Source organism: Somniosus microcephalus, chromosome 4 (assembly GCF_052327205.1).
Source record: "Somniosus microcephalus isolate GS21.2 chromosome 4, FLI_Smic_1.0, whole genome shotgun sequence".
Classification (NCBI taxonomy): Eukaryota; Metazoa; Chordata; class Chondrichthyes; order Squaliformes; family Somniosidae; genus Somniosus; species Somniosus microcephalus.
This window is the reverse complement of record NC_140990.1, coordinates 40,200,753-40,261,700: the sequence shown is the minus strand read 5'-3', so window position 1 is coordinate 40,261,700 and position 60,948 is coordinate 40,200,753. Positions and strand designations below refer to the sequence as shown.

The following is a 60,948-nucleotide window of genomic DNA, read 5'->3' as shown; positions in this document are numbered from 1 at the left end:
GGCTCCTCACCTCCCAGGCTCCGTGCTCCGACTGCTCTCGGGCCTCGCTGCTCTCCGGTTTTTATACCGGGCTCCTCACCTCCCAGGCTCCGTGCTCCGACTGCTCTCGGGCCTCGCTGCTCTCCGGTTTTTATACCGGGCTCCTCACCTCCCAGGCTCCGTGCTCCGACTGCTCTCGGGCCTCGCTGCTCTCCGGTTTTTATACCGGGCTCCTCACCTCCCAGGCTCCGTGCTCCGACTGCTCTCGGGCCTCGCTGCTCTCCGGTTTTTATACCGGGCTCCTCACCTCCCAGGCTCCGTGCTCCGACTGCTCTCGGACCTCGCTGCTCTCCGGTTTTTATACCGGGCTCCTCACCTCCCAGGCTCCGTGCTCCGACTGCTCTCGGGCCTCGCTGTCATCTCTGTCCTAAATGGCTTACCCCTTATCATTAGACTCCCCCGCCATCGGGAACATCCTTTCTGCACCTAGTCTGTCTAGTCCTGTTAGAATTTTATAAGTTTCAATGAGATCCCCTCTCATTCTTCGAAACTCCAGTGAGTATAAGCCCAATCGACCCAATCTCTCCTCATATGTCATTCCTGCCATCCCAGGTATCAGTCTGGTGAATCTTCGCTGCACTCCCTCCATGGCAAGAACATCGTTCCTCAGATAAGGCGACCAAAACTGCACACAATACTCAAGGTGTGGTCTCACCAAGGCCCTGTACAACTGCAGCAAGACATCCTTGCTCCTGTACTCAAATCCTCTCGCTATGAAGGCCAGCATACCATTTGCCTTCTTAACCGCCTGCTGCACCTGCATGCTTACCGTCAGCGACTGGTGCACAAGGTCCCACGGTCTCGTTGCACTTCCCCTTCTCCCAATCTATTGCCGTTCAGATAATCTGTCTTCCTGTTTTTGCCACCAAAGTGGATAACCTCGCATTTATCCACATTATGCTGCATCTGCCATGCATCTGCCCAATCACCCAACCTGTCCAAATTATACTGGAGTTTCTCGGCAACCTCCTCACAGCACACACGCCCACCCAGCTTTGTGTCGTCTGCAAACTTGGAGATATTACATCTAGTTTCCTCGTCTAGATCATTAATACATATTGTGAATAGCTGGGGTCCTAGGACCGGTCCCTGTGGTACCCCAGTAGTCACTGCCTGCCACTCGGAAAAAGACCCGTTTATTCCAACTCTTTGCTTCCTGTCTGCCAACCAGTTCTCTATCCAAGTCAGTACCTTGCCCCCAATCCCATGTGCCTTAACTTTACATGCTAATCTCTTATGCGGGACCTTATCGAAAGCCTTCCGAAAGTCCAAATACACCACATCCACTGGTTCACCCTTATCTATTTCACCAGTTACATCCTCAAAACATTCCAGTAGATTAGTCAAGCATGATTTACCTTTTGTAAATCCATGTTGACTTTGTCCGATCCTGTCACTGTTTTCCAAGTGTTCTGCTATTACATCTTTTATAATGGACTCGAGCATTTTCCCCACTGCCGATGTCAGGCTCACCGGTCTATAATTCCCCGTTTACTCGCTACCACCTGACAGTCCCGCCATCCCAGGAATCAATCTCGTGAACCTTCGTTGCACTCCCTCTATGGCAAGTATATCCTTCCTTAGGTAAGGAGACCAAAATTGTACACAGTACTCCAGGTGTGGTCTCACCAAGGCCCTATATAATTGGAGTAAGACTTCTTTATCCTGTACTCAAATCCTCTTGTAATGTCAATCAACCAACAGCCAGAAGAGGTCGCTGGTGAGACCGGTGAAGAAAGACTTGCATTTATATAGCGCCTTTCACCACCACCGGACGTCCCAAAGCGCTTTACATTCAATGAAGTACTTTTTGAAGTGTAGTCACTGTTGTAATGTAAGAACCGCGGATGTCAATAAGCGCACAGCAAGCTCCCACAAACAGCAATGTGATAATGACCAGATAATCTATCTTTTTGTTGTATTAATTGAGGGATAAACATTGACTAGGACACCGGGGATAATTCCCCTGCTCTTTCCCACATTACAACAGTGACTACACTCCAAAAGTACCTCATTGGCTGTAAAGCACTTGAAGACATCTGCTGGTCATGAAAGGCACTATATAAATGGAAGCCTATCTTTCTCGAAATAGTGCCATGGGATCTTTTATATCCACCTGAGAGAGCAGACAGGGCCTCAGTTTAATGCCTCATCAAAAAAGCAGCACCTCCGACAGTGCAGCACTCCCTCAGCACTGCACTGGAGTGTCAGCCTAGATTTCTATGTTCAAGTTTCTGGAGTGGGACTTGAACCCACAACTTTCTGACTCAGAGGCGAGAGTGCTACCAACTGAGTCACAGCTGACACTAAAGAACAAGCAGTTCTGACGAAAGGTCATTGACCTGAAACGTTAACTCTGTTTCTCTCTCCACAGATGCTGCCTGATCTGCTGAGTATTTCCAGCAGTTTCTGTTTTTATTAAAGAAACGAGGGGGTGATTGCTGACAGGAAGAATGTTGGGTCGTCCTGCGCATGCGCACCTCCCTGGCGACTGAGGCGAAACACCGACTCGCCCCCACCTGAGCCACGCACGCGTACCAGATGTTGCGGCTCCGCCTGCACGCCCAGTGTTCCAACCGCGGGGTCTTGTGTGCTGAGCATGCGCGTTGTGGACCGATCGGGACGGGCGATTGTGGAGCAGGAGGGAGAGCGCGGGGGCCATGAGCACATGCGCGGGACTCAGCGTCAACAGAGCGCTTTCTGGAGCGCGGGGGCTTGTGGGTATTACAGCCGCCATTACTGCTGATCCTTTCAACTAACCTGTGCAGCAGCTGGGGCCTGAAAATCAGCTTCACTGCCCCTGAGTTCAGAAAGGGGAAAATTAAACAACAGTTTGCCTCTGATCGTTTTCTGAATTCAATTTACAGGGATATAGAAGTGGAGCAGTTACAGGCGGGAAACTCAGACCAAACATCACGTCAAGATCTGACAAAGTCGCTCGATTCATCAGGACCTGAATATCATCGGCCTTTGCACATGGAAGGAGAAAGCAGCGATCGCAGCGATGACAAACCGCACACGTGTTCGGTGTGTGGACGCGGATTCAGCCGATCGCCTGACCTGGTGAGACACATGCACCGTCACACCGGGGCGAAACCGGGTAAAGGTGGGGATGGCGGGAAGGGCTTCCGTTCCCCATCTGCATTGGAAGTTCAACGGCGCAGTCATACCAGGGACAGTCCGTTCACCTGCTCCGTGTGTGGAAAGGGATTTGTTTGTTCATCCCACCTGCAAACACACCAGAGAGTTCACACTGGGGAGAGACCGTTTAACTGTTCTGACTGTGGGAAAAGCTTTAAAAGCCCCGGGGAACTGAAGGGACACCAGCTTGTTCACACAGATGAGAGACCATTTCAGTGTCCTAACTGTGGGAAGAGCTTTAAAGCCCCCAGTATCTGAAGCAACACCAGCGAGCTCACACTGATGAGAGGCCGTTTAATTGTCCTGACTGTGGGAAGAGCTTTAAAAGCTCCGGGGAGCTGAAGGGACACCAGCGAGTTCACACTAACGAGAGACCCTTTAAATGTTCTGAATGTGAGAAGAGTTTTAAAATCCCCTGGGAGCTCAAGCAACACCAGCGCCTCCACACTGGGGAGAGGATATTCATCTGCTCTGAATGTGGGAAGGGATTCACTCAGTCATCCAAACTGCAGACACACCAGCTTGATCACACTGACGAGAGACCCTTTAACTGTTCTGACTGTGGGAAGAGCTTTAAAAGCTCCGGGGAGCTGAAGAGACAACAACACCTACACACTGGGGAGAGGCCGTTCACCTGCTCCGTGTGTGGGAAGGGATTCACTCAGTCATCACACCTGCTGGCACATCAGCGAGTTCACACTGGGGAGAGGACGTTCACCTGCTCCGTGTGTGGGAAGGGATTCACTCAGCCCTACAACCTGCTGGTACACCAGCGAGTTCACACTGACGAGAGACCCTTTAAATGTTCGACTGTGGGAAGAGCTTTAAAAGCTCTGGGGAGCTGAAGTGGCACCAGCGACTTCACACTGGGGAGAGACCCTTTAAATGTTCGGAGTGTGGGAAGAGTTTTAAAAGCCCCCGGGAGCTTAAGCAACACCAGCGCCTCCACACTGGGGAGAGGATATTCATCTGCTCTGAATGTGGGAAGGGATTCACTGAATCATCCCACCTGCTGGTACACCTGCGACTTCACACTGACGAGAGACCCTTTAAATGTTCTGACTGTGGGAAGAGCTTTAAAAGCTCCCAGGAGCTGAAGCGACACCAACACCTACACACTGTGGAGAGGCCGTTCACCTGCTCCGTGTGTGAGAAGGGATTCACTCATTCATCCAACCTGCTGGCACATCAGCGAGTTCACACTGGAGAGAGACCATTCACCTGCTCCATGTGTGGGAAGGGATTCACTCATTCATCCCACCTGCTGCTACATCAGCGAGTTCACACTGGAGAGAGACCATTCACCTGCTCCGTGTGTGGGAAGGGATTCACTCATTCATCCAACCTGCTGGCACATCAGCGAGTTCACACTGGAGAGAGACCATTCACCTGCTCCATGTGTGGGAAGGGATTCACTCATTCATCCCACCTGCTGCTACATCAGCGAGTTCACACTGGAGAGAGACCATTCACCTGCTCCGTGTGTGGGAAGGGATTCACTCAATCATCCCACCTGCTGGTACATCGGCGAGTTCACACTGACGAGAGACCCTTTAAATGTTCTGACTGTGGAAAGATCTTTAAAAGCTACGGGGAGCTGAAGGGACACCAACACCTACACACTGGGGAGAGGCCATTCACCTGCTCTGTGTGTGGGAAGGGATTCACTCATTCATCCAACCTCCTGTCACACCAGCTTGTTCACACTGACGAGAGACCCTTTAAATGTTCTGACTGTGGGAAGAGCTTTAAAAGCTCGAAGAGCCTTAAGGGACACCAGCGTGTTGAGGAGAGATTGTGTCGATTGGGCTTATACTCACTGGAGTTTCGAAGATTGAGAGGGGATCTCATCGAAACCTATAAAATTCTGTCACGTCTGGACAGACTAGATGTAGGAAGGATGTTTCTGATGGCCGGGGAGTCCAGAACCAGGGGTCACAGTCTAAGGATAAGGGGTAAGCCATTTAGGACTGAAATGAGGAGGAATTTCTTCACCCAGAGAGTGGTGAACATGTGGAATTCTCTGCCACAGAGGGCGGTGGAGGCCAGTTCATTAAATATATTCAGTTGGATATATTTCTTAAGGCTAAAGGGATCAAGGGGTATGGGGAGAAGGCAGGGACAGGGTACTGAATTTGGATGATCAGCCATGATCTCATTGAATGGTGGAGCAGGCTCGAGGGGCCGAATGGCCTACTCCTGCTCCTATCGTCTATGTTTCTATGTTCACACTGATCATAGAATCTAACAGCACAGAAGGAGGTGATTCGGCCCATCGTGTCTGTGCCGGCTCTTTGAAAGAGCTGTCCAATTTAGTCCCAAACCCCAGCTTTATCCCCAGAACTCTGCAAACTAGTCCTCTTCAAGTACATGTCCAATTACCGTTTGAAAGTTCCTGTGGAACCTGATTCCAGCATCCTTCCAGATCTTAACAACCCTCTGTGTGAAAACAATTCTCCTCATTTCCCTCTAGTTCTTTTAGCAACTATTTTAAATCTGTGACCTTTGGTTACCAACCCACTTGCCAGAGTGAAAAGTTTCTCCCTACTTGTTCGATCAAACCCCCTCATCATTTTGAACACCTCTATTAGGTCTCCTCTTAACCTTCTCTGCTCTAAGGGGAACACAGAAGCATCGGAGATTGGAGCAGGAGTAGGCCATTCGGCCCCTCGAGCCTGCTCCGACATTCAATGAGATCATGGCTGATCATCCAAATTCAGTACCCTGTCCCTGCCTTCTCCCCATATCCCTTGATCCCTTTAGCCTTAAGAAATATATCTAGCTCCTTGAATATATTTAATGAATTGGCCTCTACTGCCTTCTGTGGTAGAGAATTCCACAGGTTCACCACTCTCTGGGTGAAGAAATTCCTCCTCACCTCTGTCCTAAATGGCTTACCCCTTATCCTTAGACTGTGACCCCTGGTTCTGGACTCCCCGATCATCGGGAACATCCTTCCTGCATCTAGTCTGTCCAGTCCTGTTAGAATTTTATAACAATCCCAGCTTCTCCAATCTCTCCACATAACTGAAGTCCCTCATCCCTGGTACCATCCTGGTCAACCTCCTCTGCATCCTCTCCAAGGCCTTGACATCCTTCCTAAAGTGTGGTGCCCAGAACTGTACACAAGACTCCAGCTGAGGCCAAAAACCTGCAGCTGTACAGAACCCTGGTTAAACCACACCTGGAGTACTGTGAGCAGTTCTGGGCACCACACCTTAGGAAGGATATATTGGCCTTGGAGGGAGTGCAGCGTAGGTTTACCAGAATGATACCCGGACTTCAAGGGTTAAGTTACGAGGAGAGATTACACAAATTAGGGTTGTATTCCCTAGAATGTAGAAGGTTAAGGGGTGATCTGATCAAAGTTTTCAGGATATTAAGGGGAACAGATAGGGTAGATAGAAGCTATTTCTGCTAGTTGGGGATTCTAGGACTGGGGTGCATAGTCTAAAAATTAGAGCCAGACCTTTCAGGAGTGAAATTAGGAAACACTCCTACACACAAAGGGTGGTAGAAGCTTGGAACTCTCTTCTGCAAAGGCATTAAGGGATATGGGCCAAAGGCAGGTGTATGGAGTTAGGTCGCAGATCAGCCATGACCTCATTGAATGGAGGAACAGGCTCGAGGGGCTGAATGGCCTCCTCCTGTCCTATGTTCCTAGTGATTTGTAAAGGTTTAGTGTAACTTCCTTGTTTTTGTATTCAATGGCCCTATTTGCAAAGCCATGTATGCCATACGCTTTCTGAACCGCCTCACCAACTTGCCGTGGCACTTTCAAAGATTTGTGAATATGGACCCCCAGGTCCCTCTTCTCTTGCACCCCCTCAAAATAGTCCCATTTAGATTATACGGCCTCTCCCTGTTGTTTCTCCCAAAGTGCATCACTTCACACTTATCCTCATTTAATTTCATCTGCCTTGTGTCTGCTCATTTCACAGTCTGTCTCTGTCCTTCTGAAGTCTGCTACTACTGTGCTCACTATTTACTACGTTGCCAAGTTTTGTATCATCCGTAAACTTCAAACTTGTACACCTATACCCAAGTCCAGGTCAGTTATATATAACAAGAAAAGCAATGGTCCTAATCCCTACCCCTGGGGGAACCCACTGCATACTTCCCTCCAGTCAGAAAAACATCCCTCAGCACTGCTCACTGCCTCCTCTCCCTTAGCCAATTATACCCAAATTACCATCAGCCCTTTAATTCCCTGTGCTTCTATTTTCCGAATAAGTCTCTTATGTGGTACTTTATCAAATGCCTTTTGAAAGTCCATATATACAACATCTACTGCACTACCTTCATCAACCCTCTGTTACTTCATCAAAGAACTCAATCAGTTTAGTCAGACACGATTTACCTTTAACAAATCCATACTGGCTGTCCCTTATTAACCCATGCTTCTCCAAGTGAGAATTAATTTTGTCCTTGACAAAGGTCTCTAGTTGTTCACCCACCACTGACATTAGACTGATTGGCCTGTAGTTACCAGGTTTATCCCTCTCCTCTTTTTAAATAGGGTGTAACATTTGCAATCCTCCAGTCCTCTGGCACCACTCCCATATATCTGAGGGAGATTGAAAGATTGTGGTCGGAGCTTCTGCTAACTCCACCCTAGCTTCCCTCAGCAATCTAGGATGCATCACAACTGGACCGGGTGACTTGTTAACTTTGAGTGACAACCTATTTAACACCTCCTTTCTATCCTCTATCACCCCCACTGCCCTTCCCCTTCCCCTGGCACCTTCCCGTGCAAGCGCAGGAGATGTAACACCTGCCCCTATACCTCCCCCCTTCCCACTGTCCAGGGCCCCAAACACCCCTTCCAGGTGAAACAGCGATTTACTTGTACTTCTTGCAATCTAGTATACTGTATTCGCTGCTCACGATGTGGTCTCCTCTACATTGGGGAGACCAAACGCAGATTGGGTGACCGCTTTGCGGAACACCTCCGTTCAGTCCGTAAGGGTGACCCCGAGCTTCCGGTCGCCTGTCATTTTAATTCACCGCTCCATTCCCACTCGGACCTCACCGTCCTTGGCCTCTTGTATTGTTCCACGGAAGCTCAACGTAAACTCGAGGAACAGCAAATCATCTTTCAATTAGGCACTTTGCAGCCTTCCGGACTCAATATCGAGTTCAACAATTTCAGATCATAACCTCGGCTCCTATTACTTTTTTACTTATAATTTTTTCCACCCATTTGTTTTGGGTCCTTTTTTTTCTCCGCCCCCCCCCCTCCTTTCCTTTTGTTTCTCTCTCTCACCTGGCAGCTGTCCTTATCCTGCCAGTACACTTCACACCTAATCTCAGCTGCCTTTTGTCTCCACGGGCCCATTACCATCTCATCTGAAATAACAACAGAAAATGCTGGAAAAACTCAGCAGGTCAGGCAACATCCATGGAGAGAAATTTGAGTTGATGTTTCGGGTCGAACCCTTCTTCAAAACCATCTCATCTGGCTTCGCATACCTTTTATTGTCTCTTTTTCTTCTTTTGTTCGATCGCAGCTTTGCCTTCGATCTTTTTATTTTCTTTCCAGTTTTGAAGAAGGGTTTCAACCCGAAACGTCAACTCAAATTTCTCTCCACGGATGTTGCCTGACCTGCTGAGTTTTTCCAGCATTCTCTGTTGTTATTTTTTAACTTCATCCTGTTCTTTTGTGAAGACAGATGCTAAGTATTCATTCAGTACCTCAGCCACGCTCTCTGCCTCCGTATGATGAGCTCCTATTTGGTCCCTAATCGGCCCCACCATTCCGTTAACTCTCCTTTTACTTTTGATAAGTTTACAAAAGATTTTTGGGTTCCCTTTTACGTTACCCACTAATCTTTTCTCGTATTCTCTCCCTTGTGTCAGCTGTGGCTCAGTGGGTAGCACACTCGCCTCTGAGTCAGAAGGTTGTGGGTTCTAGTCCCACTCCAGGGACTTGAACACATAAAGCTAGGCTGACACTCCAGTGCAGTGCTGAGGGAATGCTGCACTGTTGGAGGTGCCGTCTTTCTGATGAGACTTTAAACTGAGGCCCCGTCTGCTCTCTCAGGTGGATGTAAAAGATCCCATGGCACTATTTTGAAGAAGAGTGGGGGAGTTATCCCCGGTGTCCTGGCCAATATTTATCTCTCAACCAACATAACAAAAACAGATTATCTGGTTATATCACATTGTTGTTTGTGGGAGCTTGCTGAGCAGAAATTGGTTGCCATGTTTCCCACATTACAACAGTGACTCCACTTCAAAAGTGCTTCATTGGCTGTAAAGAGCTTTGACATGTCTGGTGGTCGTGAAAGGCGCTATATAAATGCAAGTCTTTCTTTCATATATCCTTTTTCAATTTCCTCCGCACTCACTGTATTCTCCTGGTTTTTGACTGTATTCTGTATCTGACATTTGTCGTAAACCTCCTTTTTCTGTTTTATTCTAACCTCGATGTCCTTTGTCATCCAGGGAGCTCGAGCTTTGGACGCCCCATCTTTCCTCCTTATGGGAATATGCTTGGTTTGTACCCGGTGTCAATTTTTGTTTTATAACGTGAAGCGCGTTGGGACATTTTACTACATTAAAGATGTTATATAAATGCAAGTTGTTGTTATTGTCTGAAACGAACAAATTTCACAGAGGAAAAATAACAGTATTTTTACTCCCAAATATTAAATATTTTGTTCCACGGGGTTTATTTGCTTTTATTCATGAATTTAAAAAGTCTCTATTAAAATCTGAGCCAGTGTGTTGTGAGACTAAGAGCCTTGTGTCCAATAAGGGGAATAAAGGCCCACAGCCTCCCCTGGCCCCAGGCCCTGAACAAGGGACTGGAGAAACTCGCTGCCCTGCGGATCAGACAATCAGCCGGCGCTAGTCCCGCCCCTCGGGCTCCCCGATTGGTTGGAGGACCCGCCGCTGGCTCGCTCCTCCAGCCCCAGCCCGCTCGCTCCCTATTGGTCAGAAGCTCCCGTCAATCAGGAGCCCGGGTCACGTGTCCCTCACCGACTTTACCAAGAAAGCCTCGTGCGGTCGCCGGTCGGAGCTGCAGGTCGGTGAGAGCTGGGTCGGGCGATTAATAAACTGCGGGTAGGCCGCGCCGCAGGGTTTATAAAGTTGGAGTGATTTATAATGGTTCCGCCATTCAATGAGATCTTGGCTGATCATCCAAACTCAGTACCCTGTCCCTGCTTTCTCCCCATATCCCTTGATCCCTTTAGCCTTAAGAAATATATCTAACTCCTTCTTGAATATATTTAATGAATTGGCCTCTACTGCCTTCTTTGGCAGAGAATTCCACAGGTTCACCACTCTCTGGGTGAAGAAATTCTTCCTCATTTCTGTCCTAAATGGCATACCCCTTATCCTTAGACTGTGACCCCTGGTTCTGGACTCCCCGACCATCGGGAACATCCTTCCTGCATCTAGTCTGTCCAGTCCTGTTAGAATTTTATAAGTTTCGATGAGATCCCCTCTCATTCTTCTAAACTCCAGTGAGTACAAGCCCAATCGACCCAATCTCTCCTCATACGTCATTCCTGCCATCCCAGGTATCAGCCTGGTGAATCTTCGCTGCACTCCTTCCATGGCAAGAACATCCTTCCTCAGATAAGGCGACCAAAACTGCACACAATACTCAAGGTGCGGTCTCACCAAGGCCCTGTACAACTGCAGCAAGACATCCTTATTCCTGTACTCAAACCCTCTCGCTACGAAGGCCAACATACCATTTGCTTTCTTAACCGCCTGCTGCACCTGCATGCTTACCTTCAGCGACTGGTGCACAAGAACACCCAGGTCTCGTTGCACTTCCCCTTCTCCCAATCTATTGCCATTCAGATAATAATCTGCCTTTCTGTTTTTGACACCAAAGTGGATAACCTCACATTTATCCACATTATATTGCATCTGCCATGCTTTTGCCCAATCACCCAACCTGTCCAAATCATCCTGGAATTTCTCAGCATCCTCCTCACAGCACACACACCCACCCAGCTTTGTGTCGTCTGCCAACTTGGAGATATTACATCTCGTTCCCTCGTCCAGATCATTAATATACATTGTGAATAGCTGGGGTCCTAGGACCGATCCCTGCGGTACCCCACTAGTCACTGCCTGCCACTTGGAAAAAGAGCCGTTTATTCCAACTCTTTGCTTTCTGTCTGCCAACCAGTTCTCTATCCAGGTCAATACCTTGCCCCCAATCCCATGTGCCTTAACTTTACATGTTAATCTCTCATGCGGGACCTTATCGAAAGCCTTTTGAAAGAATTAATCGTCAAATAACTATTTATTTCAAAATATAAAGCAGTGATTTGAAATGGAAAGACTTGCATTTATAGAGAGGCTACTGTAATCTCAGGATGTCCCAAAGTGCTCTACAGCCAATGAATACTTGTGTTGTGTTACAGGGGGTCAGGGGAATTTTTATAACACAGGAGGGGCCTCAGAGCAAAAAGTTTGAGAACCCCTGATCTACACTGTCCCATCCAACACTCCTAGGGCAGGTACAGCACGGGTTAGATGCAGAGTAAAGCTCCCTCTACACTGACCCATCAAACACTCCCAGGGCAGGTACAGGGGCGTGTTACCAATACCTCCCCTGGATACCAAGGCTAGGCGAGGCAATCTGGAAGGTATGGAGAGCTGGGACTTGTCCATGAGAGTAACTGAAGGTATGAGAACTGAAATAATCTAGAGTAATGATTGGGTGATATTTGTGTCTCAGTGGGAGCACTCTCTCTCTCTCTCTGTGTCTCAGTGGGAGCACTCTCTCTCTCTCTCTCTCCCTCTCTCTCTCTTGTCTCTGAGTCAGGAGGTTGTGGGATAAAGTCCACCTCCAGAGACTTGAGAACACAATCTAGGCCGACACTCCAATGCTGTACTGAGGGAGCGCTGCACTGAAAGAGGTGCTGTCTTCGGACGAGACGTTCAAGCAAGGCTCCATCTGCCCTCTCAAGTGAATGTAAAAGATCCCATGATGTTATTTCGAAGAGCAGGGGAGTTCTCCCTGGAGTCCTGGCCAACGTTTCTCTCTGAACCAACATCACTGAAACAGACAATCTGGTCATTATCACAGGGCTGTTTGTGGGATCTTGCTGTGCGCAAATTGGCTGCTGCATTTCCTACATTACAACAGTGACTGCTCTTCAAAAGTACTTCATTGGCTGTAAAGCACTTTGGGATGTCCTGAAGTTGTGAAAGGTGCTGCATGAATACAAGTCTTTAACAAAGGAGAAAAGGCCCAAAATGGAACAGTCGGTAACAGGATATCAATTAGCCTCCTCTTACCTTAGAGATGTCAAGGACTTGATACAAAGTGTGTTTGAAACAAAGCAGATTTATTTGACTTATTTCTAGAATATTAAACTCCAGCCCAATTAGCGGGGTTATTAACATCAGCAGAAACAAATCGATTCAATCCGCCAAGGCCTGGCTTCGAGGCCGAACATCTGCCGCGCCCGAACCCAGCCTGACCCCAGCCCACGTAACGTCAGGAGGCGGGGTCATTGTCTCCGAGGCAGCAGGGGAGTCACAACCACAAACAGAGGCGGGCAAATGGAATCTGCCGTTTGCTGCATCAATGTGTCTGGCTGTGTTCCATGGAGGAGCCGCCAGATTTCCCATTTCACTCACCCCCCGCCCTCCGATCTGCAAGCTCCCTGTCAGCCCTGGTTTAGCAGTTGGAGCTGGATATTGCACAGATGAGGCCCGGCCATCAAAATGGCTGGGTCCTCTCGCTGAGAACATTGGACAGGCAGCAGCATCGCACCGCTCGCCCGATGTCCACCCAGAATGAAAATCAGCCCCAAGAAGTCTAAATCTCAGCAACGTCAAACACATCCAAGATCCCCGATCAGCTGCAAGAGAAGGATCGACATTCCATTCTTGCCCATGTGCCAGTTGCAATTGAGCCTTTCTTTGAAAATGAGCCTGACTGAATGATCTGATCTGTGGTGTTTAATGGACTTGGGAAGCCAATCATATTTGGAAATATGAAACAGAACCCTGTATTTATTGAAAATATCAAATCTACCTTATTCAGCTGACTGATGCATCTCAATGGCAAGAGCATTGCGATAATAAAGGTTTGCAAATCAGAGCTGAATCTGATATTTCCAATAAAATCAACCTCAATGTTTCACAAATCCGAGATGTTCCAAGAGTTTTCAATGTGGAGGACTAGACTGGATGATGATAAATATTTGGACATCTCCAAGCACACTGCCTGACACTAGATTGTCCTCCACATTACAAGCTGTCTTATCCTCTTCAGCAATGCACATCTTCAAATGAGAGAAAAGGTCGTCGCATGTCTGGGCTTCTTCCTGCACAATGGACCTCCAGTTTGTTCCCATTTGCTCACTGCACGTGAAGAGATCACTGCTTTGCTGTCAGATCACAGGCCAAATGTCAGAATTAAAGCAATTGTGGTGATAAGAGTAGCTGGAACATTATTAAGGATCAGAACCAAACTATTGTCAGGAGAAATTTGCTTGGGTTGTGTTTGGAAACAGCAGGGGGTGATTTTAACCTCACGCACCCGGCAGGAAACTAATGCGATTAGATCGGCCGCTTGTTTTACACCCGCCCGATTTCACTTTCGACTGAAATCATTGGAGAGCAAAATCGGGGAAGGTGTAAAACGAGCAGGAAATTCAATCCCGTCAGGTAGGGGAGATTCAAATTACCCCCAGCATATCTGATCTCGAAGGACAACTGCTAAAAATGGCCAAAAGGACAATAAAATAACTATGGAAACAGCCTGAGCAGTTCCGCAGCAACACGAATCCCCAAATGGGAAGCTTTCTGCTTTTTAACCTTGTACACTATTTATCGACAAAGTACATCTCTAATTATCATCAACAGCAAGCTGCAATATTGGAATATGGTTGTTTGACTAAGTAAGAGTTTAGCCAAAGAACTACCTGCATTTATTTTACAAATATATTGGCCCAGAAATTCGGGTCGGGGGCTTCCCGCGGGTGCAAGCCCCCGACCTGCACTTACCTTGTGCGCCGGCCGTTGAGCTGTGGGCCCCCATGGAATTGCGATCCTGGGCCTCCTCCAACTGCCGGCGTGCAGTGCTTGCATATCCCAAGGGCGCAGTTAGTTTGATGTGTCCCCTGGGATCACGTGGGCCATGGAGAGTCAATGGCAGTAGGGAATGCTTCATTCATAAGTTTGACAGGACCTGTCAAACCTATAAATACTATAAGCCCCAAAACATCACGGCGGGCAGCACGGTGGCATAGTGGTTAGCACTGTTGTCTCACAGCGCCAGGGACCCGGGTTCGAATCTGGCCTCGGGTGACTGTCTGTGTGGAGTTTGCACATTCTCCCCGTGTTTGCGTGGGTTTCCTCCGGGTGCTCCGGTTTCCTCCCACAGTCCAAAGATGTGCGGGTTAGGTTGATTGGCTATGATAAATTGACCCTTAGTGTTAGGGGGATTAAATACGTGGGGTTACGGGGATAGGGTGGGATATGTGTTGGTGCAGGGGTTACGGGGATCGGGTGGGATATGTGTCGGTGCAGGCTCGATGGGCCGAAATGGCCTCTATCTGCACTGTGGGGTTTCTGTGATTTCTGTGATCACTAAAACTTCAAATAAATGTTTTTTTAATCACATTTTTAAAATAAACTATACATTACATGAAATAACTATTTTAAACAATAATTTAAATTTTGGAAAAAAATAATTTTCAATTCAATTCAATTTTTTTATTTGTCATATATGCAGCAGACATGTGTACTGCACAATGAAATGTTGATTTTTATGAGTCCTCCCAACATTGGAATAAATATGGTATAACAATGATAAAAATACCAATAGAAATACAGTAATAATAAATAAAACAACAGTAATAAATAATAATAAATTATACGTTCATGAGTCTTATGGCCTGGGGGTAGAAGCTGTTTCGAAACCTGCTGGTACGTGACCGTATGCTTCGGTATCTCGTACCGGACGGGAGCAGGGTGAAGAGATTGTGGCTGGGGTGGCTCGCGTCTTTAATGATTCTCAGGGCCTTCCCCCGGCATCTAACGGGGCTAACAATAAACTTACCTTTCTTTAAAGTATTTAAAAATAATAAACCTGTGGAAAAAATGTTTAAATTTTTATTAATTCACCACTTACCTTGTAAAAAGCAGGCCTTGCACCTGCTTTTCATATGTGTAACTTCTGGAGACTTACCCTCCCGGGAAAACCTGCAAAATAAGCGTAAGTTCAATGTGCACGCGCAGCCTCTCCTGCGCACGCGTTCCACCTCTTAACCCCTTCTTTCAGGGGAACAGAAGTGCCGGTTTCCCACGCATGCGCAGTGCATGCACGAAACCGGCACTTCCATTGGGCTTATGGGTGAGTACCCCGTGCGTACTCACCCGTGGAGACCCGAATTTCTGGGCCAGTATTTTCTTACTTTAAGCAAATCCTTTGAAGTTTTCTTTTACCTTTTACTTTTTGTTGTGTGTGTTTTTTTCTCTTTAAGTCCCTGCACATAACCAAAGCATTCTCAGCTGAGGGAACAGGTGGGCAACTTGCTCTGACCCTGCCGTTCTACTGTGACCCGTGGGGTCTCACCCTCCAAATGGACTTCCTTGTGGGGATATGTTCACTTTCTGTTGACCCCCTCTTTCTTCCCGACAGTCCAGTGGAGATTAAGGATTTGCAGTGTGAGGGAGAATGGACATAAACCCACATCCCACCATTCTTTGGTGCCATTTGTTGAGCTGGCATGCTGTGCCTGTCTCCGTTAATGACTTCTGATGTCCTTCAGTTTTTTGAAGCAGAAACAGTGTCCACAAAGAGCTACTTGTGCTTCAACAGACTCGAGCTGCTCGGCCAAATAGCTACGTGGACTTTCAGTCTAACATATAATCCATCGATCGATCGATCACTCATTTCATTCATTTAGTAACGGCAGATTTTACTATCTTACACCACATTCTGTGTATTTAAGGTAGTACCTGAGGACTATCTGAATTGATGTTGATAAATTATTGGGAGGGTAGAAGTGGTGCGAAGCTCCACACTAAGAGTCGGACTGTTTCCGATTCACCAATTGAACACTTTGCTCTCACCAACGTGCGCAGTCCCTTTAAATGTGCTGCGCGTTTTCTCTCCCAGCAGCAGGAGCTGGTGAGCGGCCTGCGCAGGGCCTTGCCATTGCTGCGCCACCGTGCAGCCACGCACCTTAGGGGCAACATTGGTGTGCGGCCCTCAACAGCTCACCACAACTTGTTAAGTGGCCCTCCAGCCCAAATCATTGCCCACTCCTGCCCGAAACCATCTTTAACGGGATTCTGCCTCCTGACGGAATTGGGAAAGATTTTGCCATTATTACCACAATTGAGCACCATCTTCTTTTCCAAAGATCTCTGAGCTTCTCTAATGGCTGCTTTTGTCTCCCTCAACTGTGGGTGATATTTCTCTCTATTCTTCTGTAAACTGAATTCATCTTGATCTGAACTGGGTTCAATGTAAGATAGTTCAGGGAGTCAGGCATCATTGACCCCTAGACCTATGCTGGCCGGTAAAACCCCAGACATTTCCTTAGTAAGGATTCCTTTGGTTCCTCACCATATATTTGTCAGGATACCAAAACTCAGCTTTCTTACGGTCCACTCCTGGAGGCCCCACTCCCTGAGCCTACAACCTTCAGCAGGGTCAGTGGTGGAGTTCAACAGCAGGAGTGAACCCAACTGTCAGAGTGAACAGGGTTCAGTCCTGGATGTGATTAACAGCAGCAATAACAGCAGAATCCAACCCCTGCAGTCACTTGTGAACTTGCTGGTGTGTCAGCAGGTTGTATGACCGAGTGAATCCCTTCCCACACTCGGAACAGGTGAATGGCCTCTCCCCAGTGTGAGTGCACTGGTGTCTCAGCAGTGTGGAGCTCTGAGTGAATCCCTTCCCACACACTGAGCAGGTGAACGGCCTCTCCCTAGAGTGAACTCGCTGGTGTGTCAGCAGGCTGGAGTTCTGAGTGAATCCCTTCCCACACATTGAGCAGGTGAACGGTCTCTCCCCAGTGTGAACTCACTGGTGTATCAGTAGGTGGGATGAATTTGTGAAACCCTTCCCACACACGGAGCAGGTGAATGGCCTCTCCCCAGTGTGAACTCACTGGTGTGTCAGAAGGGTGGTTGAATTCGTGAATCCTTTTCCACACTCAAAGCAGGTGAATGGCCTCTCCCCAGAATGAATTTGCTGGTGTGTCAGTAGATCCCTTTTGCTTATAAAGCTTTTCTCACAGTCAGAACATTTAAAAGGTCTCATGTTTGTGTGAACAAGTTGGTGTCTCAGTAGCTGGGATGACTGAGTGAATCCCTTCCCACACACGGAGCAGGTGAACAGCCTCTCCCCAGTGTGAATTCGCTGGTGTGTCAGCAGGTCACTTGACTGAGTGAATCCCTTCCCACACACGGTGCAGGTGAACAGTCTCTCCCCGGTGTGACTGCGCTGATGGGTTTCCAGCTGATACGGGTAATCAAATCCTTTCCCACAATCCCCACATTTCCACGGTTTCTCCCTGGTGTGACTGCGCTTGTGATGCGCCAGGCCAGAGGATCGACTGAATCCTCATCCACACACAGAACACGTGTACAGTTTCTCCCCGCTGTGAACGGTGCTTTTTGCTTCCATGTTATGTCTGATGATATTCAGGTCCCGATGAATTGAGTGACTCGGTCAGATCTTGATGTGATGTTTGAGTTAAATATCCTGTCTACAAATCCTGCCCTTTTAATACCCTGTAAAATGAATATAAAACAGGATGAGAGAGAACTCACAGAAACACAAAGACAGGTTGTGAAATTGAGCTCAATGAATCTGGGAATTTGTGGGGCCGGTACTAGAAAAAAAGTAATGATGAAAGCTGCCGGATTGTCATAAAATCCCAACTGGTTCACTAATGTCCCTCAGGGATATGGGGATCAGGTGGGAAAGTCAAGCTGAGGTCGAAGATCAGCCATGATCTTATTGAATGGCGGAGCAGGCTCGAGGGGCCGTATGGCTCACACCTGCTCCTAATTCTTGTGTTCTTATGGAAGGGAACCTGCCACCCTACCTGTCCCACGACTTCTACCACCTAGAAGAAAAAGGGCAGCAGGTGCATGGGGACACCATCATCTGCAAGTCACACACCATCCTGACTTAGACATATACATATATTGTCATTCCTTCATTGTCACTGGGTCAAAATCCTGGAACTCCGTCCCTAACAGCACTGTGGGAGCACCTTCACCACACGGACTGCAGCGGTTCAAGAAGGCAGCTCACCACCACCTTCTCAACGGGCAACTGGGGATGGGCAATAAATGCTGCTCTTGCCAGCGACGCCCACATCCTCGGTCCCAGGGACCGCCTCAGAAGAAGAGAAGATGGCGGCGCCTAACCCAGGCCTTTCACCGAGAAAAAGCCTCACCGCTACCGTCCGGTGGAACACAGACCAGGCCGTGGGATCTCATTCGGGCCTGAGGCCGTTCTCCAACTTTATAAACCCAGCGGCGCGGCCTACCCGCAGTTTATTAATCTCCCGACCCCGCTCCCGCCGACCTGCAGCTCCGCCCGGTGAGGGACATGTGACCCAGGCCCACGGCCTGATTGATGGGAGCTTCCGACCAATAGGGAGCGAGCGGGGCGGGGCTGAAGGAGCGAGCTGGCGGCGGGTCCTCCAACCAATCGGGAAGCCCGAGGGGTGGGACTAGCGCCGGCTGATTGTCTGATCCGCAGGGCAGCGAGTTTCTCCAGTCCCTTGTTCAGGGCCCGGGGCCAGGGGAGGCTGTGGGCCTTTATTCCTCTTATTGGACACAAGGCTCTTTGTCTCACAACACACTGGCTCAGGTTTTAATAGAGTCTTTTTAAATTCATGAATAAAAGCAGATAAACCTCGTGCTTCTGTGGCACAAACTTTTTAATATTTGGGAGTAAAAGTACAAGTTTTTTTCCCTCTGGGGAATTTATTATCAGTTTCAGGAAACAACAACAACCACTTGTATTTATAAAGCGCCTTTAATGTAGTAAAACGTCCCAAGGCTCTTCACAGGGTCGTTATAAAACAAAATTTGACACCGAGCCACATAAGGAGATATTCGGGCAGATGACCAAAAGCTTGGTCAAAGAGGTAGGTTTTAAGGAGCATCTTAAAGAAGGAGAGAGAGGTAGAGAGATGGAGAGGTTTAGGGAAGGAATTCCAGAGCTTAGGGCCCAGGCAGCTGAAGGCACGGCCACCAATGGGGGAGCGATTAAAATCGGGGATGCTCAAGAGGCCAGAATTAGAGGAGCACAGATATCTCGGAAGGTTGTAGGAGCTGGAAGAGATTACAGAGACAGGGAGGGGCGAGGACACGGAGGGATTTGAAAACAAGGATGAGAATTTTAAGGATGAGACACTTGAGGAAAAGCAGGGAGTGGGGGAGGGTCAAGCCCTTATGGGACAGGGTCACTAATTCTGTTCTGCGACAGTTACTGGGACAGACTGTATCTCCCCCTCTCCTCCACACTGGGATTTGTGGTAGTTAAAGGGACAGTGATTCTCCTTGTTCTGTGAGATTGTAATTAAAGGGTCACGACTCTGAGATGGCTGCGAATCTTTAGTGCCACCAGCCTTTCTAAAACATCCTCCTTTCTTTGAGGATCTGTGTGAACTCGCTGGTGACTCAGCAGGTTGGATGAACTCTGAAACCTCTTTACACAGTCAGAACATTTAAAGGGTCTCTCATCGGTTCCGGGGCAGGAGGGATCTGGTTAACAGTGATCACAATATCAGTAGGTTTAAAGTAGTTATGGAAAGGGACAAAGAAAAATCAGTGGTGAATATACCCAGCTGGAAGAGAACCAATTTCAGTGATTTGAGAAGGGATCGAGCACAGGTGGACTGGAAACAAAGATTGTCCAGGAAAACAGTGAATGACCAATGGCAGGCCTTCAAGGCTGAGATAGTTCGGGTACAAACCAAGCATATTCCCATAAGGAGGAAAGATGGGGCATCCAAAGCTAGAGCTCCCCGGATTGGAAAGGATATAAAGGTTAAAATAAAACAGAAAAAGGAGGTTGATGATAAATGTCAGGTACAGAATACAGTCAAAAACCAGGCAGAATAAAGAGAGTGCGGGGAAAATGAAACAGGATATAAGAAGGACAAAGAGACAATATGAGAAAAGATTAGCAGGTAACATAGAAGAGAACCCAAAAATCTTCTATAAACATATGAAAAGTAAAAGGATAGTTAAAGGAATGGTGGGGCCGATTAGGGATCAAATAGGAGCTCATCATACGGAGGCAGAGGGTGTGGCTGAGATACTGAATGAGTACTGAGCATCTGTCTTCACAAAAGAAGAGGATGAAGTTAATGTCGCAGTAGAGGAGGGGGGAGTAGAGAAATTGGATAAAAATGGATTGAAAGGAGGTGCTCAATAGGTTGTCATCACTCAAAGTTAACAAGTCACCCGGTCCAGATGCGATGCATCCTAGATTGGTGAGGGAAGCTAGGGTGGAGATAGCAGAAGCTCTGACCACAATCTTTCAATCTCCCTCAGATATATGGGAGTGGTGCCAGAAGACTGGAGGATTGCAAATGTTACACCCTGTTTAAAAAAGGGGAGAGATAAACCTGGTAACTACAGGCCAATCAGTCTAACGTCAGTGATGGGTGAACGACTGGAGACCATTGTCAAGGACAAAATTAATTCTCACTTGGAGAAGCATGGGTTAATAAGGGGCAGCCAGTATGGATTTGTTAAAGGTAAATCGTGTCTGATTAACCTGATTGAGTTCTTTGATGAAGTAACAGAGGGTTGATGAAGGTAGTGCAGCAGATGTTGTATATGTGGACTTTCAAAAGGCATTTGATAAAGTACCACCTAAGAGACTTACTCAGAAAAGAGAAGCACAGGGAATTAAAGGGCTGATGGTAATTTGGGTATAATTGGCTAAGGGAGAGGAGGCAGTGAGCAGTGCTGAGGGATGTTTTTCTGACTGGAGGGAAGTATGCAGTGGGTTCCCCCAGGGGTCGGGATTAGGACCATTGCTTTTCTTGTTATATATAACTGACCTGGACTTGGGTATAGGTGTACAAGTTTGAAGTTTATGGATGATACAAAACTTGGCAACGTAGTAAATAATGAGCATAGTAGTAGCAGACTTCAGGAGGACAGAGACAGACTGTGAAATGAGCAGACACAAGGCAGATGAAATTAAATGAGGATAATTGTGAAGTGATGCACTTTGGGAGAAACAACAGGGAGAGGCCGTATAATCTAAATGGGACTATTTTGAGGGGGTGCAAGAGCAGAGGGACCTGGGGGTCCATATTCACAAATCTTTGAAAGTGCCACGGCAAGTTGGTGAGGCGATTCAGAAAGCGTATGGGATACTTGGCTTTGTAAATAGGGCCATTGAATACAAAAACAAGGAAGTTACACTAAACCTTTACAAATCACTAGGAACATAGGACAGGAGGAGGCCATTCAGCCCCTCGAGCCTGTTCCGCCATTCAATGAGATCATGGCTGATCTGAGACCTAACTCCATACACCCGCCTTTGGCCCATATCCCTTAATACCTTTGGGTAACAAAAACCTTTCAATCTCAGATTTAAAATTAACAATTGATCTCGCATCAATTGCCGTTTGCGAAAGTTCGAAACTTCTACCACACTTTGTGTGTAGAAGTGTTTCCTAATTTCACTCCTGAAAGGTCTGGATCTAATTTTTAGACTATTTTAGACCAGTCCTAGAATCCCCAACCAGCGAAAATAGTTTCTCTCTATCTAGCCTATCTGTTCCCCTTAATAGCCTGAAAACTTCAATCAGATAACCCTTAACCTTTTAAATTCCAGGGAATGCAACCCTAATTTGTGTAATCTCTCCCCGTAACTTAACCCTTGGAGTCCAGGTATCATTCTGGTAAACCTACGCTGCACTCCCTCCAAGGCCAATATATCCTTCCTAAGGTGTGGTGCCCAGAACTGCTCACAGTGCTCCAGGTGTGGTCTAACCAGGGTTTTGTACAGCTGCAGGGTTTTGGCCTCAGCTGGAGTCTTGTGTACAGTTCTGGGCACCACACTTTAGGAAGGATGTCAAGGCCTTGGAGAGGGTACAGGGGAGGTTGACCAGGATGGTACCAGGGATGAGGGACTTCAGTTATGTGGAGAGATTGGAGAAGCTGGGATTGTTTCCCTTATAGCAGAGAAGGTTAAGAGGAGACCTAATAGAGGTGTTCAAAATGATGAGGGGTTTTGATCGAACAAGTAGGGAGAAACTGTTCACTCTGTCAAGTGGGTCGGTAACCAAAGGTCACAGATTTAAAATAGTTGCTAAAAGAACTAGAGGGAAATGAGGAGAATTGTTTTCACACAGAGGGTTGTTAAGATCTGGAACGCACCATCTGAAAGGATGCTGGAATCAGGTTCCACAGGAACTTTCAAACGGTAATTGGACATGTCCTTGAAGAGGACTAGTTTGCAGAGTTCTGGGGATAAAGCTGCAGTTTGAGACTAAATTGGACAGCACTTTCAAAGTGCCAGCACAGACACGATGGGCCGAATCACCTCCTTCTGTGCTGTTAGATTTTTTGATCAGTGTGAAGACGCTGGTGTCTCTTAAGGTTCTTAGAGCTTTTAAAGCTCTTCCCACAGTCAGAACATTTAAAGGGTCTCTCGTCAGTGTGAACAAGCTGGTGTGTCAGGGGGTTGGATGACTGAGTGAATCCCTTCCCACACACGGAGCAGGTGAACGGCCTCTCACCACTGTGGAGAAGCCAATGTCTCTTCAGATCTGCAGAGCTTTTAAAGATCTTTCCACAGTCAGAACATTTAAAGGGTCTCTCGTCAGTGTGAACTCGTTGGTGTGACAGGAGGTTGGATGACTGAGTGAATCCCTCCCCACACACAGAGCAGGTGAATTGTCTCTCTCCAGTGTGAACTCACTGATGTGCCAGTAGGTGGGATGAATCAGTGAATCCCTTCCCACACACGGATCAGGTGAACTGCCTCTCACCAGTGTGAACTCGCTGGTGTCTCTTCAGCTCCCCGGAGGTTTTAAAGCTCTTTCCACAGTCAGAACAGTTAAACGGCTTCTCATCAGTGTGAAGAAGCTGGTGTGTCTGCAGGTTGGATGATTCAGTGAATCCCTTCCCACATTCAGAGCAGATGAATATCCTCTCCCCAGTGTGGAGGCGCTGGCGTTGCTTGAGCTCCTGGGGGATTTTAAAACTCTTCCCACACTCAGAACATTTAAAGGGTCTCTCATTAGTGTGAACTCGCTGGTGTCCCTTCAGCTCCCCAGAGCTTTTAAAGCTCTTCCCACAGTCAGAACAGTTAAACGGCCTCTCATTGGTGTGAGCTTGCTGGTGTTGCTTCAGATATTGGGGGCTTTTAAAGCTCTTCCCACAGTCAGAACACTGAAATGGTCTCTCATCAGTGTGAACAAGCTGGTGTCCCTTCAGATCCTGGGGGCTTTTAAAGCTCTTCCCACAGTCAGAACATTGTAATGCTCTCTCATCAGTGTGAACAATCTGGTGTCCCTTCAGTTCCCCGGGGTTTTTAAAGCTCTTCCCACAGTCAGAGCACTGAAATGGTTTCTCCCCAGTGTGAACCCGCTGGTGTGTCTGCAGGTGGGGTGAACAAACAAATCCCTTTCCACACACGGAGCAGGTGAACGGACTGTCCCTGGTGCGACTGCGCCGTTTAACTTCCAATGCAGACAGGGAACTGAATCACTTCCCGCCGTCCCCACCTTTACCCGATATCTCCCCGGTGTGACGGTGCACGTGTCTCGCCAGGTCAGGCGATCGGCTGATTCCGCGTCCACACACCGAACACGTGTGCGGTTTGTCATCGCTGCGATTGCTGCTTTCTCTTTCCATGTGCAAAGGCCGATGATATTCAAGTCCTGATGAATCGAGCGACTCTGTCAGATCTTGACGTGATGTTTGGTCTGAGCTTCCCGCCTGCAACTGCTCCACTTCTATAATCCTGTAAATTGAGATCAGAAAAGGATCAGAGGCAAACTGTTGTTTAATTTTCCCCTTTCCGACCCTAGGGGCAGTGAAGCTGATTTTCAGGCCCCAGCTGCTGCACAGGTTGGTTGAAAGGATCAGCAGTAATGGCGGCTGTAATACCCACAAGCCCCCGCGCTCCAGAAAGCGCTCTGTTGACTCTGAGTCCTGCGCATGTGCTCATGGCCCCCATGCTCTCCCTCCTGCTCCACAATCACCCGTCCCGATCGGTCCGCAACGCGCCTGCTCAGTGCACAAAACCCCGCTGTTGGAACATCGGGTGCACATGCGGAACTGCAACATCTGGTACGCGTGCGCGGCTCAGGTGGGGGCGAGTCGGTGTTTTGCCTCAGCCGCCAGGGAGGTGCGCATGCGCAGGATGACCCAACATTCTTCCTGTCAGCAATCACTCCCTCGTTTCTTTAATAAAAACAGAAACTGCTGGAAATACTCAGCAGGTCAGGCAGCATCTGTGGAGAGAGAAACAGAGTTAACGTTTCAGGTCAATGACCTTTCGTCAGAACTGCTTGTTCTTTAGTGTCAGCTGTGGCTCAGTGGGTAGCACTCTCGCCTCTGAGTCAGAAAGTTGTGGGTTCAAGTTCCACTCCAGAGACGCGCACAGAAATCCAAGCTGGCACTCCAGTGCAGTGCTGAGGGAGTGCTGCACTGTCAGAGGTGGCGTCTTTTGGATGAGACTTTAAACTGAGGCCCTGTCTGCTCTCTCAGGTGAATGGAAAAGATCCCATAGCACTATTTCACGAAAGATAGGCTTGCATTTATATAGTGCTTTCATGACCACCAGACGTTTGGAAGTGCTTTACAGCCAATGAAGTACTTTTGAAGAGTAGTCACTGTTGTAATGTGGGAAAGAGCAGGGGAATTATCCCAGGTTTCCATTCAATGTGTTTATCCCTCAATTAACATAACAAAATGATGGATTATCTGGTCATTATTACATTGCTGTTTCTGGGAGCTTGCTGTGCGCTAATTGACTGCTGCATTTCCTACATTACAACAGTGACTACACTTCAAAAGTACTTCATTGGTTGTCCGGTGGTGGTGAAAGGCGCTATATAAATGCAAGTCTTTCTTTCTTCACTGGTCTCACCAGCGACCTCTTCTGGCTGATTGACAGCCGAGAATCCGCGCATGCGCACACGGAGCGGCGGTTTGGGCCGAGTCTGGCACAGCGACCCCTCCCGGTCACCAAGTGTAATAACCGCGCATGCCCAGAGGACACCAACCCCCCTCCCCCACTCGGAGCTGCGCCTGCGCACTCGGATCCTGATGGACGGAGTCGGCGCGGGGCATTCCGGGGAAAGGCCCTGGTGTCGGTTACAGAGTCACGATCATTGATGCAAAGTGAGTTTTCTCCACTCCGATTGGGTGGAGAATCGCGCAGGGTGTCGGGGAGGGGTGGATCAGGAGAGAATAAAGAGAAATAGAAAAACCTGAGAGTCCTCGAGGCCCCGGACCGAGCGCAGTCAGTTGGATGGAGCACGTTATCTCCTCGGGGACACATGACCTGGGCCCGCGGCCTGATTGGCAGGAGCTTCCGACCAATAGGCAGCGAGCAGGGCAGGGCTGGAGGAGCGAGCCGGCGGCGGGTCCTCCAACCAATCGGGGAGCCCGAGGGGCGGGACTAGCGCCGGCTGATTGCCTGATCTGCAGGGCAACGAGTTTCTCAATTCAATTCAATTTTATTTGTCACTAGCTGGAGTACACGGCGTTGCCGAGGGAAATGAAGAAACCTCTGCCATGTTTATAAAACTGTTTATGAAACTGTTGGGATTGAAGAACTCTTCCTAAGCACCCAGGAGGTGGTTCTTTAACTTTGTTTTTTGTTAATGGAGAGGGAAGGAGAGAGAGAGAGGGAAGGAGAGAGAGAGAGAGAGGGGGGAAGGAGAGAGAGGGGGAAGGAGAGAGAGAGAGGGGGAAGGAGAGAGAGAGAGGGGGGAAGGAGAGAGAGAGAGGGGGAAGGAGAGAGAGATAGGGGGAAGGAGAGAGAGAGAGAGAAAGAGAGAGAGAGAGAGGAGGGAAGGAGAGAGAGAGGGGGGTAAGGAGAGAGGGGGAAGGAGAGAGAGAGAAAGGAGGAAGGAGAGAGAGAGGGGGGAAGGAGAGAGAGAGAGAGAGAGGGAAGGAGAGAGAGAGAGGGAAGGGGAGAGAGAGAGGGAAGGGGAGAGAGAGAGAGAGAGAAAGAGAGGGAAGGAGAGAGAGAGGGAAGGAGAGAGAGGGGGAAGGAGAGAGAAAGAGAGGGGGAAGGAGAGAGAGAGAGAGAGGGGGGGAAGGAGAGAGAGAGAGAAAGAGGGGGAAGGAGAGAGAGAGAGGGGGAAGGAGAGAGAGAGGGGGGGAAGGAGAGATAGATAGAGAGAGGGGGAAGGAGAGAGAGAGAGAGGGCGAAGGAGAGAGAGAGAGGGGGAAGGAGAGAGAGAGAGAGAGGGGGAAGGAGAGAGAGAGAGGGGGAAGGAGAGAGAGAGAGAGGGGGAAGGAGAGAGAGAGAGGGGGAAGGAGAGAGAGATAGGGGGAAGGAGAGAGAGAGAGAGAGAGAGAGGAGGGAAGGAGAGAGAGAGGGGGGTAAGGAGAGAGGGGGAAGGAGAGAGAGAGAAAGGAGGAAGGAGAGAGAGAGGGGGGAAGGAGAGAGAGAGAGAGAGAGGGAAGGAGAGAGAGAGAGGGAAGGGGAGAGAGAGAGGGAAGGGGAGAGAGAGAGAGAGAGAAAGAGAGGGAAGGAGAGAGAGAGGGAAGGAGAGAGAGGGGGAAGGAGAGAGAAAGAGAGGGGGAAGGAGAGAGAGAGAGAGAGGGGGGGAAGGAGAGAGAGAGAGAAAGAGGGGGAAGGAGAGAGAGAGAGGGGGAAGGAGAGAGAGAGGGGGGGAAGGAGAGATAGATAGAGAGAGGGGGAAGGAGAGAGAGAGAGAGAGAGGGGGAAGGAGAGAGAGAGAGAGGGGGAAGGAGAGAGAGAGAGGGGGGGAATGAGAGAGAGAGGGGGAAGGAGAGAGAGAGAGAGGGGGAAGGAGAGAGAGGGGGGAAGGAGAGAGAGAAAGAGAGGGAAGGAGAGAGAGAGAGAGAGGGAAGGAGAGAGACTGAGAGAGAGAGAGGGAAGGAGAGAGAGACTGAGAGAGAGAGAGGGAAGGAGAGAGTTAGGGAAGGAGATAGAGAAGAGAGGAAGACACCCCGGGGAAGGGGTTGGACTCAGAGCCCGGCCGCGGTGACCCGGAGCCCCCGTGCGCAGCCTAGCGCCTCAGGCCCGGCCCAACTGAGTCCTCCCAACATTGGAATAAATATGGCATAACAATGATAATAGAAGTACAGTAATAATAAATAAAACAACAGTAATAAATAATAATAAATTATACGTTCATGAGTCTTATGGCCTGGGGGTAGAAGCTGTTTCGAAACCTGCTGGTACGAGACCGTATGCTTTGGTATTTCTTACCAGACAGGAGCAGGGCGAAGAGGTTGCGGCTGGGGTGGCTCGCGTCTTTAATGATTCTCAGGGCCTTCCCCCGGCACCTCTCGGGGTAGATATCCTGGACAGCAGGTAGTTTAATTCCTATAGTATGTTGAGGGCCCGGGGCCAGGGGAGGCTGTGGGCCTTTATTCCCCTTATTGGACACAAGGCTCTTTGTCTCAGAACACACTGGCTCAGGTGTTAATAGAGACTTTTTAAATTCATGAATAAAGGCAGTTAAACCCCGTGCTTCTGTAGAACAAACTTTCTAATATTTTATAGAATCATAGAATGGTTACAGCACAGAAGGAGGCCATTCGGCCCATCGAGCCCGTGCCGGCTCTCTGCAAGATCACTTCAGCTAGTCCCACTCCCCGCCCTTTCCCCGTAACCCTGCAAATTTTTTTACTTCAGGTACTTATCCAATTCCCTTTTGAAAGCCATGATTCAATCTGCCTCCACCACCCTTTCAGGCAGTGCATTCCAGATCCTAACCACTCGCTGCATAAAAAAGTTTTTCCTCATGTCGCCTTTGGTTCTTCTGCCAATCCCCTTAAATCTGTGTCCTCTGGTTCTCGACCCTTCCGCCAATGGGAACAGTTTCTCTCTATCTGCTCTGTCCAGAACCCTCATGATTTTGAACACCTCCATCAAATCTCCTCTCAACCTTCTCTGCTCTAAGGAGAACAACCCCAGCTTCTCCAGTCTATCCACGTAACTGAAGTCGCTCATCCCTTATCCCTGGAACCATTCTTGTAAATCTTTTCTGCACCCTCTCTAAGGCCTTCACATCATTCATAAAGTGCGATGCCCAGAATTGGACACAATACTCCAGTTGAGGCCGTTCATCATAACTTCCTTGCTTTTGGACTCTATGCCTCTATTTATAAAGCCCAGCTTTTTTAACCACTTTCTCAACCTGCCCTGCCACCTTCAATGATTTGTGCACACATACCCCCAGGTCTCTCTGTTCATGCACCCACTTTAGAATTGTACCCTTTAGTTTATATTACCTCTCCTCATTCTTCCTATCAAAATGTATCACTTCACACTTTATATATTCAAGAAGGAGTTAGATATATTTCTTAAGGCTAAAGGGATCAAGGGATATGGGGAGAAGGCAGGGACAGGGTACTGAATTTGGATGATCAGCCATGATCACATTGAATGGCGGGGCAGGCTCGAAGGGCCGAATGGCCTAGTCCTGCTCCTATCTTCTATGTTTCTATGTCGCTCTGTTCATGCACCCACTTTAGAATTGTACCCTTTAGTTTATATTACCTCTCCTCATTCTTCCTGCCAAAATGTATACTTTGCATTTTCTGCATTAAATTTCATCTGCCACATGTCCACCCATTCCAACAGCCTGCCTATGTCCTCTTGAAGTTGATCACTATCCTCCTCACTGTTCACTATATTTCCAAGTTTTGTGTCATCTGCAAATTCTGAAATTGTGTCATTGATATATATCAAGAAAAGCAGTGGTCCTAGTACCGACCCCTGGGGAACACCACTGCACACCTTCCTCCAGTCCAAAACACAACTGTTCACCATTACTCTCTGTTTCCTATCACTGAGCCAATTTCATATCCATGCTGCCACTGTCCTTTTTATTCCATGGGCTTCAACTTTGCTGGCAAACCGATTATGTGGCACTTGTCGAACACCTTTTGGAAATCCATATACACCATGTCAACCGCATTGCCCTCATCAATCCTCTCTGTTACCTCTTCAAAAAATGTAATCAGAAGCAGAGCGGCCGGGACGGCGTATGTGCGGTTAGGGCCCCGGCACCAGGAAATCTGAGCGGGGAGACAGAGGAAAGGGAAAAAAGGATAAAAGCAAAAGACAGGAAGGAGAAAAAAAAAATTGGCAGACAGAGAAATCAAGGGTTTAAATCAAACATGGCCACAGTAAATAATAATTCTAACAGATCTAAGAGCACTAAAAAAACAAGCCTGAAGACTTTGTGTCTTATATTTCTTAAGGCTAAAGGGATCAAGGGATATGGGGAGAAAGCAGGGACAGGGTACTGAATTTGGATGATCAGCCATGATCTCATTGAATGGCGGAGCAGGCTCAAAGGGCCGAATGGCCTACTCCTGCTCCTATCTTCTATGTTTCTATGTTTCTATGTTAATGCAAGGAGCATTCGTAATAAGGTGGATGAATTAGCTGCGCAAATAGAGGTAAACGAAGATGATAAGATTGGGATTACGGAAACATGGCTCCAGGGTGGCCAAGGCTGGGAACTGAACATCCAGGGGTATTCAATATTCAGGAAAGATAGGCAAAAAGGAAAAGGAGGTGGGGGTAGAATTATTGCGAGTTAAAGAGGGGATTAACACAATTGTAAGGAAGGATATTAGCTCTGCTGATGTGGAATCTGTATGGGTAGAACTGAGAAATACTAAGGGGCAGAAAACGTTAGTGGGAGTGGTATAGAGACCTCCAAACAGTAATGCGGAGGTCGGGGATGGCATTAAAAGGGAAATTAGAGAAGCGTGCAATAAGGGCACAGCAGTTATCATGGGTGGCTTTAATCTACATATAGATTGGGCTAACCAAATTAGTAACAATACTGTAGAGGAGGAATTCCTGGAGTGTATACAGGATGGTTTCCTGGACCAATATGTTGAGGAACCAACTAGAGATCAGGCCATTTTAGACTGGGTATTATGTAATGAGAAAGGATTAATTAGCAATCTTGTTGTGAGAGGCCCCTTGGGTCGGAGCGATCATAATATGATAGAATTCTTCATTAAGATGGAGAGTGAAGTAGTTGATTCAGAGACTAGGGTCCTGAATTTAAATAAAGGGAACTACGATCGTATGAGGTGCGAGTTGGGTAGGATTGATTGGGGAATGTCACTCAAAGGGTTGATGGTGGATAGGCAATGGCAAACATTCAAAGATCGCATGGATGAACTACAGAATTTGTTCATCCCAGTTTGGCATAAAAATAAAACAAAAAAGGTGACTCAACTGCGGCTAACAAGGGAAATTAGGGATAGCATAAGATCCAAGGAGAGGACATATAAATTGGCCAGAAAAAGCAGTAAACCTGACGATTGGGAGCAGTTTAGGATTCAACAAAGGAGGACAAAGGGATTAATTAAGAGGGGGAAAATAGAGTATGAGAGTAAGCTTGCAGGGAACATAAAAACTGACTGTAAAACCTTTTATAGATATGTGAAGAGAAAAAGATTGGTGAAGTCAAGCATAGGTCCCTTGCAGTCAGAATCAGGGGAATTTATAATGGGGAACAAAGAAATGGCAGTCCAATTAAATACATACCTTGTGATACGCTTATCAATTACTCCATAAAAAACGATGAATCAGGAAGGTGATGAAAAGGCTTTTATTAACTAGAGAACAGAGCATGCCTCTCGTGGGTGGCTGGTTCCAAGAAGGAAGTGAGTTGGCGAAACCCCCACCTTTATACCTGGTCATGTGGGCGGAGTCAGCTGAGGCATGCCTTGGTACACAGCGCCACCCAGAGGTAACAATATACAATAACAGTGGTTTACCACATTCACCCCTTGTTTAAAATTAAGTCCGGCGGGGTGAAGGGTACTACAAGTTCGTGTAGTTAAGTCTATCAGGAGGCCTTGTCTGACGTCCTGATCGTCGTGGTGGCGGCGGCGGTGTTGCAGCATCCAACGTCGGATCTGGTGTCTGGGTGGTCAACGAAGGGTCCTGGGGCTCCGGCATGTCGTCTACAGGGGTTGGATTGGGAGGGGTGGTGGGGGATAACGGTGGTAGTTCAGGGGTACCCGAGGGTGCGAGATCTCGTATGGAGACCGTGTCCTCCGGCCCGTCTGCGTATGTCACCCAGGCATACTGGGGGTTGGCGTGTAGGAGGTGCACCCTCTCGACCAGGGGGTCCGTTTTATGGGTCCTTACATGCCTCCGCAGTAGGACGGGCCCAGGAGAAGTCAGCCATGCCGGTAGCGAGGTTCCCGATGTGGACTTCCTGGGGAAAACGAACATTTGCTCGTGAGGGGTGGCATTAGTGGCAGTACAAAGCAGTGACCGGATGGAGTGGAGCGCCGCAGGGAGGACCTCCTGCCAGCGAGAGGTCGGAAGGCCCTTAGATTTTAAGGCTAAGAGGACGGCCTTCCAAACCGTCGCGTTCTCTCTTTCCACCTGGCCGTTCCCCCGGGGGTTGTAGCTGGTGGTTCTGCTCGTAGCAATACCTCTCGCTAGCAGGTACTGCCGAAGTTCATCGCTCATGAAAGATGAGCCCCTGTCGCTATGTATATAGCTAGGGAACCCGAACAAGGCGAAGAGGTCATTTAGACATTTGATGACCGTGGTACTGGTCATGTCTGGGCAAGGGATGGCAAACGGGAAACGGGAGTGCTCATCGATTATGTTGAGGAAGTACACATTGCGGTCAGAGGAGGGGAGGGGCCCTTTAAAATCGACGCTCAGGCGCTCGAAGGGGCGAGTGGCCTTGATCAGGCTTGCTCTGTCCGGCCTATAAAAGTGCGGTTTGCACTCGGCACAGATTTGGCAGTTCCTGGTCATGGTCCTGACCTCCTCGATGGAGTAGGGCAGGTTACGGGATTTGATGAAATGGAAGAACCTGGTGACCCCCGGGTGGCAGAGGTCATTGTGGAGGGTCTGCAGTCTATCAACCTGCGCGTTGGCGCATGTACCACGTGATAGGGCGTCTGGGGGCTCATTGAGTTTCCCGGGCCGGTACAAGATATCATAATTGTAGGTGGAGAGTTCGATTCTCCACCTCAAGATCTTGTCGTTCTTGATTTTGCCCCTCTGCTTATTATTAAACATAAAAGCTACAGAACGCTGGTCAGTGAGCAGGGTAAACCGTTTTCCGGCCAGGTAATGCCTCCAGTGACGCACCGCTTCCACAATAGCCTGGGCCTCCTTTTCGACAGAGGAGTGTCGGGTCGCGGGGCCCTGGAGGGTCCTTGAGAAAAGGGCCACGGGTCTGCCCGCCTGGTTAAGGGTCGCAGCTAGGGCGAAGTCGGATGCATCGCTCTCCACTTGGAAGGGGATCGACTCATCCACTGCGTGCATTGTGGCCTTCGCGATATCGCTCTTGATAAGAGTGAAGGCTGCACACGCCTCTGGTGTCAGGGGGAAGGAGGTGGATTTGATGAGGGGTCTAGCTTTGTCTGCATAGTGGGGCACCCACTGGGCATAGTAGGAGAAAAACCCCAGGCATCTCTTCAGTGCTTTTTGGCAGTGGGGGAGGGGTAGCTCCATTAGGGGGTGCATTCTGTCGGGGCCGGGCCCGATGACTCCGTTCTCCACCACGCAGCCGAGAATGGCGAGGCGTTTGGTGCGAAACATACATTTCTCTTTATTGTACATTAGGTTCAGCCGTTGGGCCGTACGGAGGAATTTTTCTCGATTAACGTCATGGTCCTGCTGGTCGTGGCCACAGATGGTGACGTTATCCAGATAGGGAAAGGTGGCCTGCAGCGCGTTCTCGTCAACCATCCGGTCCATCTCCCTTTGGAAGACCGAAACCCCGTTGGTGACGCCGAAGGGAACCCTAAGGAAGTGGTAGAGGCGGCCGTTCGCCTCGAAGGCAGTATACTGGCGGTCCTCATGGCGGATGGGGAGCTGGTGGTATGCTGACTTAAGGTCAATGGTGGAGAATACTTTGTATTGCGCAATCTGGTTGACCATATCAGATATGCGAGGAAGGGGGTATGCGTCCAGCTGAGTGTACCGGTTTATGGTTTGGCTGTAGTCAATAACCAGGCGGCGTTTATCAGTGGTTTTAACGACTACAACCTGGGCTCGCCAGGGGCTAGTGCTCCCTTCGATAATGCCCTCCTTCAAGAGCCGCTCCACCTCAGAGCTAATGAAAGCTCTGTCCCCGGCGCTGTACCGCCTGCTCTTGGTAGCGATGGGTTTACAGTCGTGGGTGAGGTTAGCGATCAAGGGGGGGGGGCTTTTAGTGTGGAAAGGCTGCAGGTGGTTTGCGGCGAGCGATTTAAAAGGTGTTGGTTGCAGACTGTGAGTGGGGGGAGGGGTCCACCGTATGCTAATGTGACACTTTTAAGGTGGCACTGAAAATCCAGCACGGCAGCGCAGAGACGGGGCAGGACTAGAAGTTTAAAATTTTTATATTCTGTGCCCCCAACCGAAAGGGTCACCACACAGTAGCCGCCGACGTCCATTGAATGGGACTTGGACGCCATAGAAATCCGATGGCGCGTCGGCAGGACCGTGAGGGAGTGGCTACGTACCGTGTCTGGGTGAATAAAACTCTCTGTGCTCCCGCTGTCGATTAGGCAAGTGGTGGCGCGGCCGTTTACCGTGATATCCATCATGGAGCTGGATAGATGATGAGGGAGGGCTTGATCCAGCGTAACGGAGGCCAGTGTATGGCTTAGTGAGTCGGTATGGTCGTCCGACGAGACGGTGGTCGAGTCCGGAGACGAAGTGGCGGTTGAGTGCGGCGGATAAAATGGCGGCGGCCATGCGGCCGGAGGTGCACAAAATGGCGGATAAGATGGCTGCCCCCATGGTTCGCACGCGGCGCTGCTGGCGTTCGCTGGTTTCCCCCTGCAGGCATTGGCGTAATGGCCTTTCTTCCCGCAGCCCGAGCAGGTAGCGGTCTTAGCCGTGCAGTGCGCTCTAGGGTGTTTTAACTGGCCACAGAAGTAGCATTTTTGGGCCTGGTTACGGGGCATCGCTGCGGTTCTTACCGGGGGCGGCTGTCCCAGTTGATTTCGGGACATCGCTGCAGCAGTTGGTGCCGGGGGCGGCGGTCCCATGTCCCACGGTCGCGATGGCCATGGCGCGGCGCCGTTACGTGGGTATGCTTCGAGGTTTTGGTGGGCCGCATCTAGTGAGAGCGCAAGGGCTACGGCCGTCTTCAGGTCGAGCTCCTTGCTTTCAAGCAGTCTCTGTCGGGAGTAGTCGGACTGGAGGCCCCTGACGAAGGCATCACAAGTAAGTCCCTCCGTGTGCCCCGCAGCCGTTACCTCCTTACAGTCGCAGTCTCTGCAGAGTGTCTGTAACGCCCGTAAAAATGCCTCTACCGATTCCCCCGGTTGCTGCCTGCAGGATCCCAAGAGGTGTCTGGCGTAAATCGTGTTCACTCGGCGCGTGTATTGCCCTTTTAGTAGTTCGAGGGCCGCCGTGCACGTCGTAGCGTCCCGGATGAGCGTATATACTTGAGGGCTCACCTGGGCGGTCAAAACTTTTAGTTTGTTCTCCTCCGATGTCACGGCGGAGGCTCCTAGGAAGGATTCAAAGCAGCTCAGCCAGTGTTCGAAATTGGTTGATGAACCCGTTGCTTGAGGGTCGAGGTCCAGGCATGCCGGTCTGAGGGCTCGCAGCAACGCCTGCTGTTGTTGCTGTTCAGGTGTCGCCATTTTACTTCTAGTTAATAAAATTGATACGCTTATCAATTACTCCATAAAAGATGATGAATCAGGAAGGTGATGAAAAGGCTTTTATTAACTAGAGACCAGAGCATGCCTCTCGTGGGTGGCTGGTTCCAAGAAGGAAGTGAGTCGGCAAAACCCCCACCTTTATACCTGGTCATGTGGGCGGAGTCAGCTGAGGCATGCCTTGGTACACAGCGCCACCCAGAGGTAACAATATACAATAACAGTGGTTTACCACACCTTGGTTCTGTCTTCCCAAAGGAGGATACAAATAACCTCCCAGAGATGTCGGGGAACATAGGGTCTAATGAAAGGGAGGAACTGATAGAAATCAGTATTTGTAGGGAAATGGTGTTAGAGAAATTGACGGGATTGAAGGACGATAAATCCCCAGGGCCTGATAATCTACATCCTAGGGTTCTTAAGGAAGTGGCCCTAGAAATAGCTGATGCATTGCTGATCATCTTCCAACATTCGATAGACTCTGGAACAGTACCCATGGATTGGTGGGTAGCTAATGTTACCCCACTGTTCAAAAAAGGTGGTAGAGAGAAAATGGGGAATTACAGACCGGTAAGCTTGACATCGGTAGTGGGGAAAATGCTAGAGTCCATTATAAAAGATGTAATAGCAGAGCACTTGGAAAACAGCGACAGGATCGGACAAAGTCAACATGGATTTACAAAAGGTAAATCGTGCTTGACTAATCTACGGGAATTTTTTGAGGATGTAACTGGTAAAATAGATAAGGGAGAACCAGTGGATGTGGTGTATTTGGACATTCAAAAGGCTTTCGATAAGGTCCCGCATAAGAGATTAGCATGTAAAGTTAAGGCACATGTGATTGGGGGCAAGGTATTGACTTAGATAGAGATCTGGTTGGCAGTCAGAAAGCAAAGAGTTGGAATAAATGGCTCTTTTTCCGAGTGGCAGGCAGTGACTAGTGGGGTATTGCAGGGATCAGCGGGGAAATCAGCGCCTTAGATAGAGCGGTTTCTGGGGCACGGGGGATTGTGGGTGCTGCGGCCGCCATTAGTCAGTGGCTGTCGGGAAGATTTTTATTGCAGGCTGACGGAAGGTAGGTCCCTGGCCGCCTGTGTAGGTCTTTTTGTTGCTTCAGTTTGAGCTGGAGTGGAGCTGGAGGAGAAGCTGCTGGGTTTAATCCCCAGTACTTCTGAGCCCAGGAGGGCCCAACAATTTCCAATGTGGGACTGTCAAGGGAGGTGGATTCTGGGGGAGAATAGCAGCATTAGGAACAAATATTTCTGTAGAGAATTTTCATCCGTTTTAAATACACAAATTATAAAAAATTAATTCTTGGGATGTGGACATCACCAGCAAGACCAGAATATGTTGCCAATCCCCAGTTGCCCATTGAGAAGGTGATGGCGGGCCTTCTTCCTGAACCGCTGCTGTCTGTGTGGTGAAGGTATTCCCACAATGCTGTCAGGTAAGGAGTTCCAGGATTTTCACCCAGAGATGATGACGGAACGGCGATATATGTCCAAGTCAGGATGGTGCGTGACTTGGAGGGGAACTTGGAGGTGCTGGTTTTTCCCTTGTAGCTGCTGCCCTTGTCCTTTTAGGTGGTGGAGGTTGTGGGTTTTTGAGGTTCTGTCAAAGTTCTGATTGAGTTGCAGATGTATAAAGTCCATCTCCTGCGACCCCTCCTACCTCTCTCTCTCCTCCCATTGAGGCCAAAGTCTTATGTAGGCCTAGACCAGGTGGCAGGTTTCTTTCCCTGAAGGACATTAGTGAAACAGTTGGGTTTTTATGATAATCCGGCAGCTTTCATGGTCACTTTTGTCTGGTGCTGGCCCCACAAATGACCAGATTCATTGAGCTCAATTTCACAACCTGCCTTAGTATTTTTGTGCTCATGCTCCCTTTTTCCTGTTTAAATTCATTTTAAAGGGTGCTGGAAGGGGAGGATTTGCAGACAGGAAGCTCAAGCCAAACATCATGTCAAGATCTGACAAGAGTCACTTGATTCATCAGGAACTGAATATCATTGGCCTTTGAATATGGAAGCAAAAGGCACCACTTACAGTGGGGAGAAACCGTACACGTGTTCTGTGTGTGGACGAGGCTTCAGCCAATCCTCTGGCCTATCAAGACACAAGCGCAGTCACACCGGGGAGAGGCCATTCACCTGCTCTGAATGTGGGAAGGGATTCACTGAGTCATCCAACCTGCTGAGACACCAGCGAGTTCACACTGGGGAGAGGCCGTTCACCTGCTCCGTGTGTGGGAAGGGATTCACTCAGTCATCCACCCTGCTGAATCACCAGTGAGTTCACACTGACGAGAGACCTTATAAATGCCCGATCTGCGAGAAGTGCTATAAAAGTTCTGGGGAACTGATATGCTATCAACGTGTTCACACTGAGGAGAGACCGTTTGGGTGCTCATACTGTGGGACTGGGTTCAGGCGATCATCTGAACTAACTGTACACCAGCGCAGTCACACTGGAAAGAGGCCGTTCACCTGCTCCGTATGTGGGAAGTGATTCACTCAGTCATCCACCCTGCTGATACACCAGCGCATTCACACTGGGGAAAGGCCATTCACCTGCTCTGAATGTGGAAAGGGTTTCATGCAGTCATCTGACCTTCTGAAACACCAGCGAGTTCACACTGGGGAGAGCCCGCTCACCTGCTCTGAGTGTGGGAAGGGATTCACTCGTTCATCCAACCTGCTGACACACCAGCGAGTTCACACTGGGGAGAGACCGTTCACCAGCTCCGTGTGTGGGAAGGGATTCACTCAGTTATCCAACCTGCTAACACACCAGCGAGTTCACAAGTCACTGCAGGGGTTGGATTCTGTTGTTATTGCTGCTGTTACTCACATCCAGGACTGAACCATGTTCATTCTGAGAGTTGGGGTTTGTTTCTGCTGATGTTAATAACCCCTATAACTGGGCTGGAGTTTAATATTCTGGATAGATGTAAAATAAATCAGCTTTGTTTTAAACACATTGTTGTAGATTTTTGTCTTTCCCACCTGAGTGTTTAGCATCACCTGGCTGGAGCTCAGAAAGGACAATCTGGGGGAGGATCGTACGGCGGGAACAGAACTTCAGCCTGGACACAGTCCTTCAGGGCCACACTGAGAGGGGCAAACGGCACTTTGGTCTTTCTCGCCTCTCTTCACTGAAAGCAAAGTCACCGTGCGGGTTAATCTCGAGGCCTGTGAGAAACGTGTCCCAGCTGCTCTGTTCCATGGTTCAGAGCTCCAAGACACAGAACAGAAGGCTCCTTTACAACTGTGTTTCGAGTCAGGAAGAACAACGGTGAATGTTGGAAACGTGCTGTCAAATCAGAGATTGGTGTAATACTGCGATCTGTTCCCGACTGAAAGAGAAACAGGTTTAAGTTTCCAGTCTAAAAATGACTGGTAATTATTCCATGAAGATTTAACATGTTTGTGTGACAGTCCTGAGTCTACTATTTTAAGGCAGGCATTAGCTCATCTAAAATAAACCCGTTTAATATAAATTGGTTAAAGTCTGCATTAAAATAGCAGAGGGAGGAGTTCACAGGAGCCTGTTAACTGCTGGTACAATTATACAACAGACATTTGATCTCCAGATAAAGAAGGACCTGCAGCGTGTTTCCAGGAATTCCCTGTTTTATTGATGTGTGTGTTAGACACCAGGATAACTAAAAATACACGACCCGGAACATCCACGGGGGAGCGATCCCGACAGTTACTCTGGGATCACTCCCACTGCGGAACTCCACCACTGACCCTGCTGAAGGTTGTAGGCTCAGGGAGTGGGGCCTCCAGGAGTGGACGGTAAGAAAGCTGGGTTTCAGTATCCTGACAAATATATGCTGAGGAACCAGAGGAATACAATACTGGAAAGTGTGAGGTTATGCACTTTGGCAGGAAAAATCGTAGAGCAAGTTATTATCTTAATGGCAAGAAACTGGTAAGTACTGAAGTACAAAGGGATCTGGGGGTCCTGGTGCACGAAACTCAAAAGGTTAGTATGCAGGTGCAGCAAGTGATTAAGAAGGCCAATGGAATGTTGGCTTTCATTGCTAGGGGGATAGAATATAAAAATAGGAAGGTATTGCTTCAGTTGTACAAGGTATTGGTGAGACCGCACCTGGAATACTGCGTACAGTTTTGGTGTCCATACTTAAGAAAAGACATACTTGCTTTCGAGTCAGTACAAAGAAGGTTCACTCGGTTAATCCCGGGGATGAGGGGATGGACATATGAGGAGAGGTTGAGTAGATTGGGACTCTACTCATTGGAGTTCAGAAGAATGAGAGGCGATCTTATTGAAACATATAAGATTGTGAAGGGGTTGGATCGGGTGGACGCGGGATGTTCCCGATGATGGGTGAAACTAGGACTAGGGGGCATAGTCTTAGAATAAGGGGCTGCTCTTTCAAAACTGAGATGAGGAGGAACTACTTCACTCAGAGGGTGGTAGGTCCATGGAATATGCTGCCCCAAAAAGCTGTAGAAGCTACATCATTACATAAATTTAAAACAGAAATAGACAGTTTCCTAGAAGTAAAGGGAATTAAGGGTTACGAGGAGCGGGCAGGAATTTGGACATGAGTCTAGGTTCGGATCGGTCATGGCCCTGTGGGTAGCGGAGCGGGCCCAGGGGCCGTGTAGCCTGATCCTGCTCCTATTTCGTGTGTCTAATTCTGTTAGATTCAGGAGATGGTTCTGTGATAGTGGATTGGCGGTTAGGATCAGGTCAGCCATGAATCTTATTGAATGGCGGAGCAGGCTCGAGGGGCCGATTGGCCTACTCCTGCTCCTATTTCTTATGTTCTTATGTTCTTATGAATCCTTACTGAGGAACCGTGTGGGGTTTCACTGGCCAGCGTAGATCCCTGACTCCCTGAAATTTGAACCCAGTTTGTAACAACATGAATTCAGTTTACAGAAGAATAGGGACAAATATTACCCACAATTGAGGGAGATAAAAGCAGCCATTAGAGAAGCTCAGAAGGATTTGGAAATGAAGATGGTGCTCAATTGTGGTAATATTAGTAAAAAATCTTTTCCAGCTGTGTCAGGAGTCAGAAGACACAGTTACACAGAGTTACATAGAATTACAGAGTCTACAGCACAGGAACAGGCCATTCGGCCCAACTGTCTATGGTGGTGTTTCTGCTCCACACGAGTCTCCTGCCACCCTCGTGTGGATTGAAGGGCCAGGCAGCAGAATGGATAGAAAGATGGCTATAAAATCCTATTAGCATATCCTTCTATTCCTTTCTCCCTCATGTGCTTATCTACCTTCCCCATGAATGCATCTGTGCTATTTGCCTCAACTACTCCTTGTGGTAGCGAGTTCCACATTCTTACCTCTCTTTGGGTAAAGAAGTTTCCCCTGAATTTCCTATTGGATTTATTAGTGACAATCTTATAATTATCTTCTAGTTTTGGACTCCCGCACAAGTAGAAACATTTTCTCAACATCCACCCCATATAAACATTTCATAATCTTAAAGACATCTATGAGGTCACCCATCAACCTTCTCTTTTTTAGTCTGTTCAGTCTCTCCTGAAGAATGAGAGGCGATCTTATTGAAACATATAAGATTGTGAAGGGGTTGGATCGGGTGGATGTGGGGAGGATGTTCCTGATGATGGGTGAAACTAGAACTAGGGGGCATAGTCTTAGAATAAGGGGCTGCTCTTTCAAAACTGAGATGAGGAGGAACTACTTCACTCAGAGGGTAGTAGGTCCATGGAATATGCTGCCCCAAAAAGCTGTAGAAGCTACATCATTACATAAATTTAAAACAGAAATAGACAGTTTCCTAGAAGTAAAGGGAATTAAGGGTTACGGGGAGCGGGCAGGAATTTGGACATGAGTCTAGGTTCGGATCGGTCATGGCCCTGTGGGTAGCGGAGCGGGCCCAGGGGCCGTGTAGCCTGATCCTGCTCCTATTTCGTGTGTCTAATTCTGTTAGATTCAGGAGATAGTCCTGTCATAGTGGATTGGCGGTTAGGATCAGATCAGCCATGATCTTATTGAATGGTGGAGCAGGCTCGAGGGGCCGATTGGCCTACTCCTGCTCCTATTTCTTATGTTCTTATGTTCTTATGATAAATATATCCTTTCAGTTCTAGGATCATCCTTGCAAATACAACTTCCACCTTCTCCAGTGTCTCTATAATATATAATATTTTATAATATGGTGACCAGAACTGTTCACAGTACTCCAAGTGTGGTCTAACCAAGGTTCTATACAAGTTTAACATAACTTCTCTGCTTTTCAATTATACCCTCTGGAAATTAACCCCAGTCCATTGTTAGCTTCTTTTATGGCCTTATTAACCTGGTTGCTACTTTTAGTGATTAGTGTATCTGTGCTGCCTTTCTTTAGGAATTTATGTTAGTTTTCCAGTTAATTCAGGGGTTTGAGTAATTTGGGTCGATTCCATTGTGTGCCGCCACCTAGTGGATATTTGGTACCTAGCAAGCGCAGTAAAGTGCAGTAAAGTGCAGTAAAGCACAGTAAAGTGCTGTAAAGCACAGTAAAGTGCAGTAAAGTAAACTACTGTATATCACAGACCTGCAGCCACACATGGTCTGGGAAGTTATATTCTTGTCACGCTCCAGCCTTGGACACTATTTGTCTGTAAGTACTTGAGAATGTTATAGATGATTAGTGTACACTATATTTTGCAGAAAATGTTTAGTTTGTAACTTTTCTTTGTAAGCAAACTTACACAGCTAGCGGTGAAGTGCTCGCTCTCTGTCTAGCTGGTTAACTTGTAGCTGTATTTTGATGCACTATGTACAGGGCTAATTTAAAGAGAATGCCTTCCAGTTTGCTAAATGTATATTCACAGTAAGCTGTGTTTCCACGTGTTTGGTAAGTTACATGCCAAATGTACTGTGTTGCTCAGGCGTACCTAAATTTGTGTATGCATATCAGTTATGTACTTGTATACTAATGTGTGCTTCCATTTCTGTATTGTATTTCAGTTTCAGAATAACAATCTTTCAGTAAAGTTTACAAGAAAAGTCAAGCCTTGTGATTTTTATGGGAAGATATCAAGTTGTTAGCTACCTGTCTAGCTCTGCATAGGAACGCGCTGCAAGGGCAGAATAGTATCTGTATCCCTAGATCCCATTGCTTCTCTACCCCCTTTAGATTCCAAGTAACTTCCGAGTAGTGTGTGGCCTCCTTATTCTTCCTACCAAAATGCACTACCTCACACTTATCTACATTGAAATTCATTTGCTAATTAAACACCCATTCTGCAAATTTATTAATGTCTTCTTGCATTTTCTCGCAGCCTTCCTCAGTATTATCTACACATCCCAATTTGGTGTCATCGACAAATTTTTAAATTGTACTTCCGATTCCCGGTGCAAATTGTTTACATAAATGATGAACAACAGTGATTCCAGCATCAATCCCTGTGGAACACCACTTCCCACCTTTTGCAAGTCTGAGTAGCTATTCCGAACCCCTACTCTCTGTTTCCTGTTTTGTAACCAGCTTGCTATCCATAAACAGTTTGTCAGATCTCGAAGATGACCAAGGCCATCCATTCTGCTGCTTGGCCCTTGACTCCACACGGCCTGACCGTGGTCATCTTGTAGACCGTACATACTGCAGACACAGTGCACCAGTGGTGGAGGGGGTGGATAGTGAGTCCTGTGGCAGGGGCGCTGATGAAGTGGATTTCTCTGTCCGTGAGTTTTGAGGCATCACTAATGCCGTTTTTCACCACTTTCCACTTTTAACAAAAAATCTTATTGCTAGTTTATTAAAGCCTCTCGGGTAGGTCACACAAAAAAAATGAGGCCTCGTAAATTTCTGTCAGAATGACAGGCCTGACCCGAGTTAGAAAACATTTAGTAATTAAACCAGACTGGGCGGGGCCTGAGGTGCGAGTCAGTAACGGAAAATTGGTGGCCAGCGCACTTCACACCAGGGCTGAGGACCCGGGGACTCGGGTTTCTGTATCATTTATTGATTAATTTTGTTTATTGCCCAATCTCAATCAGACTGGCGGGTCAACTTGCTGTCCGGCGGAGGCGAGGTTCCCCAGTGGAGGGCTCTCTACGCGGGGGTCCTTCCCTGCACCATTGGGGATCTGGGGTGGAGACTGTTGCAGGGAGCTGTCGTGTGCAACAGTTTTTAAGCTCCTTTCCGGACTCCAATGCCAGATGTGGTTTCTGCGGCCTAGAGGAGTCCATGGGCCGTGTATATATTCAGTGTGAGAGGTTGCAGCCCCTGTATAGTTACCTGAAGGGGCTGCTCCTCAACTCTTGGTTACACTTTAGTCCCACGCTCCTAATCTTTGCCCACCCGGTGCGGAGTGGGGTGGGTAAGTCGGAGGATCTTCTCCTGGACCTGCTCTTGGACCTGGTGAAAACAGCAATTTGTAGGCCCAGGATGGGCGGGGCTCATGGGGGGTCACTCTGGCTGCCTGCCTCTCTCCCGCGGTCTTGTCCCTGCCTGGGTGGCCCTGGAGAGGGAGCAGGTGGTGTCCACCGGTTCACTGGATACCTTCCTCGACCGGTGGGCATGGAAGGTATCAAGAGGCGATAATCGATCCTCACAATCACATTGTGATGTAATTATTAATGGTGTGTGTGTCACAAATACATTTCTTCTATTTTGACACAAAAGCTCGACTAGACATGTTAATTCAATTCAATTCAATTCAAATCGCTTTATTGGCATGACAAGGTACATCTTATGTTGCCAAAGCATCGAAAAACATTCATGGTTGTACACAAAAATACAGATCTATCCATACAGTGTATAAACTAAATATAAGAAAAGAGTATGTACAAATTATGTGAGTGTATAAATATACATTCACATAATTTGTACATACTCTTTTCTTATATTTAGTGGTTGTCCCTCTGTTTATGGCAAGCTGTAACATAGTGTGCCGCTAAGGTTACACAATTTCTCTCTTCCCCTAGTAGGTATGGGAGTTTTTGGTCGTCATTCAAATTTCTGAATTCCGGGCATATTTTTGTGAATTTTGGGTAGAAATTCTCCCTTATGCCCTGATATTTTCTACAAGCTGTGAGGAAGTGCACCTCTGTCTCCACCACTCCCTGACTGCACTGACTACATATCCTGTCCTCTCTTGGTAGCCGGGTCTGCCTGTGTCTACCTTTTTCGATCGCCAGGCTATGTTCACTAAGTCTGTACATTGTCAAGGTTTTTCTCAGTTTGCTATCCTTTACCATGGTCAGGTAATCAGCCATGTTGTATTGGCTGTTTAGGGCCAAGTAGCAATTGAGTTTGCTTTGGGTTTTTGTTGTTTCTGCCCAATATGACAGATAAACTACTAGTTATTTAATCAGGGCTGCAGCTGCTGAAAGGTTGACTGTACTGAGGTTTGTGGCCAGAGCTGGCAGACGTGTTGTTCTGAAGTCTGATGTCTCACACCTGAAGAGTCTATTTATGTCGTGTTGTAATGACCTTTTTCAGTTGCCTAGTGTCAGAAATAGAAATCAAAGGGAGATGATGCCCCACTCTGTTAATCAACTTTTTGTTACATTTCCATGCATTTCCTTTCTTAATTTACAAAGATCACAACTCCATTAGTGAACAATGGATTGCCAGTCTGCCACTTTTTAGTGAGGCTTGAAAGGATTCGCTGTGAAGCTACACCTGTCCATCTGTCTGTGTGTCACTGTGTTTGGATTGTGTTGGACAACAGTCCTAATATCTCACCTACATCCATTACAATTTTTGAAATGTTAGATTGTACTTGGAAGAAGTTGAGTTTGAATCTGACAATTCTGAAATTGGGAGCTGTTAATGATTTCTGTTTTTCACATAACTATATAGTGATGTGATCAGTCAAAGCAAATTAAAAGATGCTGCTATTTACTGAACACAACTAAATAATTCTACAAGGATGCTATCGCAGTCTTGCTCAGTATTAACTACATCCCCCAATTTCGTATCATCTGCAAATTTTGAAATTGTACTTCTGATTCCCGAGTCCAAATCATTCATGTAAATGGTGAACAGCAGTGGTCCCAGCACCGAGCCCTGTGGAACATCATTTCCCACCTTCCACCCGTCTGAGTAATTACCTTTAACTCATCCCGTTACTATAACTGGACTTGTCTCCATTCCCGTGCCGAGGGGATTGCTGTACCAGACGGGAGGGGGTACATTTGGGGATTCTCGATTCTCCACCAATTCCCATTCCCCTTCTTTCTGGTGGATAATGGAGGTGTCACTGTGTGTAATGTGCAAGTCAGTAAGAATTGTCAGTGAGGATTAATCAGCACTTTCTAATTGGAGATGTTAATCAGTGGAACCTTTCAGACACTGAATTGTAGATTTTGTACCAAAGATCAATTTAGGATTGAAGTAAAAGTTCATAATTTTATTGTAAAGTTATTCAGGGACTCTCATCAGAAATTAAGGGGAAAGATCAGACAGCGGTTCTTAAATAAACATTGCAGCCCCGACAAGTAAATCAGCTATATATCCAGAATATTAAACTCCAGCCCAGTTATAGGGGTTATTAATATCAGCAGAAACAAACCCCAACTGTCAGAATGAACATGGTTCAGTCCTGGATGCGATTAAGAGCAGAATCCAACCCCTGCAGTCACATGTGAAATCGCTGGTGTGTCAGCAGGTTAGATGATCGATTAAATCCCTTCTTGCACACAGAGCAGGTGAATGGCTTCTCCCCAGTGTGAACTCGCTGGTGTGTCAGCAGTTTGGATGACTGATTACATCCCTTCCTACACACTGACCAGGTGAATGTCCTCTCCCCAGTGTGAACTCGCTGATGTGTCTGGAGAATGCACAAGCGAGTGAATCCCTTCTCACGCACGGAGCAGGTGACCAGCCTTTCCCCAGTGTGACTGCGTTGATGAGTTGCCAGCTGAGACGGGTAATGGAATCCCTTCCCACAGTCCCCACATTTCCACGGTTTCTCCATGGTGTGGATGTCCTTGTGTCTCTCCAGGTTGGACAATCGGTTGAAGCCTCATCCACACACACAGCACGTGTACGGTTTCTCCCCGCTGTGAATGGTGCGATGTTTTTTCAGGCTGTGTAACTGGTTAAAGCTCTTTCCACAGTCAGTGCACTGGAACACTCTCACTCGGGTGTGCGTGTCTCGGTGCTTTTCCAGTCACACTGATGTTTGAAATCTTTTCCCACAGACAGAACAGACAAACATTTCTTCTTCCACATTCAAATGCCGATGATATTCGGGTGCTGATGAATGGAGTGACTCTGTCAAATCTTGATGTGATGTTTGGTTTGAGTTTGCGTTGTGTAAATGCTGCCCTTCTCACAGCCTGTAAAAGGAGTTTACAAAAGCCATCACTGTGAGTCCAGGATAGAAATTGACAAGATTCTCTCCTCCTGGTTCCTGGCCAAGGGGGCCGCGCATGCGCCCTGCTGCCCCCTGAGCCTCTCAAGATGGCGGCCATTACCCCGGGCCTGTCACCGGGAGAAAGCCCCGCAGCTGCCGCCCCGCTCGGGGCAAACGCCCGGCCCGGAGGCTCTTGTTCGGGGCCTGAGGCCCACCCCGGGTGTGTGTGAAGCGGATAATGTTGAGTGTTTTAATAATGGGGCCTGGGGCTGCACTCGGGGTGTGTGCAGCCCACGTCCCCCCGGGGTTTACTTTTTTTTATTAAACATATTTATTTAAATATGGTAGTACTTGTTACAACTCATCAATTACATAATACATCCATTACATTCATTGACCACAATAAAAAGGATAAAGCCTCAAAAGCAGCTTTATGGTCAACAATATAAATACAATAATAAATTTTTACAGGTAAATCAATAATGTTTACAGTACAAACTGCCACTATTTAATAAACCAAGAAAAGAACCCGTATACGCCAGTCCTACTGGCATCGCTCAATCATTCGGTCATTCATTCCTCCGTTCGCTCGTTCATTCGCTCAAGCGTAAATTCCATTGTGCATGTCTGTGTGCATGTATGTCATTTGTCTACCTGCGTGCATGCGTGCGTTCATTCATCCGTCCAGGCAGGCCTCACGCTCACCCAGTAGGAGGCCAAATTCTCCTGGGTGTAATGATCAATAACATGTCATTCTATAGTGGACACTAGGTGGAGCCGTAGAGCTGTGTAGAGCTGTATGTATAAGACTACATTACCCAAGAGGCACTAGGTTACCCACAAGGCAGCAGTCAAGATGGAAGCCTCTACAGATACTGTACCTAGTCCACATGTGCTCAATAAAAGTGTCTAGCAAAAGCTAGTTGTGTTCATAATAAGAATGTCTATTTATTAATGAACATAAGATGGTACCAGGATGGTGAAGATCTGCTGAAAATTGTGAAAAGCGATATGGAGAATTTGAAGCCACCAGAGCGTTTGAAACTCACAGGAAACATCGACTACAATTGGCAGACACTTAAACAACAATTCGAACTCTACATTGCAGCCATCGGATTCGGTACGAAGCCAGACGCAAGGAAGATAGCGTTGCTGCTTACGGTTGCAGGCCCACAGGCGATAGAGGTATTTAATACATTTGTATTTAATCCAGAGAAGATCCACACGTGAAGTAAAAAAGCCTGATAGACTTAATCTTTGAGTGCAATGTAAAGCTTTGAAAATGTGTTGACTGTTTTGAAAATGTTTATGTTTATAGAGCACTAACAAAAGTGTTACTGATATTATCTTTATTGTTTTCTTGAAAGTTGATTGATATTGATTTTGTTAAACCTCAAAGAAAGGGGGATGTAATGATCAATAACATGTCATTCTATAGTGGACACTAGGTGGAGCCGTAGAGCTGTGTAGAGCTGTATATAGCTGTATGTATTAAGACTACACTACCCAGCTATATGTATATTAAGACTACGTTACCCATGAGGCACTAGGCTACCCACAAGGCAGCAGTCAAGATGGAAGCCTCTACAGATACTGTACCTAGTCCACATGTGCTCAATAAAAGTGTCTAGCAAAAGCTAGCTGTGTTCATAATAAGAATGTCTATTTATTAATGAACATAAGACTGGGGAGTGAAGGGCCCTCATTCAGGCAAACGTAAGTTCCATTGTGTATGCATGTGTGCGTGCGTATTATTTGTGTCTGCATCACTTGAGCGTTCGTTCGGTCGTTCGTACATTAAGGAAGGCTTTAACACTAAATAACACCACAATATACAAAGTCCCATAACCATATCAGAAATCAATTAAAGCTTCAAGTAGACTACTTTTAACCAGAACCTGAAACTTCAACAAAACAAGTGAATACCAGTTCTACGCCAATCCTATTGGCACTCTAATAACTCCTTGTGTTCACTTGATGTTATCTAACCATATAATGTCATTATCCTTGTCCAGTCTTCAACCTTTCCACAGAAAAGAAGCCGACCACTTTCTCAAATCCCGTAGAAGAAGAAAACGACTATTCAAATTTCCTTCTTCTTGCTGTTATCACTCACAGGACCCAGCCATCAAGACATTCATTATTCCTTGCCGATATACCTTGTTTTGCCTTTTGTCTTTCTTTTATTTTCCTCTTTTCCTTTTATCCCATTCTCTTTTCCCATCTTATGGCCGTTCAAGCACCATACTATAGATAGGAACAGTCTGTCTTTCCTCCACCAAAATGGCGGTGCACAAACTGGCCCCCGTCACCGAGAAAAAGCCTCACAGCTGCCACCAGATGGAGCACAGACGGGGCCGCTGGAATTCATTCAGGCCGGAGACCGTTCTTCAACTTTAGAAACGGTGCAGCATGCTCACCCACAGCATCTCCCGACTCCGCTTCTGTCAACCAGCTGCTCCACCCTAGGCCCCCCGCCTGGGGTCCTCTGTGCTGGGCCTCCCGCCTAGGACATTCTCTTCTGGGTCTTCCACCCTGGGCCTTTTGCACTGGGCCCTCCGCACTGGCATTCCCCGTGAGCAGCCGGGGTGTGGAGCAGCCCGTTCACACAGCACCGAGCAGAGCTGAGCTGCTGAGAATCTCGCAGCCTCCCCTGGGGTTCATTAACCCGCTCCCTGAGCTCTCTCATCTGATGTGTCAGCGGCTGCTGCCAAGGGCCGCGCATGCTCAGCTCACACTGCCCGGGTGACTGACGGGAGCTCTGGACCAATAGGAAGAGCGGAGCGGGGCTGGAGGACCGAGCGGGCGGCGGGTCCTCCAACCAATCGGAGTGTGTGAGGGGCAGGGCCTGCGGCACCCAGTGGGCGGGGCTTAGTCCGCAGCTCCCTCATTGGCTGAAACTCGCAGTGGGATTTGAATCCACAACCTTCAGAGTCAGAGGCGAGGTTGCTGCCAAGTGACATCTGCTTCTGTTTCCGCCTTAACTTCCTGTTCCCTCTGGTTTTGCTCGGGAATGTGCTTCCTGTGGTCAGAATTCAGTTACTCAGTGTCGAGCTGCATGTATCCTCTCAGACTAACTTGGTTGTGCTCCTGGTTCCTGTGTTAGCCATTGTCACTGTTTAATGCTCAACCTATGGAGAAGCGCTTTTATTTTCCAACAGGTGCTGTGCTCAGTTTTACACAACGCACCTCAGGAAAGATATTAAACAATACAATAGCAAAATACTGCGGCTGCTGGAAATCGGAAATAACAACAGAAAATGCTGGAAACACTCAGCAGGTCAGGCAGCATCCGTGGAGAGAGAAACAGAGTTAACATTTCAGGTCTGGGACCCTTCATCAGAACTGGAAAAAGTTGCCGATGTAACAGATATTAAGCAAGTACAGAGGCAGGGAAAGGGGGGAGAAGAACAAAAGGGAGGGTCTGTGATAGGGTGAAAGGCAGGAGTGATTAAATGTTGCAAATGGGGATGGCAGAATCATCAACAGCTGCCACCTGAAAAAATAGGAGCAGAGGTTAACTTTCGATAAGGTCCCGCATAGGAGATTAGCGTGCAAAGTTAAGGCACATGGGATTGGGGGCAAGGTATTGACTTGGATAGAGAACTGGTTGGCAGACAGAAAGCAAAGAGTTGGAATAAATGGGTCTTTTTCCGAGTGGCAGGCAGTGACTAGTGGGGTACCGCAGGGATTGGTCCTTGGACCCCAGCTTTCACAATATATATAAATGATCTAGACGAGGGAACTAGATGGAATAGCTCCAATTTTGCAGACGACACAAAGCTGGGTGGGCGTGTGTGCTGTGAGGAGGATGCAGAGAAATTCTAGGATGATTTGGACAGGTTGGGTGATTGGGCAGATGCATGGCAGATGCAGTATAAATGCGAGGTTATCCACTTTGGTGGCAAAAACAGGAAGGCAGATTATTATCTGAATGGCAATAGACTGGGAAAAGGGGACGTGCAACGAGACCTGGACGTCCTTGTGCGCCAGTCGCTGAAGGTAAGCATGCAGGTGCAGCAGGTGGTTAAGAAGGCAAATGGTATGCTGGCCTTTGTAGTGAGTGGATTCGAGTACAGGAACAAGGATGTCTTGCTGCAGTTGTACAGGGCCTTGGTGAGATCACACCTTGAATATTGTGTGCAGTTTTGGTCGCCTTATCTGAGGAAGGATGTTCTTGCCATGGAGGGAGTGCAGCGAAGATTCACCAGGCTGATACCTGGAATGGCAGGAATGACGTATGAAGAGAGATTGGGTCGATTAGGCTTATATTCGCTGGAGTTTGGAAGAATGAGAGGGAATCTCATTGAAACTTATAAAATTCAAACAGGACTAGACAGACTAGATGTAGGAAGGATGTTCCCGATGGCCGGGGAGTCCAGAACTAGGGGTCACAGTCTAAGGATAAGGGGTAAGCCATTTAGGACAGGGATGAGGAGGAATTTCTTCACCCAGAGAGTGGTGAACCTGTGGAATTCTCTACCACAGAAGGCAGTGGAGGCCAATTCATTAAATATATTCAAGAAGGAGTTAGATATATTTCTTAAGGCTAAACGGATCAAGGGGTATGGGGAGAAAGCAGGGACCGGGTACTGAATTTGGATGATCAGCCATGATCTCATTGAATGGCGGAGCAGGCTCGAGGGGCCAAATGGCCTACTCCTGCTCCTATCTTCTATGTTTCTATGGTCTGAAATTGTTGAACTCAATGTTGAGTCCAGGAGTCTGTAAAGTGCCTGATAGAAAGATGAGGTGCTGCTGCTCGAGCTTCATTGGAACAGTGTAAGAGGCCAAGGTCAGATGGAGACTAGAAGCTCAGGGTCACCCTTACGGTCTGAATGGAGGTGTTCCGCAAAGTGGTCGCCCAATCTGTGTTTGGGCCCCTCAATGTAGAGGAGACCGCATCGTGAGCAGCGAATACAGTATACTAGATTGCAACAAGTACAAGTAAATCGCTGTTTAACCTGGAATGAGTGTTTGGGGCCCTGGATGGTGGGAATGGAGGAGGTAAAAGGGCAGGTATGGCAGGTAAAAGGGGAGGGGAAGGGCTGTTGGGGGTGATTGAGGAGTGGACCAGGTTGTTGCGGAGGGAGCAGTCCCTTCGGAATGCTGAAAGGGGAGGTGAGGGGAAGATGTGTTTGGTGGTGGGATCACGTTGGAGGTGGCAGAAATGGCGGAGGATGATCCGTTGAATGTGGAGGCTGGTGGGGTGAAAGGTGAGGACAATGGGAACCCTATCGTGGTTCTGGGAGGGAGGGGAAGGGGTGAGAGCAGAAGTGCAGGAAATATCAACCACAGTAGAGGGGAATCCTCGGTTGAGGAAAAAGGAAGACATGTCGGAAGCACTAGTATGGAAGATGGCATCGTCAGAACAGATGTGATGGAGACAGAGAAACTGGAAGAATGGAATAGAGTCCTTACAGGAAGCGGGATGGGAGGACGTGTAGTCCAGGTAGCTGTGGCAGTCAGTGGGCTTATGGTGGATGTTTGTCGATAGCCTATCCCCAGAAATGGAGACAGAGAAGTCGATGAAGGGAAGAGTCAGAGATGGACCATGTGAAGGTGAGCATGCGTGGCCCCGAGAATGTTCCATCGATTGTGGTGCATGCGCGGTGTCAGCGTCAACTTAGCGCGGCGGCTGGAGTGCGGGGGCTTGTGGGTATTGCAGCTGCCATTACTGCTGATCCTTTCAACCAACCTGTGCAGCAGCTGGAGCCTGAAAATCAGCTTCACTGCCCCGGGCTGGGAAAGGGGAACATGAGGCAACATTCTCCCTCTTACCACTTTCTAAAGTCATTTTACAGGATTTTAGAAGTGGAGCATTTACAGACAGGAAGCTCAGACCAAGCATCACGTAAAGGGGCAGTTACACTGCTGGGATCCCCAAATAGACAGAGGGAGATAGAAGAGAAAATAATTAGGCACATTTCTGAGATTTGCAAAAACAATACGGCAGCAATAGTAGCAGATTCCAACAACCCTAACATTAACTGGGATAGAATCAGTATTAAAGATATAGAGGGAGCAGAATTCTTAAAATACCTTCAGGAGAACTTTTTTAAACCAGTACATAGCAAGCCCAACAAGGGAGGGGGTGGTTCTGGGCTTAGTTTTGGGGAATGAAGCTGGATAGGTGGAAGGGTTATCAGTGCGAGAGCATTTTGGTGGCAGTGATCATAATTCAGTTAGATTTAGCGTAGTTATGGAAAAGGACAAAGATAGACCAGGAGTAAAAGTTCTCAATTGGGGAAAGGCCAATTTTAATAAACTGAGATGTGATTTAGCAAAAGTGGACTGGAAACAGCTACTTGAAGGTAAATCAGTGTCAGAGCAGTGGGAGGCATTCAAGGAAGAGATAGTGAGGGTTCAGAGCAAATATGTTCCCACAAAGAAAAAGGGTGGGAGTCCCAAATATATACAGGGTTTGTTGGGAACCTGTGCAAGGAGACAGAGGAAAGGGAAGCAAGGATAGTAACAAAAGACAGGAAGGAGAAAAGCAGAAGTGGAAGGCAGAGAAATCAAGGGTGTAAATCAAACAGGGCTACAGTAAATAAGAATTCTAAAAGGACTAAGAGTGTTAAAAAATCAAGCCTGAAGGCTTTGTGTCTTAATGCGAGGAGCATTCATAATAAGGTGGATGAATTAGCTGTGCAAATAGATGTAAACGGATATAATTGGGATTACGGAGACATGGTTCCAGGGTGACCAAGACTGGGAATTCAACATCCAGGGGTATTCAATATTCAGGAAGGACATCATCACGGAAGACCTCTCCTGGTCCCTCAATACCTCCTCTCTGGTGAAGAAGGCCCAGCAGCGCCTATATTTCCTAAGGAGGCTGAACGGATGTAACCTGTCACCCCTGATCCTCTCTAACTTTTACCGCTGCACTATAGAGAGCATCCTGACAAACTGTATCACAGTATGGTATGGCAGCTGTAGCTACTGTGACCGGAAAGCCCTGCAGCGGGTAGTCAAAACTGCCCAACGCATTACCGGCACCCGGCTACTGACCATAGAGCACATATACCAGAAACGCTGTTTACGGAGGTCATGGTCCATCATCAAAGACCCTACCCACCCCAGCCACAGTCTGCTCACCCTCCTGCCATCTGGGAGATGCTACAGATGCATTCGCACCCGTACGACCAGATTTAGGAACAGCTTCTTTCCCAGGGCTGTCATCCTACTGAACTCCACAAATAAACTCTAAAGCCTGCACATCTGCCAATGCACTTTATTATGGTTATGTTTATGTTAATGTATTACAAGCCAAATGTATGTTGAATGTTTAAATGTCTTAATCTAAATGTACACTCTCGGGAGCCGCAAGCCTACATTTCGTTGTACTGCACTTGTGTACTAACAATGACAATAAAAGTTGATTTGATTTGATTTGACAGGAAAAAAGGAAAAGGAGGTGGGTTAGCATTGCTGGTTAAAGAGGAGATTAACACAATAGTAAGGAAGGATATTAGCTCTGATGATGTGGAATCTGTAATGGGCAGAGCTGAGAAATACCAAGGGGCAGAAAACGTTAGTGGGAGTTGTATACAGACCCCCAAACAGTAATGCTGAGGTTGGAGATGGCATTAAAGGGGAAATTAGAGACACATGCAATAAGGGCACAGCAGTTATCATCGGTGACTTTAATCTACATATAGATTGGGCTAACCAAATTAGTAACAATACTGTGGAGGAGGAATTCCTAGAGTATATACGGGATGGCTTCCTGGACCAATAGGTCGAGGAACCAACTAGAGATCAGGCCATCTTAGACTGGGTATTATGTAATGAGAAAGGATTAATTAGCAATCTTGTTGTGCGAGGCCCCTTGGGGAGGAGCGATCATAATATGATCGAATTCTTCATTAAAATGGAGAGTGAATCAGTTGACTCAGAGACTAGGATCCTGAATTTAAATAAAGGAAACTACGATCGTATGAGGCACGAGTTGGCTAGGATGGATTGGGGAACGTTACTTAAAGGGTTGATGGTGGATAGGCAATGGCAAACATTTAAAGATCGCATGGATGAACTACAGAATTTGTTCATCCCTGTTTGGCACAAAAATAAAACAAAAAAGGTGACTCAACCATGGCTAACAAGGGAAATTAGGGATAGCATAAGATCCAAGGAGAGGACATATAATTTGGCCAGAAAAAGCAGCAAACCTGAGAATTGAGAGCAGTTTAGGATTCAGCAAAGGAGGACAAAAGGATTATGAGAGTAAGCTTGCAGGGAACATAAAACTGACTGTAAAAGCTTCTATACATATGTGAGGAGAAAAAGATTGGTGAAGTCAAGCGTAGGTCCCTTGCAGTCAGAATCAGGGGAATTTATATTGGGGAACAAAGAAATAGCAGACCAATTAATGACATACTTTGGTTCTGTCTTCACAAAGGAGGACACAAATAACCTCCCAGAGATGTTGGGGAACATTGGGACTAATGAGAGGGAGGAACTGAATGAAATCAGTATTTGTAGGGAAATGGTGTTAGGGAAATTGATGGGATTGAAGGCCGATAAATCCCCAGGGCTTGATAATCTGCATCCCAGGGTACTTAAGGAAGTGGCCCCAGAAATAGTAGATGCATTGCTGGTCATCTTCCAAAATTCTATAGACTCTGGAATAGTTCCCATGGATTGGAGGATAACTAATGTAACCCCACTATTTAAGAAGGGCGGTACAGAGAAAATGGGGAATTATAGACCGGTAAGCCTGACATCAGTAGTGGGGAAAATGTTAAGAGTCCATTATAAAAGATGTAATAGCAGAGCACTTGGAAACCAGTGACAGGATCGGACAAAGTCAACATGGATTTACAAAAGGTAAATCATGCTTGACTAATCTACTGGAATTTTTTGAGGGTGTAACTGGTAGAATAGATAAGGGAGAACCAGGAAGGATGTTCCTGATGGTGGGGGAGTCCAGAACCAGGGGTCACAGTCTAAGGATGAGGGGTAAGCCATTTAAGACGCAGATGAGGAATTTCTTCACCCAGAGAGTGGTGAACCTGTGGAATTCTCTGCCACACAGGGCGGTGGAGGCCAATTCATTAAATATATTCAAGAAGTAGTTGGATATATTTCTTAAGGCTAAAGGGATCAAGGGATATGGGGAGAAGGCAGGGACAGGGTACTGAATTTGGATGACCAGCCATGATCTCATTAAATGGCGGAACAGGCTCGATGGGCCGAATGGCCTACTCCTGCTCCTATCTTCTATGTTTCTATAAAAGGGAAGTTTATGTCAGATACTGAGAGCTAAATACTATAGAAAGCCTAGAGTAGTATAGTAGGTGCAGGTGTGCAATTAAAAAGGGAAATTAAGAAAGCAAAGTGAGGGCTTATTGGCAAGTAAAATCAAGGAAAACCCAAAGATGTTTTATAAATATATAAAGAGCAAGAGGATAACCAAGGAAAGAGTCGGGCCTATTAGAGACCAAAAACGAAGGTTGTGTGTGAAGGTGGAAGACGTGGGTATGGTTCTTAATGAATACTTTGCGTCTATCTTCACAAAAGAGAGGGACGATGTAGAAATTGTAGTTAAGGAGGAGGAGTGTGAAATATTAGGGGAGACAAACAGTGAGAGAGGAAGTATTAAGCGGTTTAGCATTTTTGAAAGTGGATAAATCGCCAGGCCCGGATGAAATGTGTCCCAGGCTGTTAAGAGAAGCAAGGGAGGAAATAGCGGAGGCTCTGACCATCATTTCAATCCTTTCTGGCTACAGGTGTGGTGCTGGAGGACTGCTAATGTTGTACCGTTGTTTAAAAAGGGAGAAAGGGATAGACCGAGTAATTACAGGCCAGTCAGCCTAACCTCGGTGGTGGGCAAATTGTTGGATAAAATTCTGAGGGACAGTGTTAATCATCATTTAGAAAGGCACAGATTAATCAAGGACAGTCAGCATGCATTTGTTAAGGGAAGATCGTGTCTGACAAACTTGATTGAACTTTTTAAGGAGGTAACAAGGATGAGTGTAACGCATTTGATGTAGTCTACATGGATTTTAGCAAGGCTTTTGACAAGTTCCCACATGACAGACTGTCAGAAAAGTAAAAGCCCTGGGATCCAAGGGAAAGTGGCAAGTTGGATTCAAAATTGGCTCAGTGGCAGGAAGCAAAGGGTAATGGTCGATGGGTGTTTTTGTGACTGGAAACTGTTTCCAATGGGGTTCCGCAGGGCTCAGTACTAGGTCCCTTGCTTACTGTCGTATATATCAATGATTTAGACTTCAATGTAGGAGGCATGATTAAGAAGTTTGCAGACGATACAAAAATTGGCTGTATGGTTGACAGTGAGGAAGAAAGCTGTGGGCTGCAGGAAGATATCAATGAACTGGTCAGGTGGGCAGAACAGTGGCAAATGTAATTCAATCTGGAGAAGTGTGAGGCAATGCATTTGGGGAGGGCTAACAAGGAAAGGGAATACACATTAAATGGTAGGATACTGAGAAGTGTAAAGGAACAAAGGGACCTTGGAGTGCATGTCCACAGATCCCTGAAGGTAGCAGGCCAGGTAGATAAGGTGGTTAAGAAGGCATTCGGGATACATTCATTTATTAGCTGAGGCATAGAATACAAGAGCAGGGAGGTTATGCTTGAACTGTATAAAACACTAGTTAGGTCTCAGCTAGAATACTGTGTGCAGTTCTGGTCACCACATTACAGGAAGGGTGTGATTGCACTAGAGAGGGTACAGAGGAGATTTACAAGGATGTTGCCAGGACTGGGGAATTTTAGCTATGAGGAAAGATTAGATCAGCTGAAGTTGTTTTCTTTGGAACAGAGGAGGTTGAGGGGAGATTTAATTGAGGTGTATAAAATTATGAGGGGCCGCGATTGAGTGGATAGGAAGGACCTATTTCCCTTAGCAGAGGGGTCAATAACCAGGGGGGCAAAGATTAAAAGTAATTGGTAGGAGGTGTAGAGGGGAGTTGAGGAGAAATGTTTTCACCAAGAGGGTGGAGGGAGTCTGGAACTCACTGCCTGAAAGGGTGGTAGAGGCAGAAACCCTCATCGCATTTAAAAAGTACTTGGATATGCATTTGGAGTGCCGTAGTCTACAGCGCTACGGACCAAGAGCTGGGAAGTGGCATTGGGCTGGATAGCTTGTTTTCTGCCTGCATAGACACGGTGAGCAGAATAGTCCCCTTCTGTGCCATAAACTTCTATGATTCTATGACACCAATCTCCTCCTGTCTGATATAAACCAGCCCCACAGTCACTGACACCAATCTCCTCCTGTCTGATATAAACCAGCCCCACAGTCCCTGACACCAATCTCCTCCTGTCTGATATAAACCAGCCCCACAGTCACTGACACCAATCTCCTCCTGTCTGATATAAACCAGCCCCACAGTCCCTGACACCAATCTCCTCCTGTCTGATATGAACCAGCCCCACAGTCACTGACACCAATCTCCTCCTGTCTGATATAAACCAGCCCCACAGTCACTGACACCAATCTCCTCCTGTCTGATATAAACCAACCCCACAGTCACTGACAGCAATCTCCTCCTGTCTGATATAAACCAACCCCAGTCACTGACACCAATCTCCTCCTGTCTGTTATAAACCAACCCGACAGTCACTAACACCAATCTCCTACTGTCTGATATAAACCAACCCCACAGTCACTAACACCAATCTCCTCCTGTCTGATATAAACCAGCCCCACAGTCACTGACACCAATCTCCTCCTGTCTGATATAAACCAACCCACAGTCACTGACACCAATCTCCTACTGTCTGATATAAACCAACCCCACAGTCACTGACACCAATCTCCTCCTGTCTGATATAAACCAACCCCACAGTCACTGACACCAATCTCCTCCTGTCTGATATAAACCAACCCCACAGTCACTGACACCAATCTCCTCCTGTCTGATATAAACCAACCCCACAGTCACCGACACCAATCTCCTCCTGTCTGATATAAACCAACCCCACAGTCACTGACACCAATCTCCTCCTCTCTGATATAAACCAACCCCACAGTCACTGACACCAATCTCCTCCTGTCTGATATAAACCAACCCCACAGTCACTGACACCAATCTCCTCCTGTCTGATATAAACCAACCCCACAGTCACCGACACCAATCTCCTCCTGTCTGATATAAACCAACCCCACAGTCACTGACACCAATCTCCTCCTCTCTGATATAAACCAACCCCACAGTCACTGACACCAATCTCCTCCTGTCTGATATAAACCAGCCCCACAGTCACTGACACCAATATCCGGTGTATGTCAGACTGAAGTTGTTTACAATCCTCATGAGCTTTTATGCTATTCCTAGTTGAGTTCGAGATCTGCAATGAAACATTCCACACACCTTACTCCCCGAGCACAGGCTTTATTTTTAATATGTAGATTCTACAACATAAGAACATAAGAAGTAGGAGCAGGAGTAGGCCATACGGCCCCTCGGGCCTGCTCCGCCATTCAATAGGATCATGGCTGATCCGAATCTAGACTCACGTCCACTTCCCTGCCCTCTCCCCGTAACCCCTAATTCCCTTATCTGCAAGGAAACTGTCTATCTCCATTTTAAATTTATTTAATGTTGCAGCTTCCGCAGCTCTCTGGAGTAGCAAATTCCATTGATTTACTACCCTCTGAGTGAAGAAGTTTCTCCTCATCTCAGTTTTGAAAGGGCAGCCCCTTATTCTTAGATTATGCCCCCTAGTTCTAGTCTCACCCATCAGTGGAAACATCCTCACCGCATCCACCCGATCAAGCCCCCTCACAATCTTATATGTTTCGATAAGATCGCCTCTCATTCTTCTGAACTCCAATGAGTAGAGTCCCAACCTACTCAACCTTTCCTCATACGTCAACCCCCTCATCTCCGGAATCAACTGAGCGAACCTTCTCTGAACCGCCTCGAGAGCAAGTATATCTTTTCTTAAATATGGAAACCAAAACTGCACGCAGTATTCCAGGTGTGGCCTCACCAATACCCTGTATAACTGCAGCAAGACTTCCCTGTTTTTATACTCCATCCCCCTTGCAATAAAAGCCAAGATTCCATTGGCCTTCCTGATCACCTGCTGCACCTGCATACTAACTTTTTGTGTTTCATGCACCAGGACCCCCAGATCCCTTTGTAATGTAGCACTTTGCAGTTTCTCTCCATTTAGATAATAACTTGCTCTTTGATTTTTTCTGCCAAAGTGCATAACCTCACACTTTGCAACATTATATTGCATCTTCCAAATCTCTGCCCACTCACTTAGCCTGTCTATGTCCTTTTGCAGGTTTTTTATGTCCTCCTCACTCACTGCTTTCCCTCCCATCTTTGTATCGTTGGCAAACAATACAACTCCTATGCTAAATGAGTGCAAAATATTCATATGGGAGATGCTACAAAGGAATACTTACTGTAATATTCTTACAATATTATAGTTATATAGCAAGACTCATAATCTAACAAGCTGTATCCATGAACTCAGACTTTGATCATTGCCAAGCCTGGGAGGCACGAAAGGATGTTCGACTCTTTTAAAATGCCAATTAGAATGACATTGTCATCAATCGATGTCACATTCCCGAGAGAGCCCCCTTTTTAAAGGGGCACAAAAAATCAACTCCAAATTAAAATTAAATCCTGACTCCCCAAAGCCTTTCCACCATCTACAAGGCACAAGTAAGGAGTGTGATGGAATACTCTCCACTTGCCTGGATGAGTGCAGCTCCAACAACACTCTAGAAGCTCGACACCATCCAGGACAAAGCAGCCCGCTTGATTGGCACTCCATCCACCACCTTCAACATTCACTCCCTCCACCACCGGCGTACTGTGGCTGCAGTGTGTACCATCTACATGATGGACTGCAGCAACTCGCCAAGGCTTCTTCGGCAACACATCCCAAACCCACAACCTCTTCCACCTAGAAGGACAAGGGCAGGAGGCACATGGGAACACCACCACCTCCAAGTTCCCCTCCAAGTCGCACACCATCCCGACATGGAAATATATCGCCGATCCTTCATCGTAGCTGGGTCAAAATCCTGGAACTCCCTCCCCAACAGCACTGTGGGAGCACCTTCACCACATGGACTGCAGCGGTTCAAGAAGGCGGCTCACGACCACCTTCTCAAGGGCAACTAGGGATGGGCAATAAAGGCTGGCCTTGCCAGTGATGCCCAGATCCCACAAACAAATTTTAAAAAAGTCTCAGGGTTGGAATCCCCATGTACAGCCCCAGGGCTGGAATCCCCATGTACAGTCCCAGGGTTAGAATCCCCATGTACAGTCCCAGGGTTAGAATCCCCATGTACAGTCCCAAGGTCGGAATCCCCATGTACAGTCCCAGGGCTGGAATCCCCATGTACTGTCCCAGGGTTAGAATCCCCATGTATAGTCCCAGGGCCGGAATCACCATGTACAGTCCCAGGGTTAGAATCCCCATGTACAGTCCCAGGGTTAGAATCCCCATGTACAGTCCCAAGGTTAGAATCCCCACGTACAGTCCCAGGGTTAGAATCCCCATGTACAGTCCCAGGGTTGGAATCCCCAAGTACAGTCCCAGGGTTAGAATCCCCAAGTACAGTCCCAGGGTTAGAATCCCCATGTACAGTCCCAGGGTTAGAATCCCCATGTACAGTCCCAGGGTTAGAATCCCCATGT

The 60,948-nt window shown here is 47.5% G+C and overlaps 3 pseudogenes; 1 reads left to right on the top strand and 2 right to left on the bottom strand.

The window, feature by feature from the left end:
* The first annotated feature begins 2,580 nt into the window (after positions 1-2,580).
* On the top strand, positions 2,581-37,850 carry LOC147118695 (uncharacterized; annotated as a pseudogene).
* Positions 16,937-18,630, bottom strand: LOC147118697 (uncharacterized; annotated as a pseudogene).
* LOC147118696 (uncharacterized) lies at positions 22,621-24,027 on the bottom strand (annotated as a pseudogene).
* Positions 37,851-60,948: the final 23,098 nt, after the last annotated feature.